The 72,089-nt window shown below is 44.3% G+C and overlaps 1 protein-coding gene across 1 annotated transcript in view; it reads left to right on the top strand.

The window, feature by feature from the left end:
* Positions 1-71,036: 71,036 nt before the first annotated feature.
* RAP2B (RAP2B, member of RAS oncogene family) overlaps positions 71,037-72,089 on the top strand; it is a 2,143-nt gene continuing 1,090 nt past the window's right edge. The window contains exon 1 of the mRNA XM_081912927.1: positions 71,037-72,089. This exon is cut by the window's right edge and continues 1,090 nt beyond it. Coding sequence (XP_081769053.1) covers positions 71,735-72,089 — 355 coding nt within the window. The 5' untranslated portion in view covers positions 71,037-71,734.

Below are 72,089 nucleotides of genomic sequence, written 5' to 3'. Positions count from 1 at the left end.
TCAAAAATCAGTTTAGGGGAAATAAGCATTAGATAATCCCCAGGGCTAGCTGGCTGAATTGGTCCTACTTGGGCCAGCGAGGAGGCCAGCCGAGAATTAGCTGTGGGGTGTCAGAGCAGGTGATCTTTATAAAAGGGGAGGGAAGAGTAGGAAAATAAAAGATCAGGCTGAATTCAAATTAAAGGCCTGACGGAAGGCAGTTAAATCCTGAAGGGCCCTAGTCTCATAATAATAAGAAGGAAACCCTGTAGGAGTCAGAACAACTTAACCTTTCTTTCAGTATGGGGTTTAAATATTTATCATGGATTTTTGAATAAAGGGACAGTAGAATAAAACCTGTGTGATGGTTTCAACCTGTAGCAAAATTTCTGAATGACCCCAAGAAACTTGGTAAGACTTGAGAGGCACTTTTTAATTTTATTAGGTTATCCGTATAGTCCTATCTCCTTTTATGAACAAATGCAAATTTTATACTCGGACACTCAGTACTGACACTTAGCTCTATTTCTCCGTAACATCTGAATCAGGAATCAGGGGTGCAAACTTTCCCATTTCTGGGGGGCGAGGGGCAAACATAGGGAAAGGTAGTTGCGGGCCAGTGGTTAATATAGTAGTATCTCAGTGGTCCCCTGCTGTGTCTTATCTTTGAAATTTGCTTTTAGGATGGTCACTTTAAGATCTGCATATGTATTTATATGTAATTGTACAAACTGTTACTGTGCAGTCTCTATGCAATGGAATAAATGGACACAAATTTGACACAGAAAAGCTTGCATGGGGACATGTTAATCTTTCTGGCCATGAAATGGACTAGTATCTGAGCACTACCTCGGTTTCTGAGCATCCTCCAAAGCTCTTCTTTTCAATTCAGACTCTTAACGAAGTATCCTCAACTGAGAAGTGCATCATGTCAGCTCCCATAGCCATGACCCCAAGGAAAATCCAGAATAATGCCACTGGTATTTTATATATCTTGCTTTTCTAATGAACTGCATAGAAACTCTACCTAAGAAACACAAACATTAAACAAGCTACTCCATTTATTAAGTTTATGGAGCATGATTACAAATCCTGTGCATAGTTACCTGGAAGGAAGCACCATTGAAAGGAGTGGTGTTATTTTCAGCTGTATAGGTTCAATTTGTAAAACACATTTGGCTTTAATAGAATATATTCAGACAGCTGGAATGCAGCCTTCCGCTTTTAATTAACAACACAAGCAACCATGTTATTTACTCTTTAAATATATATATATATATACAACAAAGTCAAACAATGCCCAGTCTTCCTCTTCCCTCAGATTCCCTGAACCTCTGCATTCCTCCCTGCCCCCCCGTATCCCATCTATCCTACCCAGTTCCTCTCCCCTCATAGTCAGAATTCATTTGTATAATTAGTAGAAAATCTGCGCTGATTGCCTTGATGCAGCTCATCTATGTATGACCCACTGATTATGATGTAACAATGCGATCGATCCTGCACTCACAAAGTGAATGTATTACTTCTAATTGACGCTCCCTAATGAGCTCATCAGCTATAACATTAACATCAATTTCCTGAGAGTTCTGCTTATGTACGTGAAGATGGGTCATGTGATGGAGCCTTGCATTGCATGTCCTGTGCTTGACAGTAGATTGATCATTCTGGTGTACAGGAGGCAACAGATATATGGTAATGCCTATTCTGCCTATTCTAGACAGCATCTTAAAAAGCAGAGGCATCACCTTGCCAACAGAGGTCCATAGAGTTAAAACTATGGTTTTCCCAGTAGTGATGTATGGAAGTGAGAGCTGGACAATAAAGAAGGCTGATCGCTTAAGAATTGATGCTTTTGAATTATGGTGCTGGAGGAGACTCTTGAGAGTCCCATGGACTGCAAGAAGATCAAACCGATCCATTCTTAAGGAAATCAGTCCTAAGTGCTCACTGGAAGGACAGATCCTGAAGCTGAGGCTCCAATACTTTGGCCACCTCATGAGAAGAGAAGACTCCCTGGAAAAGACCCTGATGTTGGGAAAGAGGGAGGGCACAAGGAGAAGGGGACGACAGAGGACGAGATGGTTGGACAGTGTTTTCGAAGCTACGAACATGAGTTTGACCAAACTGCGGGAGGCAGTGGAAGACAGGAGTGCCTGGCGTGCTCTAGTCCAGGGAGTCACGAAGAGACGGACACAACTAAACAACTAAACAACAACAATTCTGCTAAGCTTTGTCAATTTTAGTAGTAGCTCATGCAACTGTACCTCACTCAGAAGATCAACCACACCCTGAAGAGCTAAAAGTCTGGTGTCCTGCTCCCATGCAATATCCAACGGCTGTACTCAAGTAGCACCAAGTGGCCAGCTAGATGCCTGTGGGAAGCCCACAAGTACAAATTGATCACAAGAACACTCTCTCCTCTTGTGAGTTCCAGAAACTGATATTCAGAAACCGAGGATGCAGAGCATAGTCATCATGGCTAGTAGCCATTGACAGTATTATCCTCCATGAATTTCTCTTTAATTCTCTTTTAGAGCCTCTCAAACTGGTGTTTTTCAGCTCACAAGGAACATTTCCTTCTGGGGGTCACATGACCATGGTGGGCAGGGCCAGAGGCAAAAGTGGGCAAAGCAATAAATGTGACACCCCTCATGCCATTGTAAAAGGTAAAGGTAAAGGACCTTTCAGTCGCAGATGACTCTGGGGTTGCAGCGCTCATCTCACTTTACAGGCCGAGGGAGCCAGTGTTTGTCTGCTGACAGTTTTTTTGGGTCATGTGGCCAGCATGACTAAGCCGCTTCTGGCACAATGGAACACCAAAACCAGAGTAGCGCACTGAAACACCGTTTATCTTCCTGCCAGAGAGGTACCTATTTATCTACTTGCACTTTTTGGTGTGCTTCTGAACTGCTAGGTTGGCAGGAGCTGGGACTGAGAAATGGGAGCTCACCCCATCACGGGGATTCGAACCGGCAACCTTCTGATCAGCAAGCCCAAGAGGCTCAGTGGTTTAGACCACAGCGCCACCCGCGTCCCTACAACAGGCTATATTTTACCCACTCACCCATCCCTCTCTATCCTCCATCCAGGTAAACACACAGCAATAACAGAGTTAAAGGACACGTTCCAACCAGTCAATCATGGTGCAAAGCAGGGGCAATAAGATGTGTGGTCTGATGAGGAACCCCAGGGGCCTGATAGAGAGGCCTGGGGCCACATTAGGTCCTTGGTTTTGAAGAGCCTCCATCCCAGCTTTAAGAACCTCTCTATCTTCCCTCAGCGCTACTTGCAACCTGCAACTTACAAATGTTGTAGAACCTATTTTGCCCTCATCTATTTCTGCCAGTGTCAAAGCATTCAGCTGGGAGATTAAGCAACTGGTCCCTTAAATGGAAAGCACGAAAGGCCAAATGCACTCTGTGTGTCCTCTGGCCATTCCCAGCCTTGAAATGAGGTGTGGTGGGTATCATAAAAGGAGGCTCAAGTGAGATTTATGGTTTCATTTCAAACATGAGAGTCGTAGTCACATAACAGCTCCTTGGGGTAAGCTATTTTATGGCTAGCCTGGCCATGAGCATGAATGTCTGAAGGTTTTCCACCTGTATAGCTGAATCCAAATCACAGTTGTTATTAAAAGACTGGAATGGCCACGGGACATCATCATCATCATCATTATAAAAAGCACATTTATTTATCTATTGTTAGCATCCCTATGTTTGGGGTTACAATTGAAGAGTGCGCCTTCGGGAGTAAATTCAAACCATAGGAGAGTTATGGAGCCTGCTGAGACTGTGGACAACGATATAATAACAATAGCAGTAACAAACAATAACAACAATAAATTTATTATCTATACCCCGCCCAGCACTCTGGACGGCTCCCAACAGAAATAATAATAATAATAATAATAATAATAATAATAATAATAATAATAATAATAAAGCAATAAAACATCGGACATTAACAGCTTCCCTAAACATGGCTGCCTTCAGATGTCTTCTAAAAGTCAGATAGTTGTTTATTTCCTTGACATCTGATGGGAGGGCGTTCCACAGGGCGGACACCACCACCGAGGAAGCCCTCTGCCTGGTTCCCTATAACCTCACTTCTCATAGTAAGGGAACCACCAGAAGGCCCTCGGAGCTGGAGCTCAGTGTCCGGGCTGAACAATGGGGGTGGAGACGCTCCTTCAGGTCAGGAGGGGCACTTTTTTTTTGCAAGTGGGGCAGATGAAGGCATCCTGTTTTGCTGCTACAAATGCACCATGACATTTCTTCTCTGTGCTCCAGTTGTCATTCCTCCTCTGGTCACTGCTGTGGATACATGACCTGTCTGTCTCCAGGCACTGCGGTCATCTGCAAGAGATTCCCATATGGCAGGGTTAATGTTGCTATCCTTCATGATATGTTTGCAGACACCATTGTAATACAGAGTTGGTCTGCCAAGAGGCCTGGTGCCTGGAGCCAGCTCCCCATAAAGCCATCTTCCGTCCTGTGGACATGACCAAGCCAATACAAAACTTGCTGAGACAGAAGTGTAAACATGCTGGGAATGTGGGCTTGGGAGAGCACAATTTTGTTTGAGTCTCTGTCCTGTCAGTAACGTGTTCACTGACTGGCAGTGGCTCTCTGGGATTTCAGACAAGGGACCGGAGATGCCATAGGTTGAGCTTTGACCTTTCTCCACACGACTCTTTCCCATTGCAGAAAGGGAAAAGTGCCTCATACTTAACTTGGCAACTTTCCTCGTTGGAGGAAAGTTCATAATTATGCCATTTATCATTCAGAAAGAACTGTCCTAATCTGACACCCGAGTTGTTTTGTCAGAATATTTATCAGAATATATTGATCTTTGCTGAAAATATTGGAAATGCATGGAACATTTTATTCACTGTTGGTGAATGTGTAGTATGGGGTTAAAACATGCTGTTTAAACTTAAGAATATTAAGGATGCTGGATCAGGCCAGTAGTCCATCAATTCCAGCAGCTTGTTCTCACAGTGGCCAACCAGATGACTACGGGAAGCCAGCAAAAAGGACCCAAATTTAACAGCACTCTCAGCTCCCATAGGCAGCCCCCCCCCAGGTGTGCATGACTCATGGATGGGGGTTTTCCTGTGGGATTAGCCAATGACCAGCAGGATCCTTATCCTGCTATAGGCAGTTATAAATATATGATTAATGTCTGAAGGACGTTTGATACATTTTTATGGAAGGGCAGATTATAAATACTGTACACAAATAAATCAATGGTCTGAGGGGTATTTCAGTAACTACATTACTTTTAGTCCTGGAAATGGATCATGTGTAAATTTCAAATGCATCAAGGGAAAAGATTTTGGGTGGCAGATTCTTAAAGTCATTCTATTACTGGATCCCAATGTCTGTTTGCAAGCTTTGGTATCTTTAGGGAGATTTTCTTATTCTGCCTAATTTTGGCTGCCAGCCCAGATGATTATGTGCTAAGAATTGGGAATCTAAAGAAACACGACATATGACAGAGTGGTATAACAAACTCTCAAGTTTGGCTGTTTTATATAAGTTTATATGGTATACCAATTAAAATTGTATTTATTCTGTGTTGATTGTTTTATTTAAGCCTCGCGGGTGTAGCAGCTGAGGCAGAAGAGTTGCATACAAATTTTCCTATAAAAATAAATAAAATGAATGAAACAAGGAAATTCTGAATCTAAGAGATTATGTTGACTTCCAAAGAAAGGATTATTAGAAGCTGAGTATTTCTTTTTAATTTAAATATTTTATTGAATTTTGACATAAATATATTTCACAGACGTACAAAAGACAAAATGAAAAAGAAAAAACAGAGAAAAGGATAAAAAGAGGGAAAAAAGAAAAAAGAAAAACACGAAAAACATACAACTTTAAAAGACATTGATCGACTTCCCCTTATCTCGATTTCGGAAAATATTACCTTGTTTATCTATCTGCTGTGTCTATTCCTTAATAAAACTTTTTACGTAGTAAGCGTTATCTCATGCCTACTGTGATTTCTGTAAGTACATATATGTTTCTGATCAACATTTTGATTTTCCCTTTATCTCTATTTCCATATATATCCTAAATTTATCCCATTCATTATTAAATTTTGCACTTCTTTGATTTCTTATTTTCTGTGTCAATTTAGCCAACTCCAAATAATCGGATAATTTGAGTTGCCACTCCTTTAGTGTTGGGATTTTTGGTGTTTTCCAGTACTGTGCTATGAGGGTTCTGGCGGCCGCCATTGCATATTGAAAAAAGGTTCTATCTTCTTCTTTGATATCCTTACCAATTATCCCCAGCAGGAAGGCTTCGGGTTTTTTAACAAACGTATATTTGAGAATTTTTTTTAATTCATTATAGATGGATTCCCAAATTTTTTTGAGAATCTCGCACGTCCACCACGTATGGATGAAATCGCCCTCCTTGCTCTTACATTTCCAACACAATTTATCGCCTGTTCTATACATTTTATGTAGTTTTACCGGCGTTATGTACCATCTGTACATCATCTTATATATGTTTTCCTTTAGTGTCGTGCATGCTGAGAAATTCATATCTTTACACCACAATGCCTTCCATTTGTCAAACTCTATGTTGTACCCTAGGTCTACCGCCCACTTCACCATCACATCCTTTACTTCCTCGTCCTTGGTGTCCCACTCAAGCAACTGGTTGTACATTTTTGATAATAATTTTGTTTTACTTTCTATTATTTCAATCTGAAATCTAGATTTCTTGTCATTTATTCCGATCTTATTATCTTCTCTCCACATTGAATTAATTTGATGGTATTGAATCCAGCCAGTCAGCTTGCTTTTTATTTCTTCGTAAGGTCTAATCCTCCACCCGGATTCTGTTTTGGTTAGTAAATCTTCATATGTCCATCTTTCCCCCTCAATGTTTGATCTTTTAATTGTTAAAATGTCTATTGGTGATAACCACCAGGGCGTTTTCTGCTCCAACAATTTTTTGTTCCTTTCCCACACTTCTAGCAGTGGCCCTCTGAAAATGTGGTTAGAAAAACCTTTATGAACCCTTCTTTTGTCTCGCCATAAATAGGCATGCCAACCGAATCTTAGATTAAACCCCTCTAGATCTAACAAATTTTTGTTTTTGATGACAATCCAGTCTTTTACCCAACAAAGGCATGCAGCTTCATAATATAACCTCAAATTTGGGACCGCGAGACCACCCCTATCTCTTTGGTCTGTGAGCAGTCTAAATCTAATTCTTGGTCTCTTTCCCTGCCAAATGAATTTGGAAAGTAATCTCTGCCATTCTTTGAATATTGAGGTTCCTCTAATTATCGGTATATTCTGAAATAGGAAGAGTAATTTAGGTAGTAAGCTCATTTTAATCGCCGCCAAGCTGAGTATTTCTGTAGCTATGTCAACCAACAAGTCTAGGGTCAAGGTACAAGGACCCATGACTGATAGTGACAGGCAGAGAGGTCTGCCAGTGAGTACCATAATTTTATGGAGGCAGCCATTTTCTTGGCCCCATACCTGTCAAGCAGGGATGATGACCCATGCAAGGAGAGCCCAGTAACAGGCACAATCGCAAGGCAAAGTTAGCATCTATGTGGGAGAGCAAGGCAGGTGTTCAGAACCATGGATAGTGCTCCTACATCTAAGGCCAAATATTCAAGTTGTCTTAGCAAGGTCCTGGGACAACTGGATGAGCTTTACAGCAGGACTAGGTAGTCATTGACTAGAGGTCCCTCCCACTGAGTGAGGCCTCCTGGTCCCATGAGGAGGTTGTGGACCAAGCATCAGAATTTGGCAGCAGAGGGATTTCCTTGGGGTTCAGGAGTTGGGCAGTGGTGCCTGTGAACCTGCATGGGATGAACCAGAGCATGGATCTACTTCTCCAGTTGCCCGAGAACTCTGCCTTTAAGGAGTCATGGTCCAGGGCCATGACAATGACATGGAAGAATGGATTGTCTGAGTCATTGCATTTCAGAAAAACTTAGATGGCAGTCACTGAGATTCCCTGCTTTTGAACCATTTATCTCCAGCTACCCCCACTCCTACCAGGGTTTCCAGTCCATGGCTTCCTACCCTGACAGTGGTCACTTCCACTATCTCTCAGCCTAACTAACCTCACAGGTTTGTTGCTGTGGGAAACAAATGGAGATGCAGACAGGGCAAGTCTTATTTTTTGCCTTGTTACCATTGCAGGAAAAGCAACGTATAAATGTAATAATGTAGTAAATAAATATAACAGTGTACTCCTGTATTTCACCAAAACGCCATATTCCTCTTTTTCTTTGTTTTGCACTGAGCCTATTATATGAAAGCTGCTGTATAAATAAATATCTGCAAAACATAGTATACATAATGAACTGTCTAAATAAATGCTGTACTCATAATTACAGCTCCTTCTGTTTTGAATGTCAAATCATCTGTGGCACTGCTTTGCACTTTATGAAATGTGGATACTATGCATTAGTTATTATTCAAATAAATTCTTAACAAGATTTTTAAGTTGTTCCTATGGAGCTAACAGCCTCTGGGATAGAAGCATCCATTAGCTTTAATATATGATATAAAATATGCAACCAGTAGAGTAGGAAAGCTTTGAAGGAGCCGTTCCAATCACTCAAGAAAACAAGACTTTCAAATACGTTACTGGAACCACAATTGCATCTTAATTGCATTACTGTTTGTTTGTTTGTTTGTTTGTTTGTTTGCAACATTGGTTGTTTTAAGTATTGTTGTGAAGTGTATGTCTAGAAATTTTTTTAGAAAGCAGAGACGTAAGTATTAATAGGTGCAACGTAATAGATGAAATAAAAATATATGCACAAGAATATGATCTTGCTAGAACATTCCTGTAGTGAACAATTGGTGCAAAAATATGGAGTTCAGAGTCCATGTTATTATGCCTTGGGAGTACCCAAAATTTTGGCCAATTCAGTGATTCCACATAATGGTTCTTGAACATCATTTTCTACTTGGGGTGGCGAACCTCCAGCCTCTTACCTAATTAACCCTGCCAGACCTCCCCATTTGACCAATGGGGCTACTTCAGCCAAGCCACACCCATCTGCCCTCTACCTGACATCCTATGTGAGATCAGGTGTGGGGCAGATAAAAGCCTGGTTTCAGCCAAAATGTTTGCAGACACCATCCATCAGCTGATTGGTGGTGCCTGCAATGCCTTATGCAAAGTGTTACCCCCAAGGTTTGTTGGTGGAGGACGTGCTTCTGTTCCCTTCACAGATTTGGGGGGAGACAGTCTCTTCTCTCTCCGTTGACTTGCAGAGGGGAAGAGGATGGTAGAAAAGATAGCATAGGTTCTCAGGAAAAACTGGGGTGGGGAAAACTCTGTTACTCCATGGGTTGGTGGTGGTGGTGCTGGGGTGGGTTTCTGTCTCCATCTGCAATATTTGAAGTATTGGAATCTGTGTTTTCTCTTCATTTGGAGCCATCTCTTTCCATTTCCGCACATGAAAAGCCAGCACACAGTCTTTTTATCTGTTTCTGACACTTGTCTATCTATGCCTAACGAGTCAAGGAAAAGGTAGGAACACCATCTAGAGGATTTGACATGTCTTGCCCTGTGCACTGAAAAAGCCTCTGTTTTTACACACTTGTTACGTGTCCCTAGAATAAGAAAACACTATGCCAACTATATACTATATCACGTTCTTTTATGCTATAACAACCAGTTTCATTTTAAAGGTGAGCCTATAAAAAGATGCTACAAACGGAAAACATAAATCTATTACTTACATCCTTTTTCACTGATACGTCTTGTAATTAAATGCTGGGTGCTTGGTGCAAAGTGACAATATATTGGCATTTTCAAAGAGGTTTCAGCTTTCTTCCTTTGATGCAATTATACTGATTTAGGATGAATGCAACACTGATTTGTACAGAAAGAAATCTGGCATCATGTGCAAATATAATAATTCCCTGTGGGTGTGCAAACAGAGCGTCTTCTGCCTCTCCTTGGTTTTTCTCCCACTGCATTTAAGGAAATGCCATTGCAATTTGAGCCAGAAAAATAAAATACATTAAGATGATACTTGGTAAAACTTAGGGGTTGGAAAACTTCACAGAAAAATTCAAAGAAGGGCAAATTTGAAGTACAGTGGTACCTCGGGTTACAAATGCTTCAGGTTACAGACTCCGCTAACCCAGAAATAGTGCTTCAGGTTAAGAACTTTGCTTCAGGATGAGAACAGAAATCGTGCTCCAGCGGCGCGGCGGCAGCAGGAGGCCCCATTAGCTAAAGTGGTGCTTCAGGTTAAGAACATTTTCAGGTTAAAAATGGACCTCCAGAACGAATTAAGTACTTAACCTGAGGTGCTACTGTATGGCTATGTTTTGGTTTGCACATTGGCTCAAAAAGTGGCATTTGTCAGTGTCAAAATAAGACCCAACCGCTGATCATTCAAACTCAGCTTCTGTATATAGAATTCTGGTGGGTTGGGGTGCCAGCAAAATATTTGGAGCCAGCCTGGAGTTCCAGCATCAGACCTTAAGGTTGCCAGTTCAAACTGATAGCCTTGCTAGGCCACATCCACACCATACATTAATAGCACTATGCTTCCACTTTAAACAGTTATGGCTTCCCCCAAAGGATTCTGGGAGCTTTGGTTTGTTAAGGGTGCTGAGAGCAGATTAACAATCAAGCCCTCTTCTCCTTCTCTTCTCAGGGAACTATGGAAACTGTCGTTGTGTGAGGGGAATAGAAGCCTCCTAACAACTCTCAGCTCACTTAACACACTACAGCTCAAAGAATCCTTTGGGCAGAAGCCATAACTACCTTATTTAAAGTGGTATCATAGCACTTTGAGTGTATATTGCAAATGTGTCAGGGACTGGGCAGAGGAGGAGGAATGGTGGAGACCACCTCCCCATCCTGACCCTTCCAGGGAGGAGGAAAAGAAGGAGAAGGAGAAGGACAAGGAGAAGGACAAGGAGAATAGTAGTAGTTTGGATTTGATATCCCACTTTATCACTACCCGAAGGAGTCTCAAAGTGGCTAACATTCTCCTTTCCCTTCCTCCCCCACAACAAACACTCTGTGAGGTGAGTGGGGCTGAGAGACTTCAGAGAAGTGTGACTGGCCCAAGGTCACCCAGCAGCTGCATGTGGAGGAGCGGAGACGCGAACCCGGTTCCCCAGATTACAAGACTACCACTCTTAACCACTACACCACACTGAAATACACTATAGATTTACAATGGGTTTGCGGGAGGACACAGCTCAGAGGCAGATGAGAGGGAATGTTGGGAAATAATGGGAGAGGAGGAGCAGGCAGAACCAGAGCAGCCACTGGCTGACATGTTGTCACTAGAAAGCATTCCAGACCCCCCCCCATCTCCCAGAACCCAGCAAGCCTTAAAAGTAGGAGAGCAAAGAGCTCAAAGACAGAGGGCACGTAGCAACACCTGTAGAGGGGATGATGAGAATGACGAATGATGAAGTCAGAGAGACAGGATGTGTGTGGAGATTCACTCAGGACAATGCCATTATCCAAGAGGCTGGGTTCTATAGCCTCTTTCTGTAAAGTCTGAAGTAAAAAAGGACTGTAAGAAACTTTTCCTTGTCTTTATACTTTTGCGGGCTACCAGCCGGGAGCCGCTGAAAGAACCCTGACAGAATGTGGCCCTAATTTAGCATTGTGAAGGGCCTTGTTTCTCATTCCTGTGTGTCTACTGCTATTCATGTGAATAGTTTCCATGGGCAATACAAAGTTTTAGGAAGTTTTTATTTCCAACTTAGAAATCATTTGAAGACTTTGGATATGTTTAGAAGCAGAATGAAGGCTTAGTATGCAGTGGGGCTTCATCAAGATGAACCCTGATAAAGAGATCCCACCTTAAGGCTGAGCTTTATAATATTGGATAGTCGCTCAATTAATGGCCTCATGCATCTGCTTCGTTATTAGGCATCACGAGTGCTGTCAAGCGACACGTCTCATCTCGGACAGCAGCTTACCTAGGTGTTTGTCTATGACAAGCTCATTTTCCCAACTATTTCTTTCTGAGCTATTTATCATAATAGTTCTCATTTCTAGGTTGAAGGGTTAGAGCACTTTTACTGGTACGAGTTTGGCAGCCTTGATCAGCATGAATGAGCCTGGCACTATGGTTTTGCCTGACAAGCTTAATGGATGATGAGAGACTTAGCAAGAGGCCCCAAATGTTCTTTTCTGGCTGCTTCCTTTGGAATGAAATACTCATCATAGTTTGAGGGTGGGCTTGCTTAGAAAGAGGGCTTTTAGCAGCCTCAGTTTGGGCAGTGAAGGAGAATGCTGGGAGTTGACTAAAGGGGACATAATTGCTCTGTTTGGGAATCTGATGCTGGATTGCTGGCTGAGTTGCCTAGATTCCATTTGCTTCCGCTATGTCAGGCTCAGGGATGGGGAACCTGCATCCTCCAACCTCCTTCAGCCCCATCCAGCATGGTCAAATGGCAAGATGATGGGAGCTAGAATCCAACAGTATCTGGAGGGCAACAGGGTCCCCATTATTTCACTTTCTGATTCTATGTTGGGGTTGCAGTGTGTTACATGGGGCTACTATTGGCAAATACTGTATTTTTTGTCCTATAGGGCGCACTGGCCCATAGGACGCACCTCGTTTTTTGGGGGGGAAATGAATAAAAAAAAATTATTTCCCTCCCCAGCCGCGGCTGCCGCCCCAAGCCTTGCGCACACCTGCCCGAAGCACGGGGCACCCAGCCTTTGGGCTGCAGGCTGCCGCCCCAAGCCTCGCGCGCCCGGTTGGACCTCCCGCCGGGCGCGCGAGGCTTGCGGACACTCGCCTGAAGCACGGAGAGCCCTCCGGAGGGCTCTGTGTGCTTCGGGCGGCAGGCTACCGCCCCAAGCCTTGCGTGCCCGGCGGGACCTCCCGCTGGGCGCGCAAGGCTTGCGGACACACTCGCCGGAGCTGCAGGCTGCTGCCCGCAAGCCTTGTGAGCCCGCGGGAACTCCCGCCGGGCTTGCAAGGCTTGCGGATAGCTTCCTGAAGCCTGGAAAGTGAGAGGGGTCGGTGCGCACCGATGCCTCTCGCTCTCCAGGCTTCAGCGAAAGCCTGCATTCGCCACATAGGACGCACACACATTTCTCCTTCATTTTTGGAGGGGGAAAAGTGTGTCCTATGGGGCGAAAAATACGGTAACTTCCAACTAGTACAAAATGGGAGTAAGAAATGGGCCCCCAAATGCATGTTTGAGTTAAAGGTGGTTCCAGGGTCTGAAAGGTTGAAGATACCTAGTTTAGAAGCAGGATCTACTTCTTGATGATATTTGAATGCCAAAGGAAAAAACATTTTATTTTTATGCGTCTATAGGTTCATTTGACCTCTGGATCCTGGTCTTCCAGACTTTTTGGGGAGTGGGATTTACTACCAGTTTTATACACTGTGCTTCATTCTGTGCTATACTTACTCAGAGATCAAGCAAATGCTTTAGTTCAGGCCTCCTCAACCTCAGCCCTCCAGATGATTTTGGCCTACAACTCCCATGATCCTTAGCTAGTAGGACCAGTAGTCAGGGATGATGGGAATTGTAGTCTCAAAACATCTGGAGGGGCGAGGTTGAGTAAGCCTGCTTTAGTTAATGAGACAGAGAAAGGTGATTGAGAAAGCTAATGAATGTTTGTGATGGATATATCTTCCTGCTAATTTATGGATGGATAGCTTTCTTGGGTCAGTTGTCTTTCCATCTCACTTTTCTGAAAGGAGAATTTGCCCACACTTTCTTATCTTCTTTTCCTGCTTAGCTTTCTGTATAAATCCACACAATGCAGAGCCTCCCAAGAATGTTGGATGCCGATCAATTAGTCTTCTCTTTCATTTAAAACAGGCAACAGATAAAGAGGATGCCTTATCGCAGGCCTGTAACAGATCAGGCCCTCCAGACATCAGTGGCGTTTTATCTGCACAAATACGTAAACTTAGCTTGAAAACAGACGCTTTTGTGGTATGTGCTAAGAATCACACAGTCAAACCTCCATGAAGTCAGAAATGTGATAAACTTGGACATTTTCTCCAGCTTTCCCACAGATGCTCTTGTGGTTCAGGATCATTCCATCCAGGACATTTTACTGTCGTAAGAGGCTGCCTTACCCAGTCTAAGAGCTTTGCCCCAGGACCTCTTCAAGTGAATGCTTAGCTGTTATTTTCAGAGCATATGCAACTGTACACTGGTGTTGTTGATTTTAATAGTTTTTATTAAGGATTTCCTTGTGTTACAAAACAAACAAATAAAAAGTATACATAGTGTTTCCACTTTCAATTCATAAATCATCATCATCATTAATAATAATAATAATAATAATAATAATAATAATAATAATAATAATTTATTATTTGTACCCCGCCCATCTGGTTGGGTTTCCCCAGCCACTCTGGGCGGCTTCCAACAAAGATAAAAGATACACTGAAATGTCACATATTAAAAACTTCCCTGAAGAGGGCTGCCTTCAGATGTCTTCTGAATGTCAGGTAGATGTTTATCGCTTTGACATCTGATGGGAGGGCGTTCCACAGGGCGGGCGCCACTACCGAGAAGGCCCTCTGCCTGGTTCCCTGTAACCTGGCCTCTCGCAGTGAGGGAACCGCCAGAAGGCCCTCGGAGCTGGACCTCAGTGTCCGGGCAGAACGATGGGGGAGGAGACGCTCCTCCAGATATACTCCAGATATACTGGACCAGCACCAACACTTTGAATTGTGCTCGGAAACGTAGTGGGAGCCAATGTAGGTCTTTCAAGACCGGTGTTATATGGTCTCAGCAGTCGCTCCCAGTCACCAGTCTAGCTGCCACATTCTGGATGAGTTGTAGTTTCCGGGTCACCTTCAAAGGTAGCCCCACGTAGAGCGCATTGCAGTAGTCCAAGCGGGAGATAACCAGAGCATGTACCACTCTGGCGAGACAGTCTGCAGGCAGATAGGGTCTCAGCCTACGTACCAGATGGAGCTGGTACACAGCTGCCCTGGATACAGATTTGACCTGTGCCTCCATGGACAGCTGTGAGTCCAAAATGACTCCCAGGCTGCGCACCTGGTCCTTCAGGGGCACAGTTACCCCATTCAGGACCAGGGAATCCTCCACACCTGCCTGCCTCCTGTCCCCCAAAAACAGTACTTCTGTCTTGTCAGGATTCAACCTCAATCTGTTAGCTGCCATCCATCCTCCAACCGCTTCCAGGCACTCACACAGGACCTTCACCGCCTTCACTGGTTCTGATTTAAAAGAGAGGTAGAGCTGGGTATCATCTGCATACTGATGAACACCCAGCCCAAACCTCCTGATGATCTCTCCCAGTGGCTCCATGTAAATGTTGAAAAGCATGGGGGAGAGGACAGAACCCTGAGGCACCCCACAAGTGAGAGCCCAGGGGTCTGAACACTCCTCCCCCCCCACCACTTTCTGAACACGGCCCAGGAGGAAGGAGCGGAACCACTGTAGGACAGTGCCCCCAGCTCCCAGCCCCTCAAGACGGTCCAGAAGGATGTTATGGTTGATGGTATCAAACGCCGCTGAGAGATCCAGCAGAACTAGGAAACAGCTCTCACCTTTGTTCCTAGCCCGCCGGAGATCATCAACCAGTGCGACCAAGGCAGTTTCAGTCCCATGATGAGGCCTGAATCCCGACTGGAAGGGGTATATTATTTATACCCCACCCATCTGGCTGGGCTTCCCCAGCCACTCTGGGCAGCGCCCAACAGAATATTAAAATACAATAATCTATTAAACAGTAAAAGCTTCCCTAAATAGGGCTGCCTTCAGATGTCTTCTAAAAGTCTGATGGTTGTTTTCCTCTTTGACATCTGGTGGGAGGGCATTCCACAGGGCTGGTGCCACTACCGAGAAGGCCCTCTGCCTGGTTCCCTGCAACCTCACTTCTCACAGTGAGGGAACCACCAGAAGATCCTCGAAGCTGGACCTCAGTGTCTGGGCAGAACGATGGGGGTGGAGATGCTCCTTCAGTCTTTTTCACAGTTTGTTTACATTCTGTATGAGACATCAACTGTCATAGACATCATGGGGTTGAGGGAAAGGATGGGGGAGGGGGGATAAAGATTTTTCATTCTATTGCATAATGTTTGTGCAGGGCTTTTGTGTCAGCATCACGTGGGTAGGTTTCTCATTTACATATTTATTTTTATTGGCATTGTGAGAGATTGGAGGGTTCAGAGCTTGGCTGATTGCATTTGGTTGGGTGCAGTATGGTCTGAGAGGTTGTTGGGTCAGATTAGCCATATTGATTCATATGCTGTTGCGGGGGATAGGTCATTGTCTTGTTGTGCTGTATATAGTGGTACCTTGAGTTACAAACGCCTCAGGTTACAAACACTTCAGGTTACAAATTCCACTAACCTGGAAGAGTTACCTCGAGTTGAGAACTTTGCCCCAGGATGAGAACGGAAATCGTGTGCCGGTGGCGCAGCGGCAGCAAGAGGCCCCATGAGCAAAAGCATGCCTCTAGTTAAGAACAGTTTCAGGTTAAGAACGGACCTCCAGAATGAATTAAGTTCGTAACTAGAGGTACCACTATATATGATAATGGGGAGCCACACCGGGGTGAAGGAGTCCTCCTTTGCTTGTCCCTGTGCTAGTTTATGTCTGTTGGTTAACTTTTCTAGTAGGGCGGTGTGGCTTTTGCCTCCTAGGTGGGTCATAAGGAAAGGGTTAAATGAGTGTGATGTGATTGGCCAGAGAGAAACTGATAGGAGGAGTTAGAGTGAGAGTCGGAGCTGTGTGGAAGTCAGTTGAGAGTTGGGAGTTGCTGAAGGAAGAGGGAGGATATAAGTCTGTGGGTTGGTCAAGTTGTATGGTGAGAGAGTGAGAGGAATTGTTAGAGGGAGTCAGATAGTTAGTTGGAATAATCAGTTTGAAGTTGTTAGGAACGCATAGGACAGTTAAGGAACTAAGATTGAGAAACTGCCAAGGAAAATTAGCTGAAACCATAAGCTTGTTCATGCCTACAATGACCGCTCCCCGCTTAAAACGGGGGGCACCCTTTGCGTGGACGCGTGCAGCCCCTAGACCTGGAGCGGCTCCAACAGCATAGGCTAGGCTATGCCATCCCTCAGGTGGGATACCTGGAGGTCTCCGCCTACCTCAGTCAGTTGTCCAATCCCACCTGGGGGAAAGGGTTGCCAAGGAGACCAGGCCAGGTGGGGGAGGGATTACCTGCCCACACAAAGGAGGGAGGATTTTACCTGGGAATTCTCACTTGGCTCCAGAGCTTCTCCCACCCTACCCACCCTCAGTCAATGTCTTATGTTGCAGGTTAATTTTCCTCACATGTTTTGCAAGTTAATTTTCTTCACAGGTATGCGGGCGCTGCTACGTTAAGGTCGCTGTTAAAGGGCCGGAAAGGAATTTCCCTGCATTGGCAGGTTTCGCCTTTCCCGTAGCAAAACGTCACAACTTTGGCGGTATCAGGCCTTGGGCGGAATCCTTTTGTCCATCTTCCTTTTTGCGGCGGCGATACCAGGGTTCCCCGTTAAAGGGGTTTCTGAAGGGAGGCTTTGACCGTACGCCGGAAGGTCGTCATTGCTCTCCCCTGCGGCGGCGGCGTTACGGGGGCGGCTATCTCTGCTTGAACATATGTTCTCCAGAGCCGGCCCATCCCCCACACACACACTGGATAACCCTGATGCTCCCTAGGTCCCCGGCTGGGGACTGGGGAGGGAGAACGCCCAATGCCTGAGCCAAGGTCTACCCACATTTGAAATTTAATAAAGTTGTGGCCAATTTAATCCCATAGCACGTTGTCTTGAGTCGTTATTCCACATGACGGGGGGACCGCGCAGGATCTGGGGACTCCGCCTGTCCACGCAAATAAACTTGATTATTTGTTAATGTTAACAACTGTCTGGACTCCGTGATTACCCGTGAGGAGAAACAGGTTGGTGGCAGCGAAGAAAGCAATCACAGTGGTGGCACAGGGTCAATAGACCGTCAAATGTCCAGGGGCCCTGTGTGATCACCACGGGCGGTTTCCCATACATTTTGGTCCCCTCCTGTTAGGTCCTTCAACTGTACAGTGGTACCTCGGGTTAAGAACTTAATTCGTTCTGGAAGTCTGTTCTAAACCTGAAACTGTTCTTAACCTGAGGTACCACTTTAGCTAATGGGGCCTCCCACTGCCTCCGTGCTGCCACTGCACAATTTCTGTTCTCATCCTGAAGCAAAGTTCTTAACCCGAGGTACTATTTCTGGGTTAGTGGAGTCTGTAACCTGAAGTGTCTGTAACCCGAGGTACCACTGTACATTGTTAAATACTTGAAGTCCACGATTCTCGGTAAGGCAGTTATAGGGAGCCTGAGGCCTTCCAGGTATTTTTAGACCCCAATTCCTATCAGCTCCAGCCAGCATGGACCACAGTCAGGAATTATGAGAGTTGTAGCCCGACAACATCTGGGGTGCCACAATTTCCCTATACCTGCTTTGAGGAATCTTGGGGATATGTATTTCTGTCTGCTTTCAGATTCAGTGGCAGTTGTAGGACTTTACTGGCCCAGGTCTGTGAAGCAGGGCTGACCTTGTGATTTATTTTTTTTACAAGAATATTTGCTTCTTGGACCTACCAGTACTGGGTTTGAGAGCTGAAGTTAATTTGAGTCTCTCCTGTCCCCTCTGCAGATGAAAACCAACAGATTAAAATGCTACAATGCAAACCAAAAATTTCAAAAGCAAATGTGTGAATTCATGCCTTGAAAATTGAATGCAGTCATGTGGATCATTTGTAAGCATACATTTGTACCACTCCGGCAGTTTTCAGTTAATGAAATCAGGGTGTACGTGTGCTTTTCTTAACCCCAAAATAAAACTTCTCATCAAGGTAATTTACCTAAGTTGTGCAAAGCAGAGTTGTTCAAAGAGTTTCCTTTTCTAATTTTACATGTTCAGATCTGTAAAAACTCTTGATATTCTATAGCACTTCCTTCTTGGGGAGGGCGATTTATAATTATATTTCACCTTTAATGAATTATGCCATTATTTCATGAGATAGTACTTTCCCATTAACAAGTCTTATTGTTTATTCAGCAGTGGTACTCAAGGCACATCTTTCCTAATTTAACATACAAAAATTCCTCAGAGTTAGTACCAGTTCACATACTATATGCACCTTTATCATGTGACAGTAATCCCTGTGTGGAATATAAAAGTGTGTAGAAAAATAAAGTACAGTACAGTGGTACCTCAGGTTAAGAACTTAATTCGTTCTGGAGGTCGTTCTTAACCTGAAACTGTTCTTAACCTGAAGCACCACTTTAGCTAATGGGGCCTCCCGCTGCTACCGCGCCACCAAAGCATGATTTCTGTTCTCAACCTGAAGCAAAGTTCTTAACCTGAAGCACTATTTCTGGGTTAGCAGACACTGTAACCTGAAGCGTATGTAACCCGAGGTACCACTGTATAGTCTTACTTGTGAAGTATAGGCTTGTCAGGTCAACATATAAAATCCATCATTAAATATTGGGAGCATGCAGATTAGAGGTAAAAGTAAACAATCTTTGACTCAGAGTAGATCTATTGAAATTAATGGACATAACTCAGTTCATTTCAATGGCTCCCTTCTGAGTAAATATTAGTCTAAAGCCCCTCTTTGACACATCACTATTTCCTCCCGCACGGATCACGTTCGCAACCCAAGCATCCACTATACTTACTTAGAGTCCCTAAGACAGTTGGGTGGCATCTTGTATGCCTCCTTCTAGCAACTCCTGCAGCCAAGCTGGTGCCAGTATTGCTCTGCTTCCCCTTGGTCCACATTAGCAAGGTCTTGTCATCTGGGCAGCCAAGGAGCTCCATACACACTTTGTCGTTGTTTAGTTGTTTAGTCGTGTCTGACTGTTCGTGACCCCATGGACCAGAGCATGCCAGGCACTCCTGTCTTCCACTGCCTCCCGCAGCTTGGTCAAACTCATGCTGGTAGCTTCGAGAACACTATCCAACCATCTTGTCCTCTGTCGTCCCCTTCTCCTTCTTCCCTCCATCTTTCCCAACATCAGGGTCTTTTCCAGGGAGTCTTCTCTTCTCATGAGGTGGCCAAAGTCTTGGAGCCTCAGCTTCAGGATCTGTCCTTCCAGTGAGCACTCAGAACTGATTTCCTTCAGAATGGATCAGCTTGATCTTCTTGCAGTCCATGGAACTCTCAAGAGTCTCTTCCAGCACCATAATTCAAAAGAATCAATTCTTCGGCGATCAGCCTTCTTTATGGTCCAGCTCTCACTTCCATACATCACTACTGGGAAAACCATAGCTTTAACTATATGGACCTTTGTTGGCAAGGTGATGTCTCTGCTTTTTAAGATGCTGTCTAGGTTTGTCATTGCCCTTCTCCCAAGAAGCAGGCGTCTTTTAATTTTGTGGCTGCTGTCACCATCTGCGGTGATCATGGAGCCCAAGAAAGTAAAATCTCTCACTGCCTCCATTTCTTCCCCTTCTATCTGCCAGGAGGTGATGGGCCCAGTGGCCGTGATCTTCCATAAACACTACCCAGGCTCATAGGCTGGAGAGGTCACTTGGGTGCTGCTAATGCACCAAAAACAACACAGGAGGCAGCAGTGACGAGTTACCGGTCTTTGCAGCCACAGCAGCCGCTGTGATTCTCCAGTGGGCACACTCCATTGCCTCTCAGTGCAGATGGATGCCAACATCAGCATGCGCTTCAACTCATAAATTAGGGATCAGATCAAAGCAAGCTTTGCAATAGCTGGGCTTCAAGTTGGGATTTGAATTTGTAGTGTGCTAACTGACCAATCACTCGATCAAGAACCTGGCCTCACAAAGGATTATGTTCAAGCTTAGCAGCCCTTGATGTGAGTTAACTCTGCCAAAGCCAATCTAAGTCTGTGAATGGAACTAGCAACACTGAGACGTTTGGGCTGCTTTTGTATTCTGTCCCAGAATTCTCCTTCCCTACCCGACATCCCTGAAGTCTAATCTCTAATAAGGATGAGGATCTCGGAAGTCTTAGCACGCCAAAGTCTCTGACTTTTGAGAGCTGTTGCCACATAGTCAAGTGGATTATTAAAGGCTTACATCCTTCCCTAGAGGTAATTGTTTGATTATTACAGTGCGACAGACAACTTTAATTATCCCTAAACTCAATGTGACTAAATCAGAAATACCACAGAGAACAAATTGTATACCATTTAATCAGAAGCCCCTTGATGGGCATTGTTTTCCACTGTGTGTGTGTGTGTGTGTGTGTGTGTGTGTGTGAGAGAGAGAGAGAGAGAGAGAGAGAGAGAGAGAGAGAGAGAGAGAGAACAAGAACTGTGAAAATAGTCTGTTCCTATCAATTAAAACAAAAAGGGAAAGCCACTTAAGGTGTAATTAAGAAGACTGTATTCACTCTGCTTTTGGCTAATGGGTTCAAACTTTAAACATCTGTAATTTTTAAAAAGGCATCAGCAACACCACCCTGTTGTAAATGCCCGGCTCCTTCTCTCTGTGGGGTGCTTTTAATGAAATTATCCAATAAGCCAGTTTCATTAGCACATCAAGGTAATGCACACAACCTGTGCAAAAATGTTTCAGATGCTGCTCTGGGATGCTCCTTAAAATAGTAATTTTCCTGGACTGTGAATGACTGGGACTGCACTTAAGCTGGCAATAATAATAATAATAATAATAATAATAATAAATTCAAAATATATGCATCAGGTAGATGCAATTGCTTCAAAAGGGAATAAAGGGTTATTCTTTATGAAGTATTAAAATGGGAAATTGTCACTATCATGTACAGTAGTACCTTGGTTCTTAAACGCCTTGGTACTCAAACGCCTTGGTTCCCAAACGCCGAAAACACAGAAGTAAGTGTTCTGGGTTTTCAAATTTTTTTGGAAGCTGAACGTCCGATGTGGCTGTTGTCTATTGTTTCTGGGGTGCCTGCACCAATCAGAAGCTTAACCTTGGTTTTTGAACATTTCAGAAGTCAAACGGACTTCCGGAGCAGATTATCATCTACAATACTGTCTTATTTATTTTACAGTACAGTACATTGATTATTTATTTTCATTTTATTGATCAATGGTCTTGTTAGACAGTAAAATTCATGTTAAATTGCTGTTTCAGGGGTTGTTTTTAAAAGTCTGGAATGGATTAATCTGTTTTGCATTACTTTCTATGGAAAAGCGTACCTTGGTTTTGGAACGCTTTGGTTTTGGAACGGACTTCTGAAACGGATTATGTTTGAGAACCAAGGTACCACTGTACTGATATATTTATTTCAGAGATTTTTCTATCCCATATTTTTTATTATGAAGCAAGTAGTTGATTCATCAAGATCCAATTCTACAAAAGAGGATTGATTAAAAAGTTGACCAGCTGTATGTGGTTGCATCTTCCTGTTACAGAAAGGCTGTTTCTACAACTTGCTAGAGCAGTGCTTCTCAAAGGATGCATGCCACACTGATGTGGCAGGGGAGGATAGCAAGTGTGGTGAATAGATTCAAGGGCAATCAAAGAAACATTTATATATAAGTGTTGTATAGTATCATATTAATTTTTTTAAATAATCTGCAGAATATGGATAGATATGGAATATGGGTTTAAAAATCTGACAAATATGAAATATCGTTAAAAAGAAAGGCTTCTTTGTGTTGATGAGGAGATCATAGAATCATAGAAATGGAAGGGATCATTTAGTATCTCCCCTCAGTCTCCTCTCCCATGGCTAATTCTCCCCTGGTCTCCTCGCTGGCCCAAGTAGGACTAATTTAGACAGCTAGCCCTAGTGATCATCTAATGTTTATTGGGTGAATTTCCCCCTAAATTGATTTTTGAATTCTGAATTATTGTTATTCATGTTTTATACTGTATTTTATGCTGTTTTTTGTTGCATCAATTAAGTGTTTTAAATTTGTTGTTAGCCGCCCTGAACCCGGTTTTCTTGACCTAGATACTATTTCTGTTGGTACAGTTTAGAATAGCATTAGCTTTTTTCTTTTCTTTTGCTGCTGCTCCTGCAACAGGTGCAAGCTGTCTCTCTACAGGTGTACAAGTACCTATTTTGGAAGAGTGTACATCTGTTGAGAGCTACTATCCCCAGAGTCCCCTGCGCATTGACTGTTAAACCACTCCACGATTCGTAGCATTGGGGGGGGGAGAGCATTGTGAGCACCCTTAACAAACTATAGCTCCTATAATTGTTGGTGTAGGGAGCCATGGCTATTTAAAGTGCTACCATGGTGTTTAAAAGGTATGGTGTGTGCCATACATTTTATGTATGGCCTAAGTACTAAGGCAGGCAGTGGGGTTAGCTGAGGTCTGGTGGGGCTGCATTTACTCTCATAGACCAGTCTCTGCTGTTAAGGGGGCTGCCTCACTTTGCCTAAACGCAGAGCATGAATCCTGTTCACACATTGGTTCAGTTCGATAGCAACTTTATCGTCAAGTGAAAAGGCCTTTTACAGGAAAATCGCTTGGTGCCTGTAGTTCACACCCAATCGCTTTTGATAGCAATGTGCAATTCAAACAGGATGGTGGTTTTGAAAGGTTTACAGCCTGTGGAAATGTCTTTAGGGACGACGCGCAGGATTTATTTACCTTTTTGTCTCAAAAAGTATAAAGTATACATTTATGATACGTGAAAAGTATTTAAGTCTGATTCACGCCACGCTTTTCCAGTCACTGAATCACACCAAAAGGATGGCGGTTCCTTGGTACCTGTGGAAATGCAGTCTCTGAATATTTTATGGATGTGTCGGTTACTTCCATATCATCTTAGATGCGCTGTCTCTTACCTGCTTGGCGCTGAGTGAATTTCTCATTTCATACATCATTTACACTAAGCTGAGGCAAGATGCAGAGTGCCACGGCCGTGCCAAACTCCGAGGGACCAACAGCACCAACTTAGTTGCCTGGCTGGTCCCCGTGCTGCCACCACTGCCACGATCAAATGGTGTTAGTGAGTTCTTTTTGGGTGTGGGAAGGGGTGTTGAAGCACATAGCTTCCAACTTTGCAAAAGTTTTACCTGTAGGCCCGACACCATTGCAAATGTTGTTAGGGAGGTTGCTGTGTTTATGGGGTCTGGTGTTGTGGCCATTAGGTCATCTGCAAAGTGCCCTAATAATAGGTTTTGCCTTTTATTTCCACTCCTTTGATGTCTGTGGCTGCTTGGATTCAAATTGTTACACCACGGTCAAATGGGAGCCCAAAATGACAAGTGAAGAGCCCACACAGAGCCTCCCCCCCGATGATCTTGATTCCACTGAAGTCCCACTGAAGCTCCGGGGCCCGGAGGCCTCTGGACCTAATCAAATAACAAATTGGAGCCACCATCCCACAGCCACACACCAGCTTACTGCTGTCGCTGCCACCAAGGTAGAACAGCAGGAGGGGACCGGGAAAGTCAGGAGGGAGGCCTCAAGGAAGGAAGAAGGAAGAACCATATATATCATCTTGAGCTACTTTGAAGGAAGATAGGATAGAAATATAGTAATTAAGTAAGCAGCCAGGCAAGCTACTATATTGGTGTGTAAAATATAGATAACAGCACCACCAATGTATAAGATTCTGTCAGACGAGATGTTCTAGAGTGATATGTCAGCTGGAGCTTGATTGTATGTGACATTCTTAGATATTTCAATTGCATTTAAAAATATTGGGTGGTATTCAACTTAAGTTGGATCCATTGCTTTCATTTATTGTTGTTGTTGTTTAGTCGTCTTAGTCGTGTTTGACTCTCCGTGATCCCATGAACCAGAGCATGCCTTGGAAACTCTCACTTTCTTCTCAAAGCTTCTCCTTTTTTATGTCCATGGAGTTTTCTTGGCAAAATACTGGAGTGCTTTGCTAGTTCCTTCTCCAGGTGGATTACATTTAGTCTAAACTCTCAGCTAATACCTCTCTGTCTTGGGCGGCCCTGCATGGCACAGCTCAAAGCTTCTTGGAGTTATCCAAGCCCCTTTGCCACGACAAGGCAGTGTGTGTGTAAAACCCTCAGAAGTAAAACCTCTGCTGCCTTGTGGGATATCTTCAGGAGAAGAAAAAGAAGCAAACCCTACAGAAATCTGGAGTGGATGGTGTCTTGTATGCCTCCTTCCAGCAACTCCTGCAGCCAAGCTTTTGGACCACATCAGTGAGGCTAAGATCGTACTCTGGGTGGCCAGGACCTCCATACACACTGTCCAGGCTTGCACCTGGGGAAGTCACTTTGGTGCTGCTAATGTAGCTTTTTGACTTCAACCCCAGAGGTGCACTCCACTGTCTCTCGAGACAGATGGCTGCCAGCCATCACCCCTTTCTGCCAAGAAGCACATGGGACTATCCCATTTTATCTTTACAATAAACTCTCAGGGTAGATGAGACTGGAGGATCTCCTGCTACAGAACACTGTCTTTGTTGACTATTTAGAATAATCAAGCTTCTTGTTTGCCAGATGCCTTTCACACTGAGAGATGCACGGAAAAGAATGTGGAACATGCAGTCCTCTGCTAATTAGGATCCATTAAAATGGATAATAGCAAATCTGGCAGGAATCTTGATTCCTAAAGGCTAAGACAGCCATTTTTTTCAGGACAAGTTCACTGACTGATGGTTTACTCCTTGACTGTGTAATGCATGTTACAATTCTGCCCCCTTGCTCCAGAAACGATGTAATTTGCTTATGTGTTGCTTGCTGTTTAAAATCTTAAAAAGATGTTTCATCTGTATTGACATAACCAATGCTCTCTATTCCTTAACAATCTCTTCCGCAGTGACGTTTGATGGATATCTCCAAGCTTGTTTATGAAACCATTAAGGCACTTTTGACCATGTCTTGACACAACTGTAATTACACCCTCTCTTATCAAGGCTGCATTCACATGGCAGCTTACTCTACTTTTAGAACATTCTCCTAACCGTTCATTTGTACATTATATTTTGAGTACAAATTAAAGTCATTTCCAGAACAATAGTGGAACCGTAGTAGAATATTGCTCAAGTTTAGCACTCATTTACAGATTATTTGCAAATGGGCTTTTTTTTCCTGGAAGCAAATAACTTCTGCTATGTTCCACTAGAGTTCCAAAAGTGGGTTTTAGATCATGTAAATGCTAATATATACTAATGCTAATATATACTTTCTATTACCAGACAGCCTCTAAGCAGCTGGGATTAGCAGCAAATACATTTCTTGAGACTCTTGAGAGTCCCATGGACTGCAAGAAGATCAAACCTATCCATTCTGAAGGAAATCAGCCCTGAGTGCTCACTGGAAGGACAGGTCCTGAAGCTGAGGCTCCAGTGCTTTGGCCACCTCATGAGAAGAGAAGACTCCTGGAAAAGACCCTGATGCTGGGAAATATTGAGGGCACAGGGAAAAGGGGATGACAGAGGACAAGATGGTTGGACAGTGTTCTTAAAGCTACCAACATGAGTTTGACCAAACTGCAGGAGGCAGTGGAAGACATGGCGTGCTCTGGTCCATGGGGTCACAAAGAGTCGGACATGACTAAATGACTAAACAACAACAACAACACATTTCTTCCAGGGAGCACCTCTAATTTAATACATGCGTGAAATCTAATCTAAAGCTGTATTGGCACCACAGGTTTTTTGTGGTGCTGTGGGGGAAAGAGGGAAACCACAGTCTCTCTGTGTGTTCCTCTAACATAGAGGACAACAGCAAGGATCAATTATGGGCTCCTTGATAATTTCTGCAAAAAAGAAAAGAAAAGAGGACATGGGTTTCCATACAATTTGCACATGTTAATTTATAGGTTTTCCCAGTAGTGATATATGGAAGTGAGAGCTGGACCATAAAGAAGGTTGATCGCTGAAGAATTGATGCTTTGAATTATGGTGCTCGAGGAGACTCTTGAGAGTCCCATGGCCTGCAAGATGATCAAACCTATCCATGGACATCGTATAAGTGGGAAAGTAACCTGCCTCTTCTATAAGATCACATCTGCACCATATATTTATTTTATTTTATTTTTATAATATTTTATTGAATTTTTTTCATACAAATGCATATTTAACAAACAGAGTAAGTTTCATAACATCCTTTCATTCTATTGTGGACTCCCTCACGTCTCCCGCTTCCACTTTCATCATTACAAACAGATTTTTCCAAGCAAATTATCATCTTGTTTATGATCTTAAATCCAATATTTAGGTTAAACTCAGATATGAAATTGTAATTTAATGGTAGACAGTTATTTCTCCTCTGACTTCCTTGTTAAGATTCAACCAAATTACAATACTTTTGTAAATAAATCTTGAATTTCTTCCAGTCTTCTTCAACCCTCTCCTCTCCCAGGTCACGGATTCTGCCCGTCATCTCAGCTAATTGCATATAGTCCATCAGCTGCATCTGCCATTCTTCCAGTGTGGGTAGATCTTGGGTTTTCCAGTTCTTAGCAATAAGTATCCTTGCCGCCGTTGTAGCATACATAAAAAATGTTCTGTCCTTCTTTAACACGTTCTGGCCGACCATGCCCAGAAGGAAGGCCTCTGGTTTCTTGCACCATATATTTAAAACACGTTTATACCACTTTAACAGTCATTTGGTTTTCCCCAAAGAATCCCAGGAAATTGCAGTTTGTTAAGGGTAGTGATATATGGAAGCGAGAGCTGGACCTTAAAGAAGGTTGATCCCCGAAGAATTGATGCTTTTGAATTATGGTGCCAGAGGAGACTCTTGAGAGTCCCATGGACTGCAAGAAGATCAAACCTATCCATTCTTAAGGAAATCAGCCCTGAGTGCTCACTGGAAGGACAGATAATGAAGCTGAGGCTCCAATACTTTGGCCACCTCATGAGAAGAGAAGACTCCATGGGAAAGACCCTGATATTGGGAAAGATGGAGGGCACAAGGAGAAGGGGACGACAGAGGACAAGATTGTTGGACAGTGTTCTCGAAGCTACCAAACTGTGGGAGGCAGTGGAAGACAGGAGTCTAATATAATCTCTAGTCCATGGGATCACAAAGAGTCGGACACGACTAACTAAACAACAACAAATTGATTGGTGCTGATGCAAATTTTGAAAAAGTTACAATGGTTTTAAATAGAAGTGCAAGGCATCTCACTGTTCCTGTTTCTACTCAGTCCGCAGCTGCTGGGCAACTTCAAGGCTCCTGATCTCCCTTCTTAGGGATATTTAATCTTTCAACTGGCCTTGGACTGTACAACCCTTTAAACAGAGGACACCTTGAGATGGAGGACTGTCCTCCATAAAGTAGGGCATATGTCCACCCAATATCACGTATAGATTCATCCCAACAAATTTCATTTGAAATCAAGATACAGGCGTGAAAGGCCATTTTTGTCCTACGTGTGAGAAATGTTCTCTTTATTTCATCCATATAGATCTGCAGTAGTAGCGGCCTCTCTTTCTTTAGCAAACGTGGATCAATTCTCTTCATGCAGACCCACTTTCGGGAATGGGAGGAGGACGTCTAATCAGCAGCCTATTCTAAAGTACAGCTATGTTATTTTATGGCAACACAACACTAAGAATTGACCACTAGATGGTAGCAATTTTCAACAAGCCAGCTATTCTTTCCAAAAGCACTTGCATATTCAAGTACTTATAAAAAACACACTCTGATTTGGTTGAAGCTTTCTTAGGGGATTTTTTTTGCAAAGTTAGGACATATTTGAGGCAATTTCTGAGTTGGCGGAACTGCAATAGCTGTTCCAACTGGCTAACAAAAATGTGAATGATAATGATAATCAATCAATCATCAATCAGACAAGAGTCCTGCTAGAAGATCTAGAAGGGAGATGATAGGCTGAGGGGAAGATGTTCAGTCCAAGAAGGTGAAATAATAGCTGAAGTTTCATAGCAGGCTTCTTGACTTTTGATGCCCTGTTTGTAGGATTTTCTCATTAGGGAGGTTACCTGGTATTTGAACTTTAATGTCTTTCAGGTCAAATTGAATTGAATACACACACACACACAGAGAGAGAGAGAGAGAGAGATGGGAAAATCTGGCTAGAAAACAATTCTTCCTGTTCACATGAAGAGCTGGCAGTTCCTACCTCTGAACAGTTAACCTGGTAGCAGAGTAAGGAAGCAGTTGGTACTTGGTTCCCCGTCTTTCATTCCAACTCAACACATGCCAGAATATTCTTTATTTTTAAAAAACAAAAACAAAGAAGTATTTGTCAGAAAACACAAGAACATCTACAAGCACTTAGGTATAAAGTTATGCAAAGCACAGACATTGTGCTGCTTTTGTAAAGAAAGGTCAATGCTGATCGATATCTTACTCAGCTTGAGCAGAAGAAAACGGCACTTCCATTCTGCAGCAGAAGATGATTTCTGAATGTGATTTTTTGTATAAATTCTCTGTGATGACGAAGTGCTTTTTACTCAAACATGTAGAGCGAGGGGAGTGAGAAAGAAACAAGTCTTGCGATTTTGGGTGAGGGCCAGCTCCTCCCTCCATCACATCCAATTCCAAGTGAGTCCTTTTGAATGGGATTGATTGGGGAAACTTCCATTGGGTGCTAACAATTATTCCAGTATTAAAGCTCCTGCCCACCTAGCAGTTCGAAAGCACGCCAAAGTGCAAGTAGACAAATAGGTACCACTCCGGTGGGAAGGTAAACGGTGTTTCCGTGCGCTGCTCTGGTTCGCCAGAAGCTGCTTAGTCATGCTGGCCACATGACCCGGAAGCTGTACGCCGGCTCCCTTGGCCAATAAAGCGAGATGAGCGCCGCAACCCCAGAGATGGTCATGACTAGACCTAATGGTCACGGGTCCCTTTACCTTTACCTTATTCCAAATCTAACCCTGCCACTCCACAGGTATGTACACACACACACACATACATTTCTAGGGGTGGCTGCAAAGTAAGCACTCCAAATAAATAAGTAAGCATATGCAACTAGTATAAGAGAACAGTTCCAGGCAGATTTGGTGACCGAGTTGACCTGACCTCAGAGAAACTTGTGTTCCTGGTGTACCCTTCCATTGGTTCTCACTGCTGTCCATCTATGAGTAGGTTTGGCATTCAGACATATTTCCACACACCACTGAAACACTCTGTCCTTTCCCCACCTCCCTTAATTATTTTCAATTATGCTGCAATCAATTTCACAGTCCCCTACCCGCTCCGTATCTCTAAAACACACACACCACCTCCAAAATGGATGGTTAACAACACTGGACTTCACTTCAGGCTTGCCATATACTACCTTCCTCACAACAGGCATAACATAACTGCTGTGGATTGGTCCAGAGTTTGCTACTTTCAAAATGTGGGGAACTTGTATCAAGCCTTGCGAAACTTGCATTATTTTATATAGATGGAAGAAATCAAATGAAAGCCTTGAGACTTTCAGCTTATTATTTATTTCCTGGTCTTCAATACTTCAGCAATGTTTTCCCCATTATGTTTCCAAGAGGCTCTCAGCACAAAGAAGGGTGAGAAATCTATTTCCGATGAAACTGAAGCTGGGATTTTCACAGAAGCACAATATGAGTGCTAGGCTCAGGTATGAAAGTGTTATTAGGAAATGGGTTTGCAAGTTGTTGGCAATACAGAGCATTTGACATGTTGATCCCTAAGACTAAGAGGCAGAAAAGACTTAGGAGGATGCAAAGAAAATACCGTATTTTTCCGTGTATAAGACGAGGCCCAATTTTAAACCTAATTTTTTGGTAAAAAAAAAAAACCCTAGTCTTATACACAGAAAAATACAGTATTTAAAAATGTTGTAGGGAGTTATATTCACCTGGGATTGTCGCATATTCTTATACCAACAGAAATGAGACCAAACTCCAATAGGAGTTTCAGCAAGGAGAAATTGTCCTACTTTGGGCTCCACCTTCAGACTGACATGCTTCTGCTTCTTCTTTCGTCCTGTGTTCATGCTTCTTCAAAGTTTGTGATGCCTTTGGTGAAGGCTGTTCTCCAACTGGAGTCCTCACAGGCCAATGATTCCCAGTTGTCAGTGTTTAAGCTACTTTTTTTTTTAGATTCACCTCTTTTGTTGTCCACCAGCATTATGCTTGCCATTCTTAAGTTAGGAATAAAGTAGTTGCTTTGGAAGACGATAATCAGGCATCTGAACAACAACATGACCAGTCCAACGAAGTTGGTGTGGAAGAATCATTCGACACTGGTGATCTTTGCTTCTTCCAGTACATTGACATTGTTCGCCTTTCTTCCCAAGTGATATGTAACTTTTTTCGGAGACCCCATTGATGGAATCTTTTGAGGAGCTGGAGATGACATTTATAAGTGGTCCATGTTTCACAAGCCTACAGTAAAGTTGGGAGTACAATAGTTTTGTAAACGAAGCATTTTGTTTCCCTGCACGATTTATCATGTTACTAATTTAAAAGTAGGAGTCCTGACATTGCAAAAACACAACAACAACTTTTCTCATTTTCAAGCTGGGATGTTTTTATAATCTTTCATCTAGGCAAGGTATCACTCAACCAGTTCAGAATCCATTGATCCCTTCCTCTTTCATTGGGGGGGGGGAGGAGGAAACAGTGAATAATTGTGAAAATATGGGAGAGATAATTTACTGGTTTTGAGTTAGTGCCTTACGAGGAGACAGCAGGTGGCTGAGGGCCTCTTAGAAGTTGAAAATCAAGCTGAGGAGAGATCTCTGGGAGAAGATATGAATGCATCATTTTGAAAGGTTTGTTCTTCACTCTGTAGAAGAGTGATTTTTATTGAAAGGGACCTACATAGTTAATGCATTTTGAGAAAGGGGAAATTTATTCAGTGGAAGGTAAAGATAAGAGGCTGGACAGTGGGAAGTTTTATTCTTTCATCAGCCGCTTGTTTAAAAAGGCCTTCGTATGCAGGAAATGGTATTTGTGTGAGAGAACTGTCAGTTGTTGGTTCATTAGAACAAGGCTAGGCAGAAGGTAGATCTACTAATAGATCTATTGGTAGATCTCCAGGTGATTTCTGACTCCCACTTGTCAGGGTAACTAGGAATAGATTTTTGTATGGATGGACTGTGGACTGAACTCAGTTTTAGTACTCCAGAAAAACCATTGTGCTTGGCAGCTGATAGGAGACCCCATCTCCTTGAATTCTGAGTGTGTTATCTTTTGTGCCTGGTGTTAGCAGAGGCACTTTAAAAAAGCAGACTGAATCCAAAAGAAAAATCCTGGCGCAAGTTTGCTGAATAAGAAAGAATACAACTGAAACAGAAAGAAGCAGAGGGGTTTTGACTTTTTGACATGCCTTGCTCAGACCAATTTAGTTGTTTTACACTAAATATCCAGAAGAAAACTCCCTCATGGCTAGGCTATTTGAACACCATGCTTAGAGAATCATAGAGTTGGAAGAGTTCTCAAGAACTATCTAGTTCAACCCCCTGCAATTCAGGAATATGCAACCGGCCCAACAGTGACTATCCTCTGTATGCTACCTCAGTAAAGATCATGCCATCTTCTGCAGTGGCTAGGCCACACCCCCAACCCACCCACTCTAGACTAGTTGACTTAGTGGCAACAGAAACAGTTACACAGCAAAGTTTCTCAGTGGTTGCCCTTCCAACACCTGTCTCCTGAAGTCTGCCCTCTCCGGTTTTTTGAAAACACAGAAGGGGAGCCTCAGCTGCATCCTGCAGCTCACATCAATTAATATGCCTCTGTTAGATGATGTGCCAGACAATTAAAATATTCATTTAGTTTTAATTGCCAAGAGTTGAGACTCACTGGAGAGCTTGGGATACAGTTAAGGCTCAACCTACAAATAATGAAGGTAGATCCATGTGTTTAAAAATGAAGATCTCTTTCAATCACATAGGAAGGGGTAGGTGGAGGTGGCGCTGATTTAAAGAGCAAAAGATGTTGAGCCACAAATATTCAGCCCTATTCTGCCTGCTGCTCAGCTCCCTATTACAGTGGTACCTTGGGTTAAGAACTTAATTCGTTTTGGAGGTCCGTTATTAACCTGAAACTGTTCTTAACCTGAGGTACCACTTTAGCTAATGGGGCCTCCCGCTGCTGCCGCGCAATTTCTGTTCTCATCCTGAAGCAAAGTTCTTAACCCGAGGTGCTATTTCTGGGTTAGCGGAGTCTGTAACCTGAAGTGTCTGTAACCCGAGGTACCACTGTACTATTTCCCCTATATGCTTTCTTCCCCAGCCAAGTCTGGTTGGTGGAATAGTGCCACCAGAAATGCAGTGGGAATTAAATCCAGGAGTGAGTGGAGATTTCAAGACCCACGGGTAGTGGCATTGCTTTGCCACTGAAATCAAATCCACCTTCCCCAGGCTGTGTACACACTATACATTTCAAGCACATGACTTCTTCCCAAGAATTCTGGCGAGTTAAGGGTGTTGAGAACACTGCCTAGGCATGCACCCAGGTAGGTCACTTTGGTACTGCTAACACAGCAAACACAATGCAGGAGGCAGCAGTTTTGAGCTACCAGTCTCTGTAGCCACAGGAGGTATTGTGATTATCCAGCTGTTTGACTTCACCTTTGGAGGTGTCTCTTGAGACAGGCAGATGCCAACAACTGAAGGGTAAACTGCAGTTCTGTTATAAGAATTTTAAGGTCTCAAATATAAAATAAATATCCATAAATGCACACATATCTAAATATATGAACCATGTGTCTGAAATAGAATGGGAGAGCAATCCTGAAGCCATTTTGACTCTCCCAATGACCTCTGCAGTAAGAGGGGCAAATGGGGAAAGCCTTCCCATTGTCTTTTTGCTTGCAAATCCTGTCTTAAGGGCATATTTGTGTATGAATAGGGTGAACCTGTAACCTGGACTAAGGAACTAAAGTATTAACCATCACAAAAGAATGCCCAGACTGCCCAGGTAATGCAGTCAGTGACCATTATCAGGTATCCTGGCAGGCAGGATTTCTGCTGTAGACCACCTCCTTCTGTGATGTATGTATAAGGTTTTGCGGGGTGGTCTTGGGCTACAGGGTGGGAAATTTCAAAAGTCTATATAAGGGCTTGTGCACCATTGTTCAGGGTCCCTCCTGCCTCCTGCATGTGGTGAGTGGGGACCTTGTTGCAACAGTTCCTTTAATAAAGATCAGGCTTACTAGCTGCTTTGCTTCTCAATATACTCTGGTTGGCCTCTGTTATTTTTCTCCTACTGATAGGGAACCCACTTAAGGACTGTGTACGGACTCCAGAATACCCCATAAGGGAAAGGGAGTAGTTTTTTCTCTTATAACAGTCCCTGGGGTTCTTTGTGTGAAGGCCCACAGTGCAAACCCACTGTGCTTTCTGTGCAATTGAACAATATCTGGTTTTCAGTAGCACAGGAATCTGCTGCTGCTGTCATGTGTAGTTTCAGCTTGTTTCTCATTTTCAGTGACAGTTTAGTCTTTCACAGCTATTTAACTTGTGGCATCTTCCTCCTAGTCTCTCTCTCTCTTTTAAATGCAAATAGCATGGGGGTGACAATTATATAGAATGCAGGGAAAGGAAATTTAACTGTTTCCTTTACTGCTGCAGTCTGAAGAATATCCTCCTCTGAAGCTGCAAAATGCACTGAGAAAAATATTCTTGTTGTTGTTAAATTCTAAACTGCTTGATATTTTTAAAATCTCTAAGTAGTATACAAAAGTGCCACAAAGAAACAATAACACAGTATATAAAAACACAGAGATGCAACATAAAAGCCAGTGAAACAATATTGCAAAAAAATGAGAATTTAGTGGTAACAGGGCCCCATCTTATGAGTCAGGGAAAGCCTGATCAAAATAACTCCCTGCTGATGCAGATGTAGCATAACCTAGATCCTATGTATGCTAGATGCAAAAACAATTAACACTGTATGTCGTTAAGTCATTAGGTTTTAGAGATGGTCGTTCTTTCAATCTGAAATATAAGCATCTACAAGCCAGGAATACAGAGAGGAAGGGCAAATGGGGCCAGTGGGGTGTAATGGTTAGAGGGTGGGACTGGGACTTGGGAGAGCAGGGTTAGAGACCCCACAAAGCGATGAATGGGTGACTTTGGGCCAGTCACCATCTCTTAGCCTAACTTACCTCACAGGGTTCTTGTGAGGATGAAATGGGAAGGAGAAGAACCTTGTACACCATAGGTTGGGACTATGGACTAGTGCAGGCTTCCTCAACCTCGGCCCTCCAGATGTTTTTGGCCTACAACTCCCAGGATCCCTAGCTAGCAGGACCAGTGGTCAGGGATGATGGGAATTGTAGTATCAAAACATCTAGAGGGCCAAGGTTGAGGAAGCCTGGACTAGTGTGTGAAGAGCTTTGACTTTTGGCTGTTTGTTGTTGTTGTTGTTTTTAAAGAAATCTATGGGTGGCATTTAAGCCAAAGGCCTCGAAAATCTATTTCTGCAGTAATAGCTTCCGTCTGAGGTGCCAACTGCACTATACATTTAAAATAGTATCATGCCACTTTAAACAGTCATGGCTTCCCCCAAAAGAATCCTGGGAACTTCAGATTTTAAGGTTGCCGAGTTGTTAGGCAACTCTTATTCCCCTCATAGAGCTACAATTCTTAAAGTGGTTCAGCAATCAATCCCTCTTCCTAAGAAACACTGAATTGGGCCCAAAAACAATTTGGCAAGCAGTGCAATTCAGTCAGAATCAATACCAGGGCAGTTTTGTGACTTACAGAAAAGTGACAACGTCTTTTAACTTCTGCAAAGCGTTCACTAGATGGCACCCAAGATGCCTGTTTATTTTCAATGATAGGAATACAGGAATGAGGATACAGTGAAATTTCAAGATTTAGGCGAAGAGGAGACAATGGAGGGAATATATAGAAAGCAAACAAAAAGGGTCTGTATCTTTAAGAGCAGGATAGAAGAGCAACTGTCTGCCAGATGATACTTCCTTCATCACTTCAGTGCTGCGTCATGATATAGGAAATGCTTAGATATAAGGAATGCTAGTTTTGAGTTATATTTGGGTTCCCATTTAAACTGTCAGAGAGCATAGAATATAACATGTCTGAATCAGAGTTAGTTTGGGAAGACAATGGAACTAGATTTGCCTAACTGTAAATTACTGTAAGGGTTGTTGACAACCACCCACCTCCATCCTAAAATGTGAAGATATTGACATTTGCCTGAATTACAAGCCTGTCATAAGTGACCCTTTCTGGACCCATCTCTCTGAAATATGTCTGAAGAGCAGCATCAAACTATCTTACAGAACCCAGAACTCTCTGAGGGTAAAAATGTACTTTAAAGATATGGTATGTAACCAACCACAGAGAGAACTGTGCTTCTCTCAAAAACTACCAGCCTTGGGGTTCTTTGTGCATAGGCAAGAAGGAGGGCCAATTAATGAGAAGGAGCCACCGCCATCAGTAAGACTTGCAAGCTGCATTCATCAACTACAATGTTCGGCTAAGCTAAGCACAATCAAATGCCTCCGCAGAGAAAAATCTATTTCCCTCATTTTCCCCACCCCCTAAACAGTTTTGCATAACTTGAAGATGTGTGCATATTTGTGGGTCTTAATGTCCCTAAAGATGAGCCATTTCCATCCATGCTCTGTGACTATGTAGCAAGACTGAACCTGATACACCCACTTCTAACCCCACATTGACTAAGTCTCTGAACCCAGAGCCTACATACAAACATGCTTTGCTGTCACACAGTTAGAGGGCTATGTGGAAAGAGTTGTACTGGCTGGGCCAGGTCCCTCCAGCCTAAGTTTCCCACTTCCCTCTCTACATCTTGTTCTAGAGGTTGGGACACAGGTGGCACTGTGGTCTTAAATCACTGAGCCTCTTAGGCTTGCCAATCAGAAGGTCAGCAGTTCAAATCCACATGACTGAGCTCCTGTTGCTCTGTCCCAGCTTCTGCCAACCTAGCAGTTCGAAAGCACACCAGTGCAAGTAGATAAATAGGTACCGCTGTGGCGGGAAGGTAAACAGCACTTCTGTGCGTTCTACTTCCATCACAGTGTTCCAGAAGCGTTTGCACCAGAAGGGATATAGTTATGCTGGCCACGTGACCTGGAAAGCTGTTTGTGGACAAACGCTGGCTCCCTCGACCTAAAGCAAGATGAGTGCTGCACCCCATAGTCACCTTTGACTGGATTTAACCTTTACCTTTACCTATCTTGTTCTGGAGTTACCTGATATTGGGACAGTAAGTGTCAAAATGTTGATGGCCATGTATATATGTATATTTTTCTACCTAGAGAGATGGTTGCTGGGTAGGAAAGATGTAATGTATGTTACAATCCTAAGGGCCCAAGCATCCTAAATAAAAATACTAATGAAATAACCCATGTTTTCTGGGGGCCAAGAAGCACTGTTCATCTGTGTGATAAGAGCTGACATGCCTGAAGATCCAGTGTTTTATCTTTGAAAACACTGGATACAATGTTGAGCAGTGAAATCTTTTGTAATGTAACAACCAGCATTTTAGTTTATTTAATTAGATTAATTACTCTAAATCATCGATCGCCTCCAGCAGTATGTAGAATATTTAATTGGATCAATGGCTTTTTAGAAGGAATTGATTGCCTTTAGCAGTAATCTAGAATGGACTGTTCTGAGCTTCTCCACTTCCTGATCAGATTTTATTAAACTGTCCTCAATAAACCATAGGGCTGCACATTTTCTTTTGCCTTATTGTTCTAGTGCATAGTGAATAAAGTCAACTTTTAAATAAACAAATTGTCCCTCACACTTTGACTATATGGGTCAATTTAATCAAATGCCTCATATCTCAAATTTTCAACTGCCATTCAGCTATTTCTTTCGCATAATTCTAGGCAACCTTTCAGGATGCCTAGATACGAGTAACTGCACATGACTAGAAAGGGAATAAACTTGCTCAATAGTTTATAGTAAGTATCCTGCAAGGACACAGATGGGATGTGTTAAAAAACTTCACTCCCTGTACAAAGATGTTTCAGAAGGCATTACAAGGAAATAAACAACTATCTGACTTTTAGAAGACATCTGAAGGAAGTTTTTATTATTATCATTAATTCTGTTGGGAGTCTCCCAGAATGGCTGGGGAAACCCAGCCAGATGAACGGGGCATAAATAATAAAATATATTATTATTAGTAGTAGTAGTATTTTGTTGTTGTTGTTGTTGTTACACCTTTTCCCTATCCTGCTCTCCTGGCTATCCCCGTGATCATAACTATAAAGTACTGTAAGAACATAGGGATCTGACTTATTCAAAGGCAGGCTATTTGTTTATCTAGTTCAGCATTCTCTTCTTAGACCAGGGGGGAAATGTGGAATTTTGAGAGAGCGCTGTGGGGACCAGTGACAAAATGGCTGCCATGCAGGGTAAGGCATAACACAAAACCGATGCCATGGAGGTGTGGCATGACTCAAAATGGCTGCTAAATCCAAAGAAGCAGAAAAAGAGATATGACCACAAAAGGTGAGGACATGCCCCTCTTCAGTCTGCCCAGTCCCAGTCGAAGGGGAAAAGGCACCTACACTGCTACCACCACACTTTCTCACAGAAAGAAGCTCTTTGCACCTCTCCGCTGTTCAGAAAAGAAGGGAGGGTAGCTGTCCAGTCCTGGCATCCAGTGAGTTGTGGGCATGTCTGAGGGAGCAGGTTCAATGGGGAAAGGCTGAGCCAATGCAAACAGGAACTGAGTACCAAGAGCAGACAGAGCAGGTTGTTTGAGGCTATTGGTGAATTCATGACACTAGCAAGATCTAAACCAGACTTCATGACTCACAGCATAGTCTCTATGTGGGCCAAACTAGACATGGTGCTCATCATGGGATTGTAAAACATACTTGTTTTTCTCCCTTTTTACTAAACAACAGCCAAGAGGAGGAGAGGGGGGATCAGGTCTAAAATATAGTGGAGGGTGGCTAACACTTTGTACACATCCTATGTCAACTATCCCAATTGAAAGTAGTGGATTTGTCTACATGGTGTGGGAATGCCTTGCAGACTAGCATAGTGCCTGGAGGCAGACAGGTCATGTATCCACAGCAGTGACCAGAGAAGCAGCGATGCAGACAGAAGAAATACCATGGTGCATCTGTAGCAGCACAACCAGATGCCTTCACCTGCCCCACCTGCAACAAAACATGTCTCTCTGATATTGGTCTCTACGGCCACAGCTGGTCCTATTACCTTCCAACATTTCAACTTCACCTCCAAAGGGGCATTTCTCTATTTTCTTGAGTCTCCTCCAGCACCATAATTCAAAAGCATCAATTCTTTGGCGATCAGCCTTTTTTATGGTCCAGCTCTCACTTCCATGCATCACTACTGGGAAAACCATAGCTTTAACTAAACGGACCTTTGTTGGCAAGGTGATGTCTCTCCTTATTAAGATGCTGTCTAGGTTTGTCATTGCTTTTCTCCCAAGAAGCAGGCATCTTTTAATTTTGTGGCGAGCAGTATTCAGTGGAACTTTATTTATTTATTTTTAAAAAGGTAGACACATACAATACAACTGTTAGGAAGAGAAAGTTTTCTATGCTTGACCTTAAGTGGCTGAAGGGTATGAGTGTAGCCTGTTCTTAATGGGCTCTTGGGGGTGGAGAAGGTTTCATCAGCTATTGTGAAACTTCACTGTCCTCCGAGCAACATTTGCCACTCCTGTTCTGTGAGTCAGAATGACAATTCAGTGCTGTGTTGGGAGTGAAATATTTACGGTATATAACTTTTCTAAAATTCCACCACTTTATACAATCCACTCTGTGATGTGTGTGAAAACAAGAAAATAATGGTTTGTTGTTGGGTGTTTTTTTTAAAATCAATACAGTGAACAGTTATAAAAAGTGTAACAAACATTCCTAAACTGCCAGAAGCCAACTCAAACAGGATCAATAAAATTGTTTGAAATGCCCATATAAATGAGTCATATTTGCCTGCTTTTTATTGGCTTTAACTGCAGCAGTAGTGGCAGGAGCTTGTTCTATGAGAAGGATTATAGCTTAGTGGTAGAGCATCTGCCTTGCAAGTAGAAGGCACCAGGTTCAATCCCTGGTATCTCCATAGAGGGCTGGGAGAAGTTCCTGCCTGGACAGCTGCTACCAATCAGTGCTGCTGGCACCTATCTATTTCAAGAGACAATGGAGTAAACCTCCGGGAGTGAAGTTAAACCACTGCGTTAGCAGCACTGAAGTGACTTCCCTGGGGCACAAGGCTGGACAAATGTGTGTGGAGGTCTTGGGTTGCCCATTTGACAAGACCACACTCTCAGCCTCACTGATGTGGTCCAACAACAACAACAATTTATTTATACCCCACCCATCTGGCTGGGTTTCCCCAGCCACTCTGGGCAGCTCCCAACAGAATATTTAAAGCATGATAAAACATCAAACATTAAAAACTTCCCTAAAGAAGGGTTGTCTTCAGATGTCTTCTAAAAGTCAAATAGTTGCTTATTTCCTTGACATCTGATGGGAGGACGTTCCACAGGGCGGGTGCCACTACCGAGAAGGCCCTCTGCCTGGTTTCCTGTAACTTTGCTTCTCGCAGTGAGGGACCTGCCAGAAGGCCTTCGGAGCTGGACCTCAGTGTCTGGGCTGAACGATGGAGGTGGAGATGCTCCTTTGAGTATACTGGGCCGAAGCCATTTAGGGCTTTAAAGGTCAGCACCAACACTTTGAATTGTGCTCGGAAACCTACTGGAAGTCAATGTAGGTCTTTCAGGATTGGTGTTATATGGTCTCGGCGGCCACTCCCAGTCACCAGTCTAGCTACCGTATTCTGGAAGTCTAGTTGCTGTAGTCCAAAGAAAAACAGAGCAATACATTTGGCACCAGCTTGGCTGCAGGAGCTGCTGAAAGGAAGTGTATAAGACACCATCCAACTGTCCCGTGGACTCCACTCCATATTTGTGTAGGGTTTACTCCTTCGCCTTTTCTTCTCCCACAGATGTCCCACGAGGCAATGGAGCTTTAGGACCAGAGTTTTCCTTCTTGTAAATGGGCCACTTTTCCAGGCTGATGACCCCATCTTCCCCTCACCTCCCAGTACAGCATGTGCAGAAACCACCTTCTTGACTGTTGGATCCACTCTTTGTCTTGTCTGCTCAATCTGCCAGAGCTTCTCTTCACATGCAGGGGAAGACCCTAACTCACTGAGGGTTTGAGACCCAAGCCGTTCCTGGGGTGTGGCCACAGTCACATGCTGACAGTTTCTAGGCGCCACAGGTAGACAAACTACCCCAGAAGGAGCATGACGTGTTCCCCACCACTACCCCTCCCCTAATGCCTATGTGCCATTCAGTGTAAACAACATGGACCTAGACGGACCAATGGTCTGACTCAGCAGGAGGCACCTTCCTAGGTTCCTAAAAGAGGAGCATGGGAACCGAAACTGATAATTCTGCTAGCTGACAAGAACAGAGATAGATAGCTCTGTCTGTCTATCCTGTTTTTGCTTCTGGCATCCTGCCTTGGTTTCGCAACATTCCGGCATTCCACTCACCTCCCTTGGGCATTTTTCTTACTTTGAATAAGTGTGACCTCTTGCATACCTATTCAGCCCAGGTTCAGTTCTCCTGCTTGGTGTGAACATAATAATAACTTGCAACTGACATTTGTAGCCAGCATTGCCCGCTTTTGTATCTGAATTTAGCGTCTGAATAACTAAAAGACTCGCTACCCTAGCTGGATAAATGAGACCATTCACTCAGCTCCGCTGCTTGCTTCCACTGCAGTGAATGCAAAACCCCTTTAAACATGCGCTTGTTTAAACAAACAGATAAGAAAGCCTTTTGAGGTTTTGGAGCTCATCAGCGGTCTCTCTCTCTCACACACACACAGACACACACCATTGGATGACTAATCCTTTCAGTGAATCTGAATCCCTTGTCACCTTGGGTGTCTCACTAAAGTGCATTGAAATAAGAAGGAATGTCAATAAGATAGCAAATGGTGCTCAAAAGGTTTCTGGCACATTGTCCCAAGTCATAATCTCCCCATTGTCCCCTTACCATAAGGAAGTCAAATCGGCTGAATTACACCAGCATATGTGAGACATGGATCTAGGCCTCTGAAGGCCATCAGACCCTCAAGGCTGGTGCCTTTTGTTTGGAAATGTAAAACCCCAGACTACATTTGGTCATCAATGTTCATTTAACTAGATAAGGGTGATTATGGGTAAGAGGCTTAACTTTCTTCTGAAGATGTCAGTTGCCATTTGGCTACTTGTTTTTTTCCACTTAAGTCGGAAGCACCAGCCTCCCTGTATTGATTAGAACCAAGCTCAAAATATGAAGCAGACATAATTTCTAAACTACGTTTGCCCAAAAGTTTCAGTTTACCAGAATCTGATTTCCAGATTGCTACGATGTGGGGACAAAAATAATACAACAGAAGTTTCAAAGGATCTGTGTAAAAGAAAACAAGAAGCGGGTCTCATATTCCCCTGAAGTCATGCATGTAGATTTAGACACATCCCTGATTACACTCTGAAGGAGATGAAATTTTCATAGAATTGTAGAGTTAAAAGGGACCACAAGGGTCATCTAGTACAACCCCCTGCAATGCTTGAATATGTTGCTCATCATGAGGCTTTAATTCATGACACTGAGATCAAGAGTCTCATGTTCTATATTTTTGTCCCAGTTTGTAGTGTACTATGATTAGGGCAATAGATGTACCCGCCTCAGGCACAACCCAAACAGAGACACTAATTAGGGAGAGGTTTGTGATATATTTACAACCATTAAACTAAAACCGTGTAATGATTGGTTTTGATACTCTTCCCAAAACTGGTATTGGGAAATGGATGCAGACATTGCCCTTCTAGCTCACACAGTGGAGCAAAAATGTGCAATGACCCAGCCATTCTTATGTTACACACACGTTTTGATATGACGCTGTAAAAAAAAGCGATAGAACTGAACTTAGCAAATAACAATATCGCTTCCTTTGGAGGGAACCAATGCCTCTCGATCCCTTTCCTGAATTTGGCCCCAAATGCTTTGAAACTGAGTCAGTGGGTAAAGATTAAATAATAATAAAAAAACCCATGGAACTGCACGACTCACTAAATCAGTGAGTGAGGTGAAGACAAACAGCTGTCAAAGGGCAGATAACACAATCCTCACCCTTTAGAAATGGTTACCTTTTACAATGCAGCATTGTCTCTGGCCCCATATATGCCATTGTTTCCTTTGTGGCTTTCTGACATCTAACAAAGGGTCTGATAGTATGAATCCCCCCTCTGCAAGCTGCGAGGAACATGTAAAGTCATGTGGGCGACAGAGCAGCACTAACTCCCCTGGATCAGCCGCATGGGTCACACACAAAGCCTGCCCTGGAGGAAAATTTCGAAAAGAGTTGGCAAAAAGCCCAAGCGGTTTGTTTCAATAGTGGTTCAGGGTTTCTTGGGGTTTTTTTTTTAGTGTGGGTTTTTATTGGTTTTTCTATTAATTCCTCTCCCCCCCCCCCGCCCCCGGTAAGGTTCACCAAGGTTTCAGCTTTAAAACCTGTTTTTCATGTTGTGAATCAGGCATGGAGCTAAGATGGCCGCATGCTCTGCTTCGCAACAGACAGGCCTCTGTTTGAGAAGCGGTCATAAGACACTCCTCTGTCTGAAGGGCTGTGGATGAAGAAGATGGGAGTGCAAAAGCTCTGAAATGGCCTGTCAAAGTTAACACCTGAAAAGCAGGCTGAGAAGGCACATAGACTACCTAAGAACACAAGAAGAGCCTGACGGATTGGGGTCAGCAAACCTTTTCAGCAGGAGGCCGGTCCACTGTCCCTCAGACCTTGTGAGGGGCCAGACTATATTTTGAAGAGGAAAAAAAGAACAAATTCCTTTGCTCCACAAATAACCCAGAGATGCATTTTAAATAAAAGGACACATTCTACTCATGTAAAAACATGCTGGTCCCTGAACCGTCCATGGGCCGGATTTAGAAGGCTATTGGGCTGGATCTGCAACCCAAGTTTGCCTACCAATGGATTAAGCCAATGGCCCATCTTAGCTAGACAGGAGACTGGGAGCAGTCCCTGAGACCATATGACACTGGTCCTGAAGGATCTACCCTGGCTCCCAGTACATTTCCGAGCACAATTTAAAGCCCTGAACGGCCTTGGTCCTGTATACCTTGATATAGGGGTGGTTGGCTTTTGCTGCCCAACTCCCCAAGGGACTGAGTCCCCTAAGTCCATGATCAGTGAGAGATGAATGGATGGAGGCTGGAGTGAAAGCAAGGCAGTGTTAGAAACATCTCTTTTAAGGGTTTGCAATTTGGCGTTGAGAAGCTTCATCACACCCCCTCTACTACAAACAGTCAGAATTTACATCACACACAAGGTGGGGTTACTGTGGCTTAGGCAGGCCAAGTTGTGATTGCTATCTGCCTATCTATTCACAGGCAAGGGGGATTAAGAAAGCAGAGGAAAATTTAGAGTCTTTAGGAGAGTCAAGATGGCTTTTGGATTGCTCTCCTGTACTATTTTAGACATGCGTATTATATATACTTATGTATGTGTGTTTACCTTATGCAATTATCAACATTTATTCTATATTTAAGACCTTATAATTCCTATAACAACCTGAAGGAGCGATTCCCCCTCCATTGTCCAGCCCAGACACTGAGATCCAGTTCTGAGGGCCTTCTTGTGGCTCCCTCATTGCAAGATGTGAAGCTATAGGGAACCAGGCAGAAGGCCTTCTCGGTAGCGGCACCCGCCTTGTGAAACACCCTCCCATCAGATGTCAAACATATAGACAGATGGATAGCCACCATCATTTACTCCCTAGGGGTGGGAGAAGACCAGCAGCACCTCCTATTAGCTAAGAGGTCCCTGTGGAGGTGACATGGGGGGCTACCAAGGTGATACATCCCTTGGAAGCTGGATCTGCCACCCCGTGGATCTTGCCGCCTGAGAAGGTTGCCTAATTTTGCCTTATGGGTGGGCCAGTCCTGTTCACACCACCTCCAAATGTGAGCACCAGTCCGAAAAGATTGCTGACCCCCAACCTAATGTCGCCTACCCTAAAAGTCAACAGAAGAACACAACCATTTCTGCAGGTTGCCTGTCAGCCATCTGTTGTACCTCATTCCCCCCCCCCCACCAATGCTGCAAATTGTCATCTAAATTACAATAATCATGAATCCATCAATTATTTTCTCAGCTCCAAGATTTTGAAACGGCAACATTTTCACTTTGCTTCAGAAGCAGTGGACTGGATGAGCAACCAGCTCCTCATTCTTCAGTTTGTGAACCCGTCTGGCTCTCCAAATAAACGTGGCATTATCTTAAATTGCACACATTCCAATTCTGTTATTATCTGTCATAATTATTTATTAAGCATGATATGCAGCAGTACGATCATACTTGTGTTCAGGGAGGTGGTACAACGCAGGCCAAGGCAGCTCGATAAGACACCTACGCACTTCATTTTCTTACTTGCTAATGGGAAATTACTCTGGGATTCTCATTTTGTATTAATATCCAGGGAACATTTAGAAAGAAAAGAAAAGAAAAAACCTACTTGCTGTTTAATTTTTGCTTTCAATTCTTTGATTGCTTCATGCTTGTTTGACTTCGTGGGCAGCAGCTGAACATTTCTTCCAGCTATATACTGGAGTGGGCAGGGAATTGTAATAAAAAGCTCGTTCAGTTTACTCAAAAAGGTGCCCCCAGCTCTATCCTGAACCATATAATTTGGGAACAAGGAGTGGTAGTTGTGCTTTGCAGGCAAGACCCTGTTAAATTTGGAATTCCAGATAACTGCAGGATATCTCTGGGTTTAGGCCAATTAGAGGCAGTCAGAATTTTTTTTAATAAGAAGCAAACTTGCTTGGAGGGATGACTCCAGAGAGTTTAGGGGAGCAATGGGCTGGCATAGGTCATCATTAGGGCAGCAAGGATTTCATCCACACAATGGAGGCACTAAATATACACTGGAACATAGGAAGGAAACTGCCTTATTATACAGAGTCAAACCATTGCTCCATCTAGTTCAGAACTGTCTACAGCGCTACACCAACTGTCCAGAATTTCAGCAGAGAACATTCCCAGCCCTTCCTGGAGATGTCAGGATTTGAACCTGAGACTTTCCCACATGCAAGGCAGATGCTCTGCCACTGAGCTACAGCCCTTCTCCAAAATACCGAACAATTGGGGAGTGGGCAGGATAGTAGCAAGTATTTTCGCTACCTGGAGTCATCCTTGCTTGTTTGACAGCGTCAAACAGTGCTGCTACATGTAAAGCACACACACCTATCCCAAAGAATCCTGGGAACTGTAGTTTGTTTAAATGTTCCGGGAGGATTCTTGGGGAGGGTGTGTATGCTTTAAATGGCCTCGGCCCAGTGTACCTGAAGGATATACACCTCCATCGTTCAGCCCGGACACTGAGGTCCAGCTCCGAGGGCCTTCTGGCGGTTCCCTCACTGCACGAAGTGAGGTTGCAGGGAGCCAGGCAGAGGGGCTTCTCGGTAGTGCCACCCGCCTTGTGGAACACCCTCCCACTAGATGTCAAAGTAATAAACAAGTAGAGTGGTACCTCGGGTTAAGTACTTAATTCGTTCCGGAGGTCCGTTCTTAACCTGAAACTGTTCTTAACCTGAAGCACCACTTTAGCTAACTTTAGCTAACCTTAAGCACCACTTTAGCTGCCGCCGCACTGCTGGAGCCAGATTTCTGTTCTTATCTTGAAGCAAAGTTCTTAACCTGAAGCACTATTTCTGGGTTAGTAGAGTCTGTAACCTGAAGTGTATGTAACCCGAGGTACCACTGTACCTGACATTTAGAAGACATCTGAAGGCTTCAGGGAATTTTTTAATGTTTGGTGTTTTATCATTTTTAAAATATTCTGTTGGGAGCTGCCCAAGGTGACTGAGGAGACCCGGCCAGATGGGTGGAGTATAAATAATAAATTATTATTATGTTATCATTATAATTATTTGCCCTTCCTTTCACACCCGCCTCACTGCTGCCTACTTTGCAGGATCTTGCTCTGCTTCACCCCTGCCCTTCCATCCATGCCCATTCCCAAACAGCTTTCCCTTCCCCCTCCACACACAACACACAGTATAAAATGCTATAGGTTTTTTAATTAGCCAAAGGTCTGAGAGAAGAGGAATACCAAATGTAGCAAAGGCACCAGGCGAGCCTCCCAGGGGAGAGCATTCCACAGAAAGAGACTCGCCATAATAAATTTCCTGTTGGGTCAGATTCAAGGTCTATGTAGCCCATCTTCCTGATTGTCACAGCGGTTGCCCAAGCACCCTGGGAAGCCCACAAGCCAAGCATGAGGGCAATAAGCCTTTGTTGCTGTTGTTCTCCAGCAGCCAGCAGACAGAGGCATGCAGTCCCTGAATGTATATAGCCATCATGACTAACAGCCATTGATAACTTTGTCCTCCATGAAATTGCCTAATCCAGCCCCCCCCCCTTAAGACGTCTATGCTAGCGGCTGTCACCACATATTGTGGCAGCGAATTCCATAGTTCACACACTTACCTTGTGAACTCTGAGCAAGAGAATTAAAAATGCTCCCGGGCTCATGTGTATCATATCACTGTGATACCACACCAGCACCAACACAGCAACTGCAAATGGTGTGTCTAGTTTGGCTCTGAAGAGGATCTCAGAAAGGAGAAGCTACCAGTCATTTAGTTTAACTTGTGCACATTGAGCAAGACAGAATAGCTGGACTGAGGCTGATGTACCGTATTTTTCGCCCTATAGGACGCACTTTTTCCCCTCCAAAAATGAAGGGGAAATGTGTGTGCGTCCTATGGGGCGAATGCAGGCTTTCGCTGAAGCCTGGAGAGCGAGAGGGGTCGGTGCGCACCAACCCCTCTCGCTCTCCAGGCTTCGCGGACCTCTCCGCAAGCAGCGGGAGCCAGCACTGGGCTCCCACGGCTTGCAGAGAGCTGCCTGTTTGGGGGCTGGGGTCAGGAGAAGCTCGGGCCTCCCCCGCCCCAGCCCCATGCCTGGGGGAGAAATAATTTTTTCCCCTTTATTTCCCCCCCAAAAAACTAGGTGCGCCTTATGGGACGGTGCGTCCTATAGGGCGAAAAATATGGTACTTACCTCAAAAGAGGTATTCAGGTGTGGGGGGAGAGACTTAGTTTGGGTCCTAAGCCCATTCAGCCTGGTCACATGATCTGGCCGACTAGCATAGAACACTATTTTAAAGACTTTCCTTCTGCAAGGCTTAGGCAGAACAGCAGCAATAGCCCCACTGATGAACGTGGTTTGGATCTGCTGTAACTTTGGCTTAATTTACACCAGCTTGCTTATTGCCAGATTCTTGTGCATAGGATTCCACCCTAGATCTCTCAAAGGGCAAAAGTTCCACTGAATCCTTTCGGTCTCATTGACTCCCCATATTTTAATCTCATACCTTCTCCCTGCCTGTTGACCGGCTATTAATCTTTGGAGAGAAAGTGCCATCTCTCCTGCAAAACAACAAGAGCATTCCGGAGTATTGATTTCCTTTTAAAGGCAAGTATATCCATGGCAGGAAATAAGCAATCCTATATTATTTTTCATTTATTTATTTCCATGTCTGCATTACCAGTGCAAGACGAGTGTGTGAATGACTGTGTCTGTGTCCATGTACAGAAATGGAAGCATTTCAACACTTTGTGCTTGAGTCTAAAGATCCTCTGTGGACCTACCTGCAAAACTACAAAACTTTCACCTTTGATTTTAAATGCACCTACAAAGGATGGAGTCATGGAGTGAAAATAAGGGGTCTTAGTTTACAGAGAAGAGTGCGCTGTCTGAAGAGCAACCAGGAGACAACCTTCTGCTTAAAGAACAGTCCAGCCCAACTCTAGTACAAAGGTAAAGTATTTTTCTTCTTTGGCGATCACTCATAGCCAAGTAAGATTGTCTTTCATAAACATGGTTTTAACAATGAGTCCGTAAGTGACTGTGGAGCCCATTTCTGGATCCACACGTCCTTCCACAGTGGGGACATTGGTTTCTGGGTGGGAGTTGACCATGAAGTGGATCTGCCAATTGCGGCTTCCTCTTAGCACATTTCTCCCTTGCGTCCTGAGTTCAAGTGTCTTCAAAGCCCTTGCCACCTTTGGTAAAGGCTGTTCTCCAATTGGAGCGCTTGCAGGAAAGTGTTGCCCATTTGTTGGTGTTTATACTACTTTTTTTAAAAAAATTGCCTTGAGACAGTCTTTAAACCTCTTTTGTTGACCACCAGCATTACGCTTTCCATTTTTAAGTTCGGAATAGAGTAGTTGCTTTGGAAGATGGTAATCAGGCATCCGCACAACATGACCAGTCCAATGAAGTTGATGTTGAAGAATCATTGCTTCAACACTGGTGATCTTTGCTTCTTCCAGTACACTGGTATTAGTTTGCCTGTCTTCCCAAGTGATGTGAAAGAGGAAAGCAAGAGGAACCTTGAAGAGTTTCATCATGAGTTATCATCGAAGAGCAGACTGAAAAGGCACATGGGTCACCTGCTCATAATCTTCCCAACTGTGGTGAGATGTATTGCATTTCTATGTAAATTACAGCAATTCTTTCAAATGTTCATTCCATATGTACAGATTAGCACATGCAAATCATATGCAAATCTGTGACCCCTTTTGCCCTTTGGGTATGATGTGTTTCCCCTTTCTTGGTAATGCGTAAGTGGTCACCCTAGATGGAACACTTTCCCCCATCATAACACTATGAACATGATCTGAATGCCCTTATTTAAAAAGAGAAAAGTGTACTGCTAAATTTTAGCTATATTAGATAATTAAATTCTACCTTTAAAATAAAGTAAAATAAAATAGGGGGCTTGCAGTCTTTAGGACAGACTCCTTTCCCTCCCACCTCTATTTACTCACCCAATTCTTATTTCATAATCTCAGCTACTGGACAGGATTAGCATAACGCATTAGCAGGAAAGCTATGTTAGAATTCTTTAAGAGTCCATTATTAAGAACTGCGCGAGGGAAATTACAAGGGTAAAAAATGCTTTTATGTACGTTCATCACAAGCACCAGCCCTTTTAAAAGGCAAAGGATAATGACCTCCACAGCCTTAGTTCCTCAAAAGGTTAAAACAACATCCCAATGTGAATTCAGAAATAAACAGATAAATGCTGCGGAAAGGTAATTAACCAGGTGCTTTCTGGGAAGGCTATGTGCTGAAATATTCTCTTCTCTGATAAATGTGGATCAAACCCCCCACTCCCTTCTTTTTCACTCCAACACAGCAGTTGCATCCCTAGACAAATACAATTAATCTACTTTTTTTTGCTCAGTCTGAACTGAAGCCATACTTAATGACTAAAGAAGGGAGGGGGGAGGCCTGTCAAACAGGATTATTCTAAAGGGTGGGTGGGGGGAGAGCTAAGTGGATTTAAAATTGGAACCTGTCATTTGCCTTCTGCAAGTCATTTTGGAACAGCAGAAAACCAGAATAGCCTTCGAGGAGAAACATAAAATCTAAGATGAATAGAGTGGGGGTGGAAGAACTGTGGAGGAACCAATTGGTATGTTAACTGAGAAAGGTTGGCAGAAAGCTTGGAAGGATGTGACAATGCAATTTTAAAGGTGTTTTTCAGCCGGGTCTTGGTGGAAGCCTTAAATGGATGGTGGGACCATAGAGGTCCTAGATCAGGGACCACATTGGACTACAATTCATGTTGTCCATTAGGAATGCTGACCATTGACATTGCTGGCTGGGGTTGATGGGACTGGAGGTTACCATGTGTTGAGTTTAGTAGCAGCCAGCAGAAAGCTGTGAAAAGGGATGCTTCAAGATGGGAGGGCAGAGCTTCAGCAGCTTTACCCAAAGCCCCATGGATCTCCCTCAACTATCCTTCCTTCCTCCCCGGTCTTCATTGTGGGCAGTGCAAGTTATGGTCATGGCAAAGGGGAAACAAGTCTTGTTACACCGAACTTTTTGCCTGCATAGACAAGCCCAATACAGTGGTACCTCGGGTTAAGTACTTAATTCGTTCCGGAGGTCCGTTCTTAACCTGAAACAGTTCTTAACCTGAAGCACCACTTTAGCTAATGGAGCCTCCTGCTGCTACCGCGCCGCCAGACCCCGATTTCTGTTCTCATCCTGAAGCAAAGTTCTTAACCTGAAGCACTATTTCTGGGTTAGCAGAGTCTATAACCTGAAGCATATGTATGTAACCTGAAGCGGATGTAACCTGAGATACCACTGTAGTTCTGATGTAATATCCATGTCTTGTCCAGCTCACACTTTTGTGATTGCTATGCATGCTGACACTGTCATGCCTAATATGCTCTGCCAAAATTCGTTGCTCTACACAGTAACTTATAAACAAAGGAGGTTAGCTTATCCATTGCTAGCCATTATGGTTATCTATGGCCTCCAATGTCAGAGACAGTATAACAGTTGCTAGAACTCACAAATGGGGCAAGTGCTATTGCTTGCACTCAGGTCCTCATCTGTCCGGCCCCTATAAGAACAGGTTGCAGGATTAGATGGACCTTAGATCTGATCCATAGGGACACTGGTGGTGCTGTGGGTTAAACCACAGAGCCTAGGACTTGCCAATCAGAAGGTCAGCGATTCGAATCCCCACGACGGGGTGAGCTCCTGTTGCTTGGTCCCTGCTTCTGCCAACCTAGCAGCTTGAAAGCACGTCAAAGTGCAAGTAGATAAATAGTTACCGCTCTGGCGGGAAGGTAAACAGTGTTTCCGTGCGCTGCTCTGGTTCACCAGAAGCAGCTTAGTCATGCTGGCCACATGACCTGGAATCTGTACGCTGGCTCCCTTGGCCAATAAAGCAAAATAAGCACCACAACCCCAGAGTTGGCCACAACTGGACCTAATGGTCAGGGGTCCCTTTACCCTTTACCTAGGTCTGATCCAGAAGGGCTCTTCTTAACGTTCTTTGGATTTTTCCAAAAGTTTACAAATTAGTCACCAAGACTTTATTGCTTTTTAAAGAAGTGATTCATTCTCTCTCTCTCTCTCTCTCTCTCTCTCTCTCTCTCTCTCTGATCTTTTGACTGATTTACACACACACACACACACACACACACACACACACACACACCTTGTGGTATTTCTGAACTATGATCTCCAAATCATTGGACTACAAACTACCAGTTTACAAACTACCAGTTATGATTCAGATACTAATGTCACATATGGGCTTCAACTCTATGCTCTCTGATTTCTTTTGGAACTTTCCATAGTAGTTAAGATTAATAAAAGGAGGAGGAGGAGGAGGAGGAGAAAAAGAAGAAGAAGAAGAGGCCACCTACAGCAAATCAAGGGTTGAAAGGTAAGTGATCAGCTGAAACATGTGTCTGAATAAATTTGAATGGATGCCTATATGAATCATGCTAGGGAATAAAGTGGGTCCTATCGATTCAGCTGTTAAAACTCAGAAGAAAGTCACACAGTGCAAGAGGTCGTAAAACAAAAATTGATTTTTCCTCAATTTTACAGCACTGTTCTTGGAATTCAGAATAAAGATGACTCAAAATCTATGCAACACTAGGGATGGATAAACATATTTTAGTTCTGCATCAGCTTCTCGTAAATTGTGCATTCAGTCTGCACATTTTTTTGTGGATTTTTCAAAAATGCACAAAAAATAGCATTTGCATTTTATGCATTTTGTACACATTTTATACACATTGTACCTCTAAAACACACATTTTTGAATGCTTTTCAGTGTATTCCAAGGCTGTACAATTCTGTTTACTTTTTTCTGTAAAATATTTTTGGACATTTTTTTGAACTGATGGTGGCACCCACCCTGGGAAACGCCCTCCCACCACTTGGTCTCCATCTAGCCTTCCTTCATATGTAAGGGACAAGCCTGATGAATATGGAGAGCAGCTGGAAAATGATAAGTAGGGATGATGGAGGAGTATTCTTACCAGAAGTAGCCTTATCAGTGCTCTTTTTCAGCCAGAATTTGCCAGAACTGAGTTCCGGCACCTCTCAGGTGGGCACCATTGCCATTCTGAGAGAACAAGGGAGGTGTTCATGGTGAGTTCTAGAAAAATATCAAAGCAAGTTCAGACATTGTGCTAAACCACAGAACACCTAACATCCAATGAACCTGCCTCTGGTCTGCATTCTCTGCCCTCCTGTCTCCTATTCTGTACATAAGAGGAGAAGCTCAAAAGTGCCTGCTTTCAAATTTGAACTAACCAGAGTTTTCTGTTATGCCCCAACTCAGAGGACTCTGCTTAATTTAGCCTCTGGTTGAATCAAATCCTGGCTTGCTTGCTAGCTAGTGTTTCAAAAACAACAAGGTTCTCTGAGTCCAGGTGTAAAGAGGGGAAAAGAGAGAGCTTGAGAATGCCACATAATGCTATGTTATGGTTTTGTGTATTATCCCAGTCTCAGACCTGAGCACCTCTGAGGTTGAATGACAACTTCTTCCATTCTTTTGAGATTTGTGTTTTACTGCATTATTTGGCACCACTTTCACATCCTTTCATGCCTGCGCAACACCTTTCAATTGATTGAATTGTATAGCTGAGGCAAATCATGCTGTAAGATCCACAGAAAAATCCATTTTATATGCTTAGTTAAGCCTCACCAGTACTGCAAGCTATCATCATACAATTGATTTCGTCTCCCCTTCATCTTTCATTTTGTGCATGAATAAATCTTCATTATCTTCACTGGAAATTCAGGATTTCCTTTTATCGCTGCCTTTGAACAGTTTGTGTTCTCACATCAGTGAAGCCAGCATTTGGATAAAAGGTAGGTTTATGACCTCAACACCTGTCCCAGTAGAAAGACCAGATGGAGTGGGCCTGCTTTTTTCTCCTGAGTAACAACAACCATTTCTCGGTGCATAACTAGTGGGCAGGCACAAAGCAAAGTCAAGCCATGAATTCGTGAGCAACCAGAAGACCACCTGTCAACTGCACCACAGCAGTTGCAGATGTTAATTCCTCAAGATTTAATATCCCCCCCTTTTATTGAATTTGGAGCACAACTGTTCATTTCTTTGACATGAAAGAATTTGAACATAATTTCCATATAGCTGTGAAGTGGAGGTATCCTATAGACAGACTCAGTTCCTTGTCATCTGCTCCTCCACCAGATTACATTCAGGTGGCAACTGAGAGTTATTATTTTTAATCTTAACATTTGCATAACTGAACTGGAAAATATTTTACTCTTATCTAAACAAAGGCAGCATTTCATTAGCTCTCAGAGGAAATGTAAGCTGCAGATACCGTGATAGAATCTGGAAGTGCTCTTTTGCAACTGAATAAAAAAAACCCACGAGTTATATCCTTTAAGACGGCAATCCTATGTACGTATGCTTAGTTACTGGGTGAATAAGATCAATTGAAGTCAGTGGTATTTACATCTGACCAAGGATGGAGAAGATCACCTCTTTGAGGGAAAATGTTAAGACTTCCACAAAGTCTGCTGAACAAAGTTGTGATGTTGAGGTTGAATCCTGACAAGACAGATGTACTGTTTTGGGGGGACAGGGGGTGGAGGTGGAGGACTCCCTGGTCCTGAATGGGGTAACTGTGCCCCTGAAGGACCAGGTGCGCAGCCTGGGAGTCATTTTGGACTCACAGTTGTTCATGGAGGCACAGGACAATTCTGTGTCCAGGGCAGCTGTCTACTAGCTCCATCTGGTACGTAGGCTGAGACCCTATCTGCCCGCGGACTGTCTTGCCAGAGTGGTGCCTGCTCTGGTTATCTCCCACTTGGACAACTGAAATGCGCTCCAAGTGGGGCTGCCTTTGAAGGTGACCCAGAAACTACAACTAATCCAGAATGCGGCAGCTAGACTGGTGACTGGGAGTGGCCGCCAAGACCACATAACACTGGTCCTGAAAGACCTACATGGGCTCCCAGTACGTTTCCAGGCACAATTCAAAGTGTTGGTGCTGACCTTTAAAGCCCTAAATGGCCTCAGCCCAGTATAGCTGAAGGAGCATCTCCACTCCCATCGTTCAGCCCGGACAGGGTCTTCTGGTGGTTCCCCCACTGTGATAAGTGAGGTTACAGGGAAGCAGGCAGAGGGCCTTCTCGGTAGTGGTGCCCGCCCTGTGGAACGCCCTCCCATCAGATGTTAAGGAAATAAACAACTATCTGACTTTTAGAAGACATCTGAAGGCAACCCTGTTTAGGGAAGTTTTTAATGTTTGGTTCTTTTATCATGTTTTTAATATTCTGTTGGGAGCTGCCCAGAGTGGCTAGGGAAACCCACCCAGATGGGTGGGGTATGAATATATTATTATTATTATTATTTCGTAATGGTAGCAGAAAAAATTGTCCCATTATGCCAACAATATTAGGGTATCTCGAGTTAGACCATAGGTCCATCTCACTCACAGTCTAGCTATGTATCATCTACACAGACTGACAGTGCATTTCCAGGTTTTTCAAGTGCCTTCTGCATGCGAAACGTGCTCCGTCACTGAGCTGTGGTCCTTCCGCAAAGCCAGGCACCTCTAACTTACTGCCCTCTGGGTGTCTTGGACTACAGCTCCCTGAATACTGGCCATGCTAGCCAGGGACGATGGGAGTTGTAGTGCAGACATCCAGAAGGCCTCTACGTGGGGACTGCTGCCAGAAGCTTTCACTTGAATGACTATAACCTAGATTATTTCTGTTTCAATAGGAGATAATATAGTACATGTTGCCCTTTGCTGTCCTAGAAATCACACAAGAGAGTTGCAGACTATTCAAATAAATGAGGTTGTGTGCTCTTTGTCAAGCCTGACAATGACCTGGCATGAGTTGATCCATGTCGCAACTGCTGTGTGAAAGCATGTGTGTGTGTGCCCGCTAAAGGCTTTCTTATTTAAATGAAGTTACAGGGCCTGAAATGTGGCCACCTGATTATGCTGAACTTCCACTGCCTGCCATTCAAATAAGTATGTGCTTCAGGGCATGCATTTACCTCCACAGGGAGTAGTTTCCCAATAAGTTCTGCATTGCACAACTGACTCAGTGCACTGCTGAGTTCTTTGCCCAGAGCGTTGCGTTATGACTTCTCTGGGAATTCTGAACCTAATAGGCTATATTAACTGATGTTGCAAGTTTTAGTCATATGAACTGATTGCTAGCTAGGAGGAGGATGCTGGTTGAGGCAGAACTTTTGTGGACTCCTTCTGACTCTTCATAGCAGGATTAACATTTGTGGCATATAAATAACATTACGTAATGTAACATAACGTAACGTAACGTAACGTAACGGTACCCCTGACCCTTAGGTCCAGTCACAGACAACTCTGGGGTTGCGGTGCTCATCTTGCTTTATAGGCCGAGGGAGCTGGCGTTTGTCCGCAGACAGCTTCCAGGTCATGTGTCCAGGTCTGGCGAACCAGAGCAGCGCACGGAAACGCTGTTTACCTTACTGCCGGAGCAGTACCTATTTATCTACTTGCACTTTGACGTGCTTTCGAACTGCTAGGTGGGCAGGAGCTGGGACCAAGCAATGGGAGCTCACCCCATCGCAGGGATTTGAACTGCCAACCTTCTGACTGGCAAGCCCTAGGCTCTGTAGTTTAGACCACAGTGCCACCCGCATCCCAATATTAGAATAGAATAGAATGGAATGGAATGGAATGGAATGGAATGGAATTTAATGGAATGGAATGGAATGGAATGGACTGGACTGGAATGGAATGGAATGGAATGGAAGACAGGAGTGCCTGGCGTGCTCTGGTCCATGGAGTCATGAGGAGTCGGACATGACTAAGCGACTAAGCAACAACAATATAATAACATAACATAAAACATAAGATAACATAAGATAATATAATATATTTTGCCGTGGCAAAGCTTTCATTCACAGATATTATTCCACCATATACTAGCAGTGCTAAAACGTGAAGAAATCATATTTGTAACAAAGAACTGAACATCCTTCAAACGTCGGCAATCAGTTTACAGCTGCAACAGATTATTTGTCAGAATAATGCCAGAGTATCACTGTTCTCTGTTCATGTATCTGCAGAGTTCTACATAGGTATTAATCATATGCAAACTGGTGACACAAACAGTGAGTGATCCCTGAGGGGAAAGGGAGAGGGAGGAATTAATGCTTGCCACACCGTTGCAAACTGCAGCCATGGACTGTTGTTCCTTGTGTGTCGCTGTCCTGACCTCTGGGTGAACCGCAGCATAGACAAGCCCAAGCAGCCAGGTACACTCATCGTTGATGTACCACTGACTGAAACTGCTGGCATGAACTGTGCAACTGAAAGGACTGCCTTTTACCAACGTATGGCAGGGGGAGAGTGAAAAAAGAATGGTACAGAGGCGAGTAACAAAGGGGTATGTCTCTGCCAATCCACACTGTGTCTCAAACTTGTGCTTAAAACAGGGTTCTGATCACAGGCTGAGTACCCACTACAGAGACATGAGTGCACTTAGAATCCCTCTTCAGGCCTCCATCCTGAATGCGCGAAGGTTGGTGGTGGATGAGTCAGGGCTGGTATGTGTGGAGACACCGGGGAGGCCAGTCCAATGCACTTCCTACCCCTACCTACCTTATTGCTTTCATGTATTCAGGCTGGTCAGCTGCATAGGGTTAATCATCTTAGTAGCAGCAGCAGTAGTAATAATAATAATAATAATAATTTATTATTTATACCCCGCCCATCTGGCTGGGTTTCCCCAGCCACTCTTTGCAGCTTCCAGCAAAATATTAAAATACAATAATTCATCAAATATTAAAAGCTTCCCTAAACAGGGCTGCCTTCAGATGTCTTCTAAAAGTCAGATAGTTGTTTATTTCCTTGACATCTGATGGGAGCGCATTCCACAGGGTGGGTGCCACTACTGAGAAGGCCCTCTACCTGGTTCCCTGTAACCTCACTTCTTGCAGTGAGGGAACTGCCAGAAAGCCCTCAGCGCTGGAGAATGACAGGGTTGGAGATGCTCCCTCAGGTATACTGGGCTAAGGCCATTTAGGGTTTTAAAGGTCAGCACCAGCACTTTGAATTGTGCCCGGAAACGTACTGGGAGCCAATGTAGGTCTTTCAGAGCCAGTGTTATGTTGTTTCAGTGGCCGCTCCCAGTCACCAGTCTAGCTGCTGCATTCTGGATTAGTTGTAGTTTCCGGGTCACCTTCAAAGGTAGCCCCACGTAGAGTGCATTGCAGTAGTCCAAGCGGGAGATAACCAGAGCATGCACAGTTCACTAGCAGGTAGGATTTCAGCCTGCATACCAGATGGAGCTGGTAGACAGCTGCCCTGGACACAGAATTGACCTGTGCCTCCATGGACAGCTGTGAGTCCAAAATGACTCCCAGGCTGCGCACCTGGTCCTTCAGAGCCACAGTTACCCCATTCAGGACCATACCCACTGGCCCCCTGTACCCCCAAAACAGTACTTCTGTCTTGTCAGGATTCAACCCCAACCTGTTAGCCGCCAATCTGTTAAGTGGCAGCCAGAAGCATACTAGCCTCTGTGCATTCTCAGAGTGCTCAAAGGGAGGTGTGGGATAGCATGTGCCAGCCCGAGCCCCCAATATCCCTATCCCTGCCAATTTCAGCCTGACATTTGGGAATAACTAAAGGGGGAACGTTTGCATGTTCAGCTCAGCATGATTCGAATCCTCCCTGCAAAAGCGATGTCCTAGTGGCGTTGGGCCTGGCAGCATGAAGCTGTCAAACATGAAGATTCCCCCCTTCGGATCTAAACACTCAATGCTCAAACATTTGAGGCTGCAGCCAGTGGTGATGGGGAGAGCTGTGCGTTCCTGCACACATTGGAGACAAATGCCAGAACAGGGCTCCTTGGTAAAGAGCTAATCCCATGGAAAATCATTGCTTTTAAATAAATGTATACACAGGGCTGCGCTGCTAGTTCTGTATGTTTCCTAAAGTCTAAAAGGAAAGAAATGGTGATGGGGTTATGGAGGTGGCACCAGGTGAAGACTAATGATTTACTCTGTATGTCTAGGATAGAGTTTGAATAACACGAATGCTCACATTGGTCACATGGCATTTGGTGTGTGCAAATGCTTTTCTTGTTAAGAATCTAAGACCCATTGGGTTTCTTCTTATATTTTCAGCCTTGTTAGTCTGTTTCAGCAAACACACAAAAGGAGTCTCATAGTACCGTAAATAGTAACAGACTCAACATGGCATGAGCCTCTGTGGACAAGGGCCCACTTCGTGTTTTTGTACTTTGTATCAGCCTTTGTATAACAAGTAATTATACAAATTATCATTGGTTATTCATAAACAGAAAGCAAACAAGGCTCACTCACGTGAAAATAGCTGTTTGCGGTGGTCTAAAAATACCTTATCCTTTCATCTAACAGCTTTTTAAATGTATTAGATAAGTTTATCAACTGAGCAGCTGATGATAAGAACAGTTAAATTAAGGCTGCCGCCACTTCCTTCACCTCAACTCCAAGCTAGAGATCTAGCTTAGCCTAACAAATCTCACATAAAAGACTCCTCCTTTTCCTAAACTAAAAGTGCTACCAAGAATTCACACCTCTAAGTCACTTGTTAATTATTATAACCAAGAGGCAAAAACCCAAAGGGCCCTCTCAGAGGTTCAGAATGTCCCAGACCACTTCCAGCTTTTGAAGCCCCTAGCAATCATAAAAATTAAAATGTTGACACATGAAATAATAATAGTAATAATAATAATAATAATAATAATATATAATTTTATTATTTATACCCCACTCACTCTGCGGGGCTTTCAACTGAATATTAAAAACAATACAGCGTCAGACAATATTTCATCAAATATTAAAAGCTTCCCTAAACAGGGCTGCCTTCAGTTGTATTTTAAAAGTAAAATAGTTGTTTATTGCCTTGACATCTGCTGGGAGGGCGTTCCACATAGCAGGTGCCACTACAGAGAAGTCCCTCTGCCTGGTCCCCTGTAACCTCACTTCTTGCAGTGAGGGAACTGCCAGAAGGCCCTCAGAGCTGGACCTCAGTGTCTGGGCTGGATGATGGGGTGGAGACGCTCCTTCAGGTATACAGGACTCAGGCCGTTTAGGGCTTTGAAGGTCAGCACCAACACTTTGAATTGTGCTTTGAAAACAAAACACGGCACCAAAAAACAAGAGTGAGACATAATTTGAATAGCAAATGTGTCACATTTTGGTCCAATATAAATGAAAACAGGTTGCAAAATGTATCAAATGCCAACAATTTAACAAATATTTACATTAGAGACCCGCTTTGAGCTTGAGACCCTAGGTCATCCTGCCTGCCCTCTCTGGTTGGCTTCCCTCTGAAAAGAAAATGAAACTTATATGGATTCTAAGGGAAAGTTAATCCATTTTACTTCTTCCCACAAAACCTGGAAGGGTCTGGAAGGGCCACTGTTCCTGTTAATTTTATCTATTTATGAAAAGGGTAAAAATGACACACATTTTTAAATTGCCCATTATAATGAATGGGGAAACACAGGAAACAGCAAACCCATAAGCTCATAGCATTACAAAGCTGTAAACCTATACATAACTTATAGCAGGGGTCAGCAAACCTTTCCAGCAGGGGGCCAGTCCACTGTCCCTCAGGCCTTGTGGGGGAGGGGGCGGGCTATATTCTGAGGAGAGAGAAAAATGAACGAGTTCCTATGCCCCACAAATAACCCAGAGATGCATTTTAAATAAAAGCACACATTCCACTCATGTAAAAACACGCTGATTCCCTGACTGTCCGCAGGCCAGATTTAGAAGCCGATTGGGCAGGATCCGGCCCCGAGCCTTAGTTTGCCTACCCATAACTTATAGCATGAACTCAATGGAGCTTACTTCTGAGTAGACCTGCCTAGGATTGCACTTTAAAACTGCTAATCTGTACAGTGCCACAAGCCTGTAGAAGAAACAGAAAAATATCCTCTCCCAGAACCAATCTCTAATGTACTCATTTTGAAGATATCTATTGCACAATCAACAAAGCTGGAGGTCTAACCATCTCATCATTCTTCATACTAACACATATAATAGCAGCAAGCCGAGGGCGGGAGCAAACCATGCATTTTGTGGAGAAACATGACACCTCGCCGAACTTTTAACAACCTTACCTCCATTGTCAGCGAGGGATTGTAAAAGTTGGAGAAAGATCTTGCTTGTTAGGTCTATACGCTCATTTAAAGTTTTAAAGCTTTGATTGTGGGGCAGCCACTGGGTGAGCCTTGTTAAGCTCAGAGAGGCAAAGTACAGCTTACTTTTGATCATCTCTGTTCTCTTCCCCCCTCTCCTTCAGATACTGGTTTCCTTGATTTTAGCTCAAGGGCATTTAGATGGGTGGAGTGTCACAAGGCAGGGCAGTGAGTAGAATATAAGCTCCAAATCAAATTGGTCAACAAAAGGGCCAGAAAAAGGAACGAAAAGCATAAAACATGCAAATGGTGCCTACTGTGGCATTTCTGTATTGCATTTCTTGCTGCTGTTGACTTGGTTGCTTGTGATTTAATCATACTTGGCGGGGGAGATTTTTCTTTCTTGCCACTTGTAAATATTTTGTTGGCATTTTCTTCCATATAGGCGAAATGGAATTGTGAATTGTGCAGAGTGTTTCTTTTCAGTTTCCCTATATTTATTTATTTTACAAGAATGTATAGATGGCAGCTGCAAAAAGGTAGCCTGCAACATACAGCTCAATTTCAAATCGGTATAGGAAGGTAATGAGATTTTTGCTGAATGTTTGTTTTGACATTTCTAGAACTGCTTTCAGGAAAGTAATGTAGAAAACTGCTACAAACGGCTATAAAAACTAAAAAACATATTATTGTGTGTGTGTGTGTTTTTAAAAAAACCATGTTTCCTCATTGGATCAATGTGGAACAATATGCTTCAAATAGCATTTTTAAAAACCCCATTGTAATCCATTTATTCATAACGGGAGATTGTTTCCTCCTCTAATGTCACAGGTACAAACTTCTCTCTCTCTTTCCCCCCTCCTTCTCAGCCCCCCCCCAGCTGAATAAACTTTCCCTATTTCACGAACTGTGAAACATTTTGTGACTATGAAACCATTGCAAACATGGATTAGAATATCCACTCTTTCCATAAGCACATGGTAACTAAAAGCATCCTTACACCACTGTTTCGTCAAACTTGTTATGAGCATAAAGGGACTGCTGAAATATTTTACAAGACAGTGAAACTGCATGTCAGTTAATTCCGAGTACGTTCCTAATATCCAACAACGGATACATCAAAATAAGAAACCCAATTTGATATCACATAAACATGGCATCTAGTAATAGTAATCTAGTAGGATTTCCACTGGATGTTTTTGAAATATTAGCTTCAAATTCCTAAAGCAGATTTAGGCAATAAGTAAGCACAAGTTGGAACGTAAGAGTTAATTATAATGTGAAGTACACCATGATCTCTGCGGGATGAGGGGTTCCATATTTGTTCCTTGAGAATAAAGTTTACAGAGGACTGAAGGTGTTTGTGTGATTCAAGGTTCAATTTCTCATGCCAAGCATGAGATGGAAGGCTCACAGTATTAACGCTTCAAAAGATCCTGCTCCCCTCACATTTCTATGGGGCTCCGCAATGTCATAGCATGTGATTCATGACAGAGGGCAAGTCAGGCCTCTGAGTCTCTTTCAGTCTCAGTTTCAAAATTGCCAGTCGCTTTCATTGTCTTTCACACAGACAGACCCCTTGCTGATGTCTCCTCCAGTCAGGTGGGGGGAAAGAAAGATATGCTCCTTCCAGAGGGATCTCCAGCCATTAGCTCCTGTGGAAACTAATTGCCTATATTTGACCAATTATTTAGTTAGGCAAAAGCCCTTCCTCTCAACAAGCTTGCCAGGCTAAGCTTCTTCAGCCAACATGACCTCTCAAACAGCCCTTTCTTCACAACTGAACTGGGAAGAACATTCAGATTCACTCCCAAACACGTTACAACATTTAGCATAAAACCAATGTTTACTTTTAGATATATTTCTAGTGCTCTGAACAGTCTGCTGTATTTCCTCAAGGACTGGTGGTGTTCAGAAAGAGAAGCAGCTGGCGTGACTCTTGTTCCAAGTGATGTCCATGCTAATCCACATGAACGCAGCGAGGAAAAGTCCAGAGCTCAGTGACAGAGCATGTGTTTTGCATGCAGGAGGTCCCCGTTTCAGTCCCTGACATCTCAAGGTACAACTGGGAGAGACTCCATGTCTGAAACCTTGCAGAATGTGTAGACTAAGCTCCATGGACCAATGGCCTGACTCTGTATAAGGCAACTTCCTACGCTTCAGGCATGAAACAGCCAGACTGACACACCAGAACAGGCAAAGGCTCAGACTAAGAAGCAAAGTGCAAGTGTTGGCAGGAGACCCATGTATTTAAATGTGGGACTATCCCAATAATGTGTAAACATTGTAACTTCCTCCTAGCTATCCCAAAGAAGCAGGGAGGGAGGTTCTGTGGAAGAAAAGCTCAAGCAAAGGAAGGGAATGTGTGCCGGTTTTGCACCTTAAATGACGCCATTCTTCTTGCTTTACACACATGATTGGATGTCTGCCACAATCCTAGATTGTCCAGAAGATATACAGAAGCCGTAGGCTGACACCAAATACAGCAGGTAAAGGACATGGTAGGGTTGTTGTTTAGTCGTTTAGTTGTGTCCAACTCTTCATCACCCCAATGACCAGAGCACGCCAGGCACTCCTGTCTTCCACTGCCTCCCGCAGTTTGGTAGCTTTGAGAACACTGTCAAACCATCTCATCCTCTGTCGTCCCCTTCTCCTTGTGCCCTCCATCTTTCCCAACATGAGGGTCTTTCCCAGGGAGTCTTCTCTTCTCATGAGGTGGCCAAAGTATTGGAGCCTCTGTCCTTCCAGTGAGCACTCCAGGCTGATTTCCTTCAGAATGGATAGGTTTGATCTTCTTGCAGTCCATGGGACTCTCAAGAGTCTCCTCCAGCACCATAATTCAAAAGCATCAACTCTTTGGCAATCAGCCTTCTTTATGGTCCAGCTCTCACTTCCATACATCATACCATACATGGTAGGGTTAGCTGGGAGCAAAGGCATTAGAGAATGACTAAGTAAACTGTGGCCAGGTAAGAGCTAAATCTGCGGTGCCTGGAGCTTAAATTTCTAATTTCTTCTACTTACCTTTCCATCTGACTACAAACACAAGTTGAAAGTGGGAGTATATAATGCGATGAGAAGTATATCATGTTTGGAATTCCTCTATAGCACCCCTCCTCGCCCAAAAAGTACCTGTTTACCCATGTATCATGGAAACACACTAGAGAAGTAGGAAATGGGTGACTCAGCATTAATCAGCATTACTCATGCAGTATCTGGCAACTTCCTGGTCAGAAGAGAAACCGGCTCCTGCTGCAAACACAACAAAGTGCAGTAGTTTCATGTGAGTCATTTAACGATATACCATTTGGAAATGAAATGCTTTATGATTATCTCTGTGTTGAACAAACAGAATACATCTATTTAAATCCAGTTCTCTTTGCAACAATGTTTGGTTTGCCTATATGCTCCTAGCCACCTAGGCGAACCAACTCTCATGGAGCATATTTGGGCCGATCTAAGGTAAAAGGTAAAGATACCCCTGCCCGTACAGGCCAGTCTTGACAGACTCTGGGGTTGTGCGCCCATCTCACTTAAGAGGCCAGGGGCCAGTGCTGTCCGGAGACACTTCCGGGTCACGTGGCCAGCGTGACAAAGCTGCATCTGGCGAGCCAGAGCCGTACACGGAAACGCCGTTTACCTTCCCGCTGGTAAGCGGTCCCTATTTATCTACTTGCACCCGGAGGTGCTTTCGAACTGCTAGGTTGGCAGGCGCTGGGACTGAGCAGCGGGAGCGCACCCCACCACAGGGATTCGAACCGCCGACCTTTCAATCGGCAAATCCTGGGCGCTGAGGCTTTAACCCACAGCGCCACCTGCGTCCCTTTGGGCCGATCTAACCACGGCATAATGTATGCTCTCACCCAGGGCTTTTTTCTAGAAAAAGAGGTGGTGGAACTTGAGATTTTTTTAAGGGAAGCACCCACCTTCACTTCTTTGCCCCCACCTCCAATTTCGGCAACACTGCTGCTGACCTCCACCTCTGTTGTGCAGCCACAATTGCCGCGCCAACACGATTGCCATGGCAACACAATAGCCCCAGGCGCTGTTCCACCCACTGGTACACAGCCCCAAACTAAAGAGCTGCCAGGAACGCACCTGAGAGGTGCCAGAACTCAGTGAGCTCTGGCTGAAAAAAAGCCCTGCACTCACAACTTCTTCCACCTCGCCCTTCCCTACTGAATGCAAATCCAAAAGCCACAATAAGGAAAAACGTGAATCAGGTCCACAAAGCAGTGTCCATGCACTTAAGTTTTCTGAAGCCATTTTTTCAGGATGGATGTTAAATCAACTGTAGCTCTGGGTATCCTGCATCAAGCAGAAGGTTGGACTATATAGCCAAGAAGGCCCCCTACAACTCTTTGATTCTATTGCAAGTTCATTGACAGCTACCAAACAATAAATCTATTATCTGCTTCAGAATATCCAATGCTGGAAATTAATGATGGTTGGTTGTGTCACCAAAGGGAGTTTGCTGTAGGCATCTGACCAAGCATGGTGGAAGACCAAATGCTGAAGTTGGTGGACTTTTACTCTGCTACTGCAAAGTTTACAGATGTCTGGAGAGCTTGCCAGACAAGATTTTGAGTTCAGCATGACCACTCTCGTAAACACCCAAACCCAGACTTCTGGGGGCTCTCAATCTTTGCTTGTGATGTAGAGTGGTGAGGGACATACATCCAATGGCAGGGATGGTCTGAAGCTTGGCTGCTTCAAAGTAATTTCCACCGACTGACATTTTCAACGTTGTATTAAATTAGGTGACTAGACAATAACAAGAAGTTCAGAGAAGCAAAAAAAAAGGTAGAGCACTGTTATTGTAAGTAATGATTAATGGTGCAATCCTCAGCATGTTTACTCAGAAGTAAGAAAGGCCCATTGTTTTCAATGGTTCTCCTTCCCAGGTTAAGTGTGTCCAGGATTGCAGCAAAAGTTCTAGTTGCAAATATCACATACTACAGTATATAAATTGAAATAAGTGCAGATTTTACATTACGTTATGGACTTATTCAAGAGTGTCCCTTTATATACTGTATAGTATATAACATTTGTATTATGACATTTTCATTATGCTGTGTTTTGGAGGTGCCTATGTGATTTAAAAGAAAAAAGAAAAAGAAAGAAAGCCTAGCTGTTTTTAGTCTTTGTGATATTTCATAATTCTTTTTTGGGGGAAGGGATATTATTACTTGATTAGCCATACTTCTGTTGCTTGATATTTTTCATTGCTTTTGGGGGCAAGGGCAAAGGAATGGGATAATGGGGCAGGACTGAGGGACCATGTGTACAGGATTGCTAACTTCCACACCCCCCAAAAAAACCAGGGTTCTGTGCCTTTAGGACAGCCACCCTCAACCTGGTGCTGTCAAGATGTTTTGCATTCTGAATACCATTATATCTAGTCATACTGGCTGGGGTTGATGGGAAATGTAGTCCAAAACATTTGGTGGACACCAGCTTAGGGAAGGCTGCTTTAAAAACTTCTGGGAAGGCAGAAATCCAGGTGGTTAAGCTTTCAACTATTTACAGTGAGGCTGCCTATGAACTGCTGGACTTATAAAGGCTCATCTGTCCTTAATTAGCTCTCAGCTGGGGAGCATCACTCCAGCTGATTCTGAACCCTGGCAAAGTGATAAATTGAAAATCTCCCACAATGCCGAATGCCTTAACTAGCTCTGTTTTGACAGGGATGCTCTCAAGGGGATGGAAAGGGACTCAAACATCCACACTCCTTATTAGATAGTTAGCTCTCTCCTTCCCAGGTCCAATTCACACATTACCTCTTTAAGCTTCCGCTAAAGAGTCTGAAGAACATTTGTGTTTCTTTCTTCGGAGAGTGCAACATAAAATTAAGGAAAGATAAAATTACAAGCAACGCTTAAATAGAGAGTAAAAGCTGGCATGTGATATTAACATAATAATTAACTGTTCTAAGAAAGAAGAAGAAATGTCCATTGTCAGACTCACAGTCAACATGCATGCAGAGCCAGAAATGTTTTCCGGCTTTTAGCTGCAAGTCTAAGCAAAACCTACTATTATCTTGCAATCTCCTTGTTCCCATTGGCCAAAAAGAAGTCAGTCATCTTGAACTTTGGCCAGACCCATTTCTCTTCTAGATATGGGCTAAGGGATATTTTTTAACAGGTCAATAATGAAATGGGGCAATTGCACATGTGTACTGGGGACTTGTTTTCCTCTATGCAGCTCTCCCCACAAAGCCAGAAACATTGCTAATTATTATTGCTGTCGACTCTTAAGTGCCTAAAATGTTCTAAGCACTGGGAGAAATATTACAAGATATTACAAGACAGCTGCTGCCAATCAAATAGACATGATGCAAAAGCGAAAGAAATGGGGAGGGGAAAGGAAAGCATGAAGGTAGGGATGAGGAAAAGCAAGTGCTGCAGTGCTGTTCCTTATGTAGGAAGCTGACAAATACTTCTTCAGATGGTTGTTCTGTTTGCACTGCCTTTGGCTCTCCCGGGTTTGAGGCTGGGGCATTCCCAGCTCTACTGGGATGCTGCATGTGAAGCCTGGGACTTTATGTATGTAAATCATCACTGGCTGATTGAGACCTGGCTAGACTCTCCCTTGCCATGATGTTATTCCTGGAAAACAGGGAGTGCAACCTCCCAGTGAGAGCCAGTGTGGTGTAGTGGTTAAGAGCGGTAGACTTGTAATCTGGTGAACCAGATTCGCGCCTCCACTCCTCCACATTCAGTTGCTGGGTGACCTTGGGCTAATCCCACTTCTTTGAAGTCTCTCAGCCCCACTCACCTCACAGAGTGTTTGTTGTGGGAGGAAGGGAAAGGAGATTGTTAGCTGCTTTGAGACTCCTTCAGGTAGTGATAAAGCAGGATATCAAATCCAAACTCCTCCTCCTCCTCCTTCTTCCCAGTGGTCCTAAGCCACCCTAAAGTTCACGGCAGAGGCCCAAGTGTGTCTCTCTTTGGCTCTACAATCCCGGGAACTGGTTGGAATGGTGTGGTGTTTTTCATGCAGTGTTGAGATGAGGGAGCAAGCTCCTGTCTAACTGCTCCTTATTTGGTTGACTTACCTAAAGTTTATTGCACGCTAAACATAAGTGGAGTGAATAGGCTCACACTGCCACTGGCTGTACATTCTGTGAAAAGCTCAAGCTGGCCTCTGCATGTACTGAAAAATGTGCATTTTACACAAATTAAAGGTAAAGGTAAAGGTACCCCTGCCCGTACGGGCCAGTCTTGCCAGACTCTGGGGTTGTGCGCCCATCTCACTCAAGAGGCCAGGGGCCAGCGCTGTCCGGAGACACTTCCGGGTCACATGGCCACTGTGACATCGCTGCTCTGGCGAGCCAGAGCTGCACACGGAAACGCCGTTTACCTTCCCGCTGGTAAGCGGTCCCTATTTATCTACTTGCACCCGGAGGTGCTTTCGAACTGCTAGGTTGGCAGGCGCTGGGACCGAGCAGCGGGAGCGCACCCCGCAGCAGGGATTCGAACTGCCGACCTTTCGATCAGCAAGTCCTAGGCGCTGAGGCTTTAACCCACAGCGCCACCTGTGTCCCTTACACAAATTAGGATGGAGCAAAATGGAGCAGCATGGTGTGCCATGGAATGCAATGAACCTATGGTCGAGAGTCCACAAGGTCCAAATGTGACCGAATCTTATATTCAACCCATCCCTACTCCAAGATGAATATATCAGCTAGCAAGACAGTAAAAGGAAAACACAGCGTCCTAATGAGCAGGCTTGCCTTCCTTGAAAGCTCTACAGTGTTGTTGGCATAGTGGTTTTCAAGCATAATGTATTATTATTCTGTCATTAGTAACCAGGGACTGATGGTAATAACTCAGTAGATGTGAACAGAATAGGGAGGGAATCCATTACAAGGCAGAAGATGCAGCTTGTTGCTATTGTGATCTCTTTTCCCTGTGCAGTAGCATTTACTCGGTGTATTTTTTACATTTATGCAATGCATTTTGCAAATCTAAGGAAGCAAATCCCTTCATAGTGAGAGTATGAAAAGAGCAAAGGTTAGAAGGTGCAACAATAATGGGTGACTTCCTTCTTAAATGGAACGTCTGATTGACAAAGAGGAATAGTGTGCACAAATTACGGCAAACAGCCACGGTTTCTTGTAATTCAAATTGCAGCCAGTCTGATTGTTATTAAAAAAGGAAGAAACAGAAAATAATCTTATCACATGATAGCTGCCCCATGTCAGACCCAAATGATTCATCTGTTATAATGCAGCTGAATGGAAAATAGATTTTTCTAAAATTGATTAAGGACTAGAGTCTGTAGGTCATTAACCTTTCCCATAAACCAATACATATTTTGGAGAACTTTGCATTATTTTGTCGGAGTGGAAAACCGCCTATGTTCTCCCTCTCCTAACTAAATAATACTCACAAGACACCCTGATTGCAGATCATGGCAAGGAGACCAACCTGGCCCCATCCATTGGCCAATGAAGGAGCAGCTGTTTTCCTCTCCCCTCCACATTCTTTTTTTCCTTTCCTATCATGTTCATTATATTGTGAGTCTATGGGCAGGAGCTGCCTATGTTTTAATATATGTACAACACTTGGGAAATATTAGGCTCTAAGTGTTTAATGGTTTTATTAGTAAAGTTTAGGTTTATTAAATTTATATCTTGCTCCTACTACAAAAGTTATCGAAATCTCAAAAGGAAGTTATCTGACCTTGACATCAATAATGATGATGATGTAAATACTCCTTGGCCCAATACTCTAGGGTAGAATGCATGGTCACCTTCAGCAATATTATGTATGGATAATATTCATATTCAGTGTGCAAGTAAAGGGTACAAAGAGCATAGGATGGTGAATGTAAACTTGGAGTGGATGGCGCTGGATTGTGGGATAAATATTTTTTTTCTGTTGTAGACAACAGGGAATACAGTATTGCCTCCACTGACTCGCAGAGGCTGTTCTGGGTATCAGATGGAGACATTCCTAGACCTACCTGGAGATGCCAGGAACCAAACCTGGGACCTTCTGCATGCAAAACAGATGCTCTATCACTAGCCATAAAGAAGGCTGATCGCCGAAGAATTGATGCTTTTGAACTGTGGTGCTGGAGAAGACTCTTGAGAGTCCCATGGACTGCAAGAAGGTCAAATGTATCTATTATGAAGGAAATCAGCCCTGAGTGCTCACTGGAAAAACAGATCGTGAAGCTGAGGCTCCAATACTTTGGCCACCTCATGAGAAGAGAAGACTCCCTGGAAAAGACCCTGATGTTGGGAAAGATGGAGGGCACAAGGAGAAGGGGACGACAGAGGACGAGATGGTTGGACAGTGTTCTCAAAGATACTAACATGAGTTTGACCAAACTGCGGGAGGCAGTGGAAGACAGGAGTGCCTGGCGTGCTCTGGTCCATGGGGTCACGAAGAGTCGGACACGACTAAACAACAACATCACTAAGCCAGAAGGAATGCTTAACTCTCCAGCTCAGTGCCACCAAAACTTGGGTCACCAGCTGTTTTTGAACTACAACTCCCATCATCCCTAGCTACCAGAACCAGTAGTCAGGGGTGATGGGAATTGCAGTCCAAAACCAGCTACAGAGCCCAAAGTTTGGGAAACACTGCTGCAGATGTTGGACCCCATCTCTCACCAGCCCCAGACAGCACGCCCAGGGGCGATGGGAGTTGAACACCATCGGTAGGGCCACAGATTCTGCTCTGTTGCAGAATGTGAGCGCTACCTAGGAATTAAGGACCACTGAACTCCACCGGGCTCAGGCAGGAATAGGGACTGCCCTGCCGACAACTTGCTCAAACCTGCTCCTTGGAGTCAACTAAGCCTACTTCCTGTAGCCCTCAAGGGCTCCTCTCGGAGTGCACCGAGGCTTCCGCTTCCCATTGACCCGGCTTGCTTTCTCTCTCCCCCCCCCATCCCATTCTTCTTTCCCTTCCCCGCCCCCAGCGCCGCCCACGCCGCTCATCCCCGTTTCCCACACTATCCGCCCAAACTTATCGCGTTCGCGGGAGGGCGCGGAGGAGGAGGAGGAGGAGAACAAGGAGGCGCGCGCGGGGGAGGAGGCGGGGCGCGCCAGAAAGAAAGAAACAGCTGCTGCCGGGCCAATCCCCTTCCTCCAGAGCCCCATCCACGAGGCAGCCCGCCGCCTGGGCCAATGAGCCTGGGCCGCTGGGCGAGCAGCGGGCCTGCAGCCAATCCGGAGCGGAGGAAGCGGAGCGAACGGGGCGTGCGCGCGTGATGTGCCGCCCGCTTTGCCTCTCCTCCTCCTCCTCCGCTCAGGTGGTTGGAAGGGGAGCGCCCCGGCGCCCAATGGGGTCGGCAGCCGAGGGAAGCGAGTGATTCACCGGAGGGCGTCGCGGGGCCGGCCGCTAGCAAAAGAAGGAAGAAGGAGGAGGAGGGATGGACCTGGCCAGCGGCGCCCCGAAGCAGCGCGCGGCGCGCGCCTCCTCGCCCAGCAGCTCTCCCCGCGGCCGGGACGCCACTGGAACCAGCGCGCGCCGCCTCCGCGCCGCCCCGAGCAGCAGAAGCAGCCGCCGCTTCCCTTCTTCTTCCGCCGCCTCCTCGTCGTCGTGCTTCTGAGGCGCAGCTCTTGCCTTGCGAAAGCGGCTCGGAGCTCCCGCCGCCGCCGCTCCTTCCCCTTCTGCCGGGGCGCGGGGGAAGGCGGGCGCCTTTGCCCTTTCCACCCGGCCGCCGCCGCCGCCGCTGCGCCCCTCCAGTGCCTTCCCGCGAAGAGAGGAAAGGGCGCCTCCGTTTCCGTCGAGGGGCGGCTTCCCCTCTCAGCCGCCTGCCTGCCTGCCTCTCCCCTCCGTGCTTTCTTTCTCTTTCTTTCTTTCTCTCGGAGGGTGGGAGGGGAGCCGGAGAGCGCAGCAGCAGCAGCAGCAGGCGAGGGAAGGCGGCCGGCCGAGGCGCGCAGCCCGGCGCTGCTGCCGCCGCCGCCGCCGGCGCCCGAAGAGCCATGCGAGAATACAAAGTGGTCGTGCTGGGCTCGGGCGGGGTGGGCAAGTCGGCGCTCACCGTGCAGTTCGTGACGGGCTCGTTCATCGAGAAGTACGACCCCACCATCGAGGACTTCTACCGCAAGGAGATCGAGGTGGACTCTTCGCCCTCGGTGCTGGAGATCCTGGACACGGCCGGCACCGAGCAGTTCGCCTCCATGCGGGATCTGTACATCAAGAACGGGCAAGGCTTCATCTTGGTCTACAGCCTCGTCAACCAGCAGAGCTTCCAGGACATCAAGCCCATGAGGGACCAGATCATCCGGGTCAAGAGGTACGAGAAGGTGCCCATGATCCTGGTGGGCAATAAAGTGG

This window comes from Podarcis melisellensis (genome assembly GCF_964234715.1).
Source record: "Podarcis melisellensis genome assembly, chromosome: 5".
NCBI lineage: Eukaryota > Metazoa > Chordata > Lepidosauria > Squamata > Lacertidae > Podarcis > Podarcis melisellensis.
This window is presented reverse-complemented; position numbering and strand designations above follow the sequence as displayed.